The following is a 71,733-nucleotide window of genomic DNA, read 5'->3' on the forward strand; positions in this document are numbered from 1 at the left end:
GAAAGCCTGCCTGAGAGAGAACATTGAATTTGAAAGAATAGTGGGGATGCTACAAAAGCTGATGCCTACATATCTGATTATTTAGATATAAAATTTATATTTATTTATTTATTATTTATTTATATGTATGTATATATATACACACAACATATGCTTAGATGCATATGAAGTTGAAATAAAGGCTCATACGTCAATATTAATTTAAGGATCTGGAGATGGAAAATGTTTCCTTTTACAGAGAGGGAAAGGTTTTCCTTTCTAAACTCTCAAGAAATTTTGTGGGATTGGTTTGTTTATTTTTGGGTTGGATTGTTGTGTTGTTTTTTTTTAATTCTTCAGTACTTTGTGTACACAGGCCCTACCAAAGCAATGGTTATATAGCTTCAGGTAAAGTTTTGTTTTGGTAGGATTGCTTTCCTGTTTTTTTTTCTTTTTTTTTTTTTTTTTCTGGAAGCACTTCAGATAGTTCTCATTTATAAGATATTCTGCTTTAAGTTATGTAAGAAAAAATGTAAAGTGAAAGACAAAGATGCTGTTTACATCTATTCCTTCTCCTCAAACCTCTCTTCTCCGTCATCTTGTTCCCAAAATCTTGTCCATAGGACATTTGCAAACATTCATTGATTCTTTTCAAGACTGAAATCTATAATTGGAGAAATGTGGTCTTCAAGGTTGATAAGGTTGATAAAAGGTTGATAAAAGGTTGATAGAACAATACTAAGTTACAGTTTCAAATGAGAGCTCAATGGTATAATTGTGATAGGTCTGTAGACATTTTGACTGTTGAGAGGCTGATGGCACTAGTGACATGGGAGAAGACAGTGTGAAGAGCTGATATAAGGCACCTCTGTCTGACCGACACAGTCCTTTGGTCTTTAATATGTTCTGAAGTTTAAGAGAATGTGAAGTGTATGGAAATCTGTTCTGAGTCAAGTCATAGAGGAATAGGTGAAGAGGTGAAAGCTCTTAAGGCAGCAGGTGAGGTCCCTTTCATGTTCTGCACACTGAGGAATGTGCCAAAAGAACTGGGCACCCAGGGGAAAAAATCCCAGATAAACTTTTGTCAAAATTCTAGCTAAGTATTGTGTATTTATGAATGGATTTTTATTCTCTTTTTACTGTTTTTCTCTTTTTAAAAAGTCTCATCTTGATATTTCTACCAATTCAGTTATTTTGCATTTGTTTGAAACTTCAGGATATTCTGAAACAGTTTGGTTTGCAACCTGCTATGGCACATGGATGTACGCAAGTCAATGGGGCCGGATGGGAACCACCTGAAGATACTGAGAGAACTGGCAAAGGAGCTGGCCAAGCTGCTTTGCATCATTGATCGGGAGTCCTGGCTATCGGGGGAGGTCCCAGTTAACTGGTGGATAGCAAACATGATGCCTGTCTACAAGAAGGACAGGAGGGCAGACCCGGGGAACTATAGGCCTGTCAGTTTCACCCCAGTGCCAGGGAAGCTCATGGAGCAGATCCTCCTGAGAGTCATCACGCAGCACTTGCAGGGCAAGCAGGCGATCAGGCCCAGTCAGCATGGGTTTGTGAAAGGCAGGTCCTGCTTGACGAACCTGATCTCCTTCTATGACAGAGTGACGCACTGGGTGGATGAGGAAAGGCTGTGGATGTGGTCTACCTTGACTTCAGCAAGGCTTTTGACACCGTCTCCCACAGCATTCTCCTCAAGAAACTGGCTGCTCTTGGCTTGGACTGGCGTACGCTTTGTTGGGTTAAAAATTGGCTGGATAGCCGGGCCCAAAGAGTCATGGTGAATGGAGTCAGTTGGAGGCCAGTCACTAGTGGCGTTCTCCAGGGCTCAATACTGGGGCCAGTCCTCTTTAATATCTTTATCAATGATCTGAATGAGGGGATCAAGTGCACCCTCAGTAAGTTTGCAGATGACACCAAGTTAGGTACGTGTGTCGATGTGCTCAACGGTAGGAAAGCTCTGCAGGAGGATCTGGATAGGCTGCACCGATGGGCTGAGGTCAACTGTATGAAGTTCAATAAGGCCAAGTGCCGGGTTCTGCACCTGGGGCGCAATAACCCCAAGCAGAGCTACAGGCTGGGAGATGAACAGTTGGAAAGCTGCCTGGCAGAGAAGGACCTGGGAGTAATGTTTGATAGTTGGCTGAATATGAGCCAGCAGTGTGCTCAGGTGGCCAAGAAGGCCAACAGCATCCTGGCTTGTATAAGAAGCAGCGTGGCCAGCAGGTCTAGGGAAGTGATTATCCCCCTGTACTTGGCTCTGGTGAGGCTGCACCTCGAGTACTGTGCTCAGTTTTGGGTCCTTCGCTACAAGAAGGACATCGAGGTGCTCGAGTGAGTCCAGAGAAGGGCAACGAAGCTGGTGAGGGGTCTGGAGAATAAGTCCTACGAGGAGTGGATGTGAGAGTTTGGTTTGTTCAGCCTGGAGAAGAGGAGGCTTGGGGCGACCTTATTGCTCTTTATAAGTACATTAACAGAGGTTGTAGCAAGGTGGGGGTTGGTCTATTCTCCCATTTGCCTGGTGACAGGACAAGGGGGAATGGGATAAAGTTGTGTCAGGGGCATTTTAGGTTGGATATTAGGAAGAACTTCTTTACTGAGAGGGTTGTTAGGCATTGGAATGGGCTGCCCAGGGAAGTGGTGGAGTGGGCTGCCCAGGGAAGTGGTGGAGTCACCATACCTGGAGATCTCTAAAAGAAGTTTAGATGTTGAACTTAGTGGTATGGTTTAGTGGGGACTGTTAGTGTTAGGTCAGAGGTTGGATTCGATGATCTTGGTCTCTCTTCCAACCTAGATGATTCTGTGATTCTGTGATTCTGTGACTAAATTACATAAATATTTCTCTTAGCAGAGAAACAATACAAATACTGATGCAGATGAAGAACCTTTATTCCTGACATATTCTCACAGTGTAGAATATTAGGGCTGATTCTGTCTCATTTGCTGTATAAACATTCACCCTACCTGTCTCTGAAATAGAAAGCCTTCCAAGTACATCAACCCATGCAAATGCCAAGTTGTTTCCACATGTCTGAAAGGCAAAGTCCAACACCTTAGTGTTGCAATACTCAGTAGAATGTTTTAAAATTGGGAGATTCAGAAATGAGAAATCAAAATACTAGAAAAATGCAAAAGTGGATGCTTTTAAGAAATTTTATAGAAACTTTTTACTGATTTTTTTTTTTTTTTTTTACTAGGCAGCTTTGTATAAATACTGCTAAAAAACATTGAAATCATTTTATTAAAAGACGCAAAACCAGAAGTACAAGCCTATGTCTTCAGTTTTTAAATCAGTCCTTCATACAGAAAACAATGTCATTCATTACTAAACAAGATTTATTTTTTTTAACTTTGCTTTCTACCACCACAGACATTTTAAACATAACATGAGCAAGCATTTCGCATTTCTTTTGTTGAAGTGATGTGGGAGAAACCAAAATCCTAAATAAATAAAGATATAATAATGTAACATATAATAATACATGCATGCTTAAATATATATTATATAAAAGTATATTTGTATATAAAATAATAGTATAATAGTAAGATAAAAGTATAAAAAAATAATAAAAAGCAAAACACTAATGGAAACTAACAACATCTTACAAGATGGCACACAGATGCAGATGGTAGAAATATCTACCTCGAGTTCAGAGGTCAGGTCACGACCCTGTAGAAATATGTACAAGGAAAGTACTGAAAAAGAATAATCTTTCTTTGTTGCCTGACTTTCTGAGGCTCTGTACTTTTTCAACAAAAGGGCCTTTGGAATCGCTGAAAGAAGCAGATATCTGAAATTGAGGAAGAAGTGTTCGATTTCACTATCAGCTCCTTCTAGCCAAAGCTGCAATTCAGCAAGTTTTTACCAGCATGCAAAAGAGGTGTCAATCAATGGTTAAATAATGACATGAATAGTGCCTTTGTAAATATTTCTGTTCTGCCTTTGAAAGCACACAAGGCAAAACAAAAAATCTTTTGACAGAGTGTGAAAAACAAAACCAAAATGCTTCAACAACCTTCCCCAGCTAGAAAGCTGGCCACATAAACTCTTTAAAATTGAATGCTCTTTGTCAGCAGGACGAGAGCTTGTGTTTCAGGATCTGACTGTCAGGCAGCCCAACAGTGCTGCTATGTGCCTTAGAAAAGTGTTTCTTAGCTGTGTGAATTGGTTGGTCGCATTGTTATTCACATTCATGAAGCACTTTGCAGACGTCATTGTATTCATCTCCAGTAAGTTTCCCTTTCAGAGACATTAGCAAAACAGTGAGCAGTTTCCAGAGCTTCAGTCAGATCTGATATATTGCAAATTCTGCCGAATGAAAACCCAAGTAAGTGATTTCCATACCAGGGAGAATCAGGATTTGAATTTTGGGCTGTTCCCCTTTTTAAATGCTGACTGCGTTCAGCGTCACAGGTGCAGCCTTACTTTTTGGCAGCACCAGTAGAAAGCTGTGGGTAAACCAAGCTTAGGTAAAGTCTTTTTCTGCTTAATGTCCCCGTTTAATTAAGTCATGTATGAATACTCCTGACTTTAAATACAAGGAGGATTGGAACTGTTACTAGGTTTAAACAGAGAGAAATGCATTGCTGAACCGTTGGTCATTTTTGTGTGAAGTTCTGCTTCTCCTCCATGAGCAGCTCCAACAAAATTAGCAAGGTTGTCACTGCTGCAGTGAAGTGTTCCTAAATGCAAAGTGAAGGTAGCAGTCATAGAGGCAAAAAAAAAGTTTTTGTTTGTTTGTTTGTTTGAAGCTTCTTGGTTTAGGTACTGCTAGATGCAGTAGGGAATGGAGAGTTTCACATTAACAAAGAAAATATTTTTCACATGCATAAAGCTATAAGGCAGGATAGTCTCAATGATGTGGTATGGGTGGTGACTAAAGAGCAGCAGAAGTGGAGCAGTTATCTTTAACTGTACAATAAGACTTGCAAAACTGAATATTCAAACTTTTTTGGGTTAAAACTAATATTGGCTAAAGCTGCCAACATATATGCTGATTTTGTGGTAACTTGGCTTGGATTTTAACTTCCACCAGAAATGGTAGGAAAATTGTTAGTATCTTTCCCCTATGCAGCATACACAAGAGCAACACCACTGTTTTTGAGCTACTCAGAGATGGCTAGAAGCCCAAATTCTCTCATGAAAGTTCAACCCAAGACTTTCTGGCCTAGGCCCTGTGTTAGTATTTTTATAGGATAAACTGCTTTATGCTCATATACAACAATCTGGGCTTTTTAGCCTTCTGGCATCTTCTTGCATTCCAGTTAACCCTCCTTGGCAGGGTGTAAGTCTCTTCCATAATTGTTGTGTTTTCAGGAAAATCATTTTCAGCAGTTATCTAAAGTTAGATCAACAGTTCCCCTTCTGACAGTTATCCCATTGCTATGCCTTTCTGAACAGATTTACAGCTGAATAAACCTGTGTCTTTTATCTGAAGGTCCTTTAAGGTCAGTTAAGCAGACTGTAACCTTTTACTTACATTTTAAAATACAACCAGCCTCAGTAAAATTCCAGTTTATGTACACTCGACAACATTAACTTTATAGCAGTCACATTCCCTACTTCCAAGTGCACTTGGTAGGAAGGTCTGCAAGTCTTTTGTGATGGGAGAAGAAATACATTCTCTGAAATGCTGAGACCTAACAGCACTGAGATACTTCCTGGGCAAGCATCAGTGTTGCTTCTTATGGAAAAAAAAAGAATGAGATACCTGCTAATGTTTCCAAAATCTGCCAGTATATTAGATTTCTCCACACAGAACCTTAAAGTCTTCAGAAAAGGGTGATTGTGAAGGCATCTAAATAACTTCAGGTACCAAGAAGAGACCTTTTTCCCAAACACAAATTGATTCTTCTAGGTAGCCAGGGCTTTTTCTGTGTATCAGTCTTCATTTAGGAATAGGATTTGGAAGTTTAAGAAAAGTATTTGAATCTTTAGGTGGAGAACTAGCTTGCAACTTCTGCTGAGGGGAATACTGCTAGTTAGAGCACAGACTAGGATAAACCTCCTCAAAATGATGAGGTATAATACATGTTCTTAATTTAAAGCAGATTCACACATGATTGCTCACACAGGAGGAAATGAATGTAAACTTTTGAGGCAGAAATAATTTCTAAATACTGCGTCCTCTGAGAATATGTGCCTGCAGATATCTAGCTCCCAGAGAGAAGCCTAAAAAGTAGGATTTTGGCTCAGATTCTGTGAAGCTATGAGGGGTGAAGCTGTTATTTTCTTTAGCACTTGCTTTCACAGCAGGGATCCTTCCAGCCTTTCCTCACCAATGTAGTAAAACTTAAGGCTTGTAGCAAAGAGCAGAAAATAGCTGGGTGGGTCTTGGTTTTTGTTCTGTCCTTATTGTAGTCATTAAAATCTACCCTTAGGTTTTCAATATGTAATCATGCCTATAGCAAAATACTATTTGTCCAGATCTTCATCTGTGTGGTTATTTTGCCTGCTAAAGTCAATGAAATAATGGTGACCTAAAAAATCTGAACTTAATCCCACCTGTAGCTGGAAGCCCTCGTTCTTGGTGCTTCCCTCACATGTATTACAGTAGCAGAAGAGAAAATGTGAGAGAGAAGTGACGTTTCTGTCCTATACCGTAGACTTCTTTTTGTTAATTATTTTTTTTTCTCAGTTGGTAAATGATTTGTGAATTAGTCAACACCTACCCAAAGCAATACGCTAGTTGAAATCCAGATGGATAGTAATTGAATACTAGAGGCAGAGATCTAACTCAAACAAGCCAAGATCATTTGAGCTATTTATATATCAGCGAGTATGGTAACGCAGTAGGAATGGATCTGCAGAGCAAAACAGCTGGTACTGAGAAACAGGATATTCCACGATTTATTAATTTAATTGGGCTTTATTTCAGACTAGTTCTGCTCTGATCTATGAAATGAAAACCTTTTAGAGGCTGGAGCACTTGAGGAGCATTCCAGAAGTCCATCTTCTGGGCTACTGTTACCTGCAAGTAATCCAGACCATATGCTTCAAGATCTCTCCGCACTGTCAACCACAGAGTGGCATATGGAAGCAATCAGGAGGTTTGCTTCAAAATTGCACTCTTAATCTCACTTAAAATATAATGTAGAAACATGGTTTTTGAAAGGCAGGTCATCAATTGTACATTTTGCAATCAGTGCACAATCTGGATGTAGACTTATGAATTCTTCCCTTGTTAAAAGTCCTCTTAGCTGATTATGAGTAAGCTTGCTTGCCAAATATCAAATTATTATTTCTGAGCTGAAGTAAAACACATCTGGTGTACACCATATACTTATGGCATTTTTTACAGTGTTCCAAAAACAGTAACAGGTGTATTTATTTAATTTTTTGTTTGTTTGTTTATTACTACCTCTAGTAAAAAGGGGACAGATCTAGCAGGAAAAATCAGACTAAAGGTGGAAATAGCTTAGAAGTTGCACTTCCCTCTTCAGGCAAGGTGCTTGACTTAAAGAGCTTGAGAATGGACTCAGACAAGCCCCCTGATGCAATACAGACTCATGCCACTGAGACTTCAACAACCCAAAACGGGGCCAATACCTAGAGAGGAAATTAATGAGATATAAGCCCTGCTACTGGTATTTTAAACCTTTCGAGTCACATACTTCCATTTTTGGTGTGTCCAGGTGATCAATGACACTTCGTTTTTCACAAATAACTCTACAGAGCCAAGGATGAGATGATAAGAGATTAATCTGGAGTCATGAAAGCAATTCATCGGTATGTTTATTCCATAATAATGCTTCCTGAAGTAAGTCTGAAACCACTGTTACCATCAGTGTCACAGCTGGTGAGACCACTTTGCAGAGCATAGGCTGAGGTGGTCGTGACAGCTGCTCTGAATTGTCATGCTGCACATTCCACGGTTTAAACAGTAATTTATTCTCCAGTCTCTGCATCATCAATTCTGGTGTGTTTGTCCGTAATGTTTAATGTTTAAGGAGGTCAATATTTAAAGAGATCTGTGACAGCAAATAAAACCTCTAGCTTGTTTGAAAGTTAATATGTCACACACTGTGATGGTGATACAGAACTAGAGCTGTCAGTGACAAACTGCCTCTATTAAGACAAGAAATTACAGTGCCAAAGAGAACCACCAATGAGAAAGACTACTTAAAACTTCTGACGCAGTTTCCGAGTATCTTAGTAAAGTTCACCGAAGCTTAAAAAAAAAAACAAAAAAAAAAAAACAACTCTATTTGTTAGTCCTATTCAGGATATGGAGAGGAACAAAAAAGTGTGAATAGTACAAAACAGCGTATATAGGGTTTGCCAACATGGAGAAATGAACGTCTCCACTGCTCTGCCTCCTCTTCCAAGTCAGCGTGGGAAAAAAGAGGCATATGTACTGGTGGGCTGTAGGATACTTTGCTGCTCTCAGCAATGGCATGATATCTTCCTGCAGGATCACTGCTTTGAAGCAGCACAGTCATGACTGGCACTCTTTCCCCCAGTGATGCTGGAATAAACAGCATAGCAAATGGGTGGGTCGTGCTGCCTATAGAGAATAGGGAATAGGACAGCAAATGGCAATAAAACAAGTAGGTACTACGAGCACTGACATCAGTGTATCTGTATGTGTGACAGTACAAAGAAGGAAGCTGTCAGTGGAGTCCTCCCACATGCTTGTGACCAAGGTTAGCATCCTTGCCTCTGTGAAGCCCAGCCCTTTGTTCCTGGGCAGCTGCTCGCCCTGAGTCACTTCCTCTCAACATTTATGACTATCAGAATCCTAAAGATACTTTTGCTCCTATTAACTTGTACTTTTGTAAACAGGGTTATTTGATGTGTGAGGGTTCTTCTGATTTTACAGTGTACATATGTAAGAATTTCATCTGACTTGTCTCAAGTCATTCCCACAAGCACAAGGAAAATTATTTCAGCCCTTGAATCTAAAATGATTGTAACTGAAGCATCAAGTTAAGCATCCTGATGTAGAGTATTCATGGTGCAAACACCAAAGATTCTTTTATTTTTATTTTTTTCTAATTTTTTTAGGAGCTGTGACCATTTGTTTCCAGACACTCTGAGCATTTATGATGTTTTGGGAAGGCATTAAAAAAATCTTGACTATTAAAATGAAAGTTTGGTGTTTCAGGTTGGAAGGAAAGCTCACTTCCTGAAAATCACCACTGTTAATACCTTTATTTCTTTGTCAGTAATTTTTGTGCAAAGGGAAGACAAAATCTATTTTAACACTTTTAAATACTGCTTTTAAAGAACTGGGGAATGTGGGTTGTTTTCCTAACCAGATCCTTGAAAGATAGGTTTCCGTAGTCCCCAACCGGCATTAATAGTTTCTTGTAAGTAGAAAAGAGAAACAGGAACTAGACTGCTAAACTCTTCTGAATACTCAAGTCTCCTTCACTCTCCCTGTCTGTCTCCAGACCTAAAAATGCTGTGAAGCTGAGGCAAACTGCCAAAAGTTTCACACCCAGTGCTGAACTGGCATAGAGTCAAAGGCTGCTAGTTTTATTTGGATGCCAAAACAATACTATGGCTCTAACTACTGCCTCTTCCACATCCGATTCCAAAGCGAGATACTTTGCAACTTTTGCCTCTTTAAGCTTTCCTTGCTTGCCTTTACAAGTACTCTTTGAGTACCAATCTCATTGCTGGTAAGAAGGTACCTTGCATACTAACTGTTTCCTCTTCAGTAGTAGCTGTTGATGGATATGCCCAGAATATGCCCAGACTTCTCTTCAGAAACTGAGCATGTTGAATGCAACATTGCCCTGCCAATGTTGTCCGAGGCCTGACCCTTGTTAATATTGTGTGAATGTGCTCAGCAACAAGCCACTGCAATTAGAAAAGCCCTTGGGTTGCACCAGCTGGGACCCATCCTAGCTTCACATAACATCTATCTCAGAGGGTACCACACTATTACGGCAGCAAGTCTGCCCCGTAACTTGCAAGCATGTTTTGGAGACATATGTATTTACTTACTGCATTCTCAGGTAGACACCAATATGCAACTAAGAAATCACAAGCTTCACTTTAAGCTACGGAACATTCCCACTGAACTTGGTGGGACTATTCATGTGTGAAGAAGTTCTATGGGATCAGTCACCTGAGGCTCTCATCTCACAAATCTGCTTGAAGTCCCTTGCCATGTCTGTGTACTGAAGCATCTGACAAAACAACAGAGTGACATTCTGACAGTATTAGGTATTATAGCCCTTTACACCAGGGCTCTGCTCTCTGAGAGAACCAAGAACTCCCTTCACTGAAAGCTCTGTGTGGCATTATTCCTCTGTTGATGCTCAAGCGTCTGACAGAAGCAACCAATGTAACTGAACAGATGACATCTTTTCACAAGGCAGATTTAACCCAGGTTCTGAGGGAGAACAGCGGCATATAATGAAACACATAATCTCTGTTCTCCTGTGCAATTCTCAGCAACTCAGTAAAAGGAACACACACTGCAATTAATGATTTACGTATTTATAGCCCAATCCTCTTGACCTTTGTTAGCTGAAACACCTGAGTAAACTAATCTGTATGCTTAAATTTCTTGTAACAGCTGGGAATGTGGCAAATGCTTCAAAAAATTGGGCAGAGAGCATAACTGTTTTGCTTTTTAAGGTAACATAAAGCAGGAAAACATAACTGGCAAGACCAAAAAGAAGAGCAAGATAACAAATAATAGCTGTTAAAAACAGAATGTAAAAAGGTATTTTGCTTCTGCAGTTGCACATTTTGATTTTGCAATAAGTTTCTTGTTTATTCTCACCCACACGATTCCTCATTTTGCATCCCAGCAAGTAGCTGACTAGGCAAAATAAAGTTGATCAGTAATTTTGAGGATTATAGTTAAGTCACTACACAGATTTCAAGTTGACAGTCATAAAAACTTCATATTATCTTTGAAGCTTTTCTTTGGACAGAACACAGTCTTGTAACTCTTTCCATTTCTTGGATGACTGATATATCCTAAAGGAATATTTAAAATATCTCTGAATCCATTTTGTTTATTACCTCTTTTGACTTCACCCACCATAGAGCAGAGTTCCTCTTCTAAGTACATCTCACCAAAGCTCCTGCAGCCCGCAGCTAGTGTTTAGTCTTGGGTTAAGGCAGCCACTGATGCTTGTAAATTTTATAGTTACATGGGATAGAATGAGTACTTACAAGCACATTTGTGTCAGACTAACAAGGCATGGTCATACAAAGAAACAAAGCCAATAGGAAGAAGAAGGCTTCTGTAGATCTCAGGAACTAAATGTTCTGTTAGTGCCACTGAGGAAATTCCTGCCTCCCCTGAGCATACTGCTTTAGAGACTAAAAGTAAACCAGGATCTGGGGGATACCTTTAGCATTACCTAATATCTGCAGTTGCCAGATCGAAGCTTTTAACTGAGTAAACCAACCTATGCTTCTGTCTTTGAGTCAAATACACTTGATTATGCACACTCTGATGATAAAACCAGTGCTTAATCAGCATAAATGCATGCTCATGTGCTGGAGCACAGTGTTTGGCTGGGAGAATTGGAGAATTTTACCTGGGAAAAATGACTGTTGACCAGATCATCAGCAATCTGGAATGTTGTTTAAGTGTGGATGTGTCAGGTACACAAAGAGTACTAGAAGGCAATGACTGACAGATGATACTGCTTCTGTCTGACATGCAGAAGGGAGCTGAAAACCTAATTGTTAGAGAGGTTTTGCATGAGGATAGAAGACTGTTATTCCACCCTGAAACACGTAAGGTACCAACACTGGACTTGGGAGCTTGCTCAGCAATTACTCAGAAGAGAAAAATTATGTCATTGCCAGGTTCCTACACAATGTTGATAAATTCACACTGAATTTTTCATTATTAAAGACAAATAGCTATTGGTAAAATAATAATGATAGTATTAACGACTGTAACCACCATTATAAACAAGCCAACAAAGATTATGTTTTCTCTTCCTCATTCCATTTTTGCTCTTAGTTGTGGAGTTGCTTTTTTCTTTATTCTTCATGCTCAGGATTCGAAAGACAGAGGATCTTAATTTCTGAAGTGAAACAAACTTTATGGCTTCTCTTCAGGCTAGTACTCAGGAAGGACCTGGTTTTCTTCTCCACTTGCAGGATCAAAAGGGACGAATAAGAAGAAAGGACAAAAGAAGTCTTGAATTTTATATTTATACCACTTATGTATGTCCTTAAACAGAAGGCAAGCAATACAATCTGAAACACTGCAAAGACCTTTTCTTTGACCTTCATTGGCTGCCAGAGGTTAAGCTATAGTACAGGTGATCCTTTGTTTGACAAGCAGATAAAATCAAAGTTTGAGTTAAGGCTCTTAGCTAACCCGAGTCTCAGTGCTTTGCTCCAGTCTGTCCCAGTGATGCTGTAATTATTGCTTTGTTACTGCAGTGAAAGCCTGCAGTCGTTATGTCCAAATTATGCACTGCATATTTAGGGAGAAAATCTGGCCTAGGCCTGTCAATGGGAGTTTTGCTACTGACTTCATTTCTTGTCTGGACTTCACCCACAGCCTGCTGAATTGCTGGGGCTATTTTAATGAGTTTTCCAATAGACTTGGTATTAGATAACTTTCCTATTCTATTCTCAGCACTACAGCTTTAACTGAATCAAACACCTCTGGTCCAAGTGGGCCTTAAAAAAGAGAGGAGCAAGGTTTGGACATCTTTGCTACAAGTGGAGAAACAATTGCAAAAATTATTAACAGCACAGAAGAGCATCATTTCTGGAAGATGAACAACTAACCCTCGGAGATGTTGTGCCTCATATATCAGAAGGGTGGTTAAGTAATATATTTAAATGATAATTTAAGAATTTCAGGAATGTAAATGTTAACTTTACATTTTCAAACACAATTTCCTTTTGAAATGAATCTCTTGATAAGCAAAATTGGTTTGCTAAAGTCAATTTGGGAACAGGTGAATTTCTGTTTGTTTGTTTGTTTTTGTTTGTTTGTTTGTTTGTTGATTTGTTTTGTTTTTGTTTGTTTGTTTGCTTGTTTTGTTTTGTTTTTAATTAAAGTAAATAATCATCCTGATTTCTAGCAGTGATTTCTGTGGTCCAAAAAGACAATGTTTATTTCCATTTGTGGTAGCCAGTGGGAGGAGGGGATGGAATAGATGTTTTCATAATGTTAGAAGTATATATTTTAATATGTTCATCACAAATTAAGGAAGAGACCTTCTTCAGGAGCAACAGTGTATAAAATCATTCCTCCTGGCCACTTAGTTTTAGAAGAAACAAGCCAGTATAGAACCCCCTTTTGCTCAAGTTCACAGTTTCCGATCATATCTCTTTCCCAATCTTTTATTAGTGATTGTACTTTGCAAAACAAGCCCAAACATGCTCCATTTTGCACTCCCTTTGCACAGATGCAAACGATTTAGCAATTGCAACCATTCAGCATGTTCCATTATGCATATGTTTCTTGTTTTAATCAGTGTGGCCAAATGACTAATTGTATAAACAGACAACATAAAAACTGAAGGATATGGGAATGCGATAGAGAATACCTTCACTTTTGAGATGCCCTTACCCTCAGACTGACCTCATATTCACTGATATAATTCTTGCCTGTAAGCTTGTCCAGTTAGCTGGTTCACCTTTTTACTCCCTAAGAAACACGCTGAGTTGCAAAATTTGTGTCCTGCTGTAGAAATAACTGAGGACAGCATTTGATGTTCCCTGTTGCGTGACCTGTAGCTGCAGGTGCATGGACGATCAGGCAGCTGTATCAGAGCTATTATGTAATGATCCACAGTAAACTTTGGGTTTCTTTGCATTCCAGTAGGTGATCCTTTTGGACTGGGAAGAACTGATTTCACAGTGAAAGAATTAGCTGTATCAGGAAAGAAATGTTTGTATTTCCTGCATTTCATTCCTTTATTTTATTGGTCAGATTAGTCAAGACTAAGGACCCTCTATGTAACACTCATCAATTACAAAAGGGTTATTGAAGACAGCCAAGCTGGATTCTTCTTTGCCTTAATTTCCTACTAATACTCTGAATAAATGTTCAGAAGGAAGTAATGCATTTATGTCCTTTGGCACAAACAGAAATCTAAGAATGATCAATGACTAATAGCCTGCAGATAAATATGAATATGCTGAAAAATTAAAAGGATCTATATAATAGGAAAAAAATCCAATAATTGTGTAATAGTTCACTCTCTAATGTGTAAGCTTACAGTTACAAAAAGTAATACTCGTAGTCTCGATTTTATTTTTATCAAAAGTCCAAGTCCAAAGTTACTTCAAAAATGCAAATAGATGGCATGCCTACTGTTCTAGGAAGGAAGTGGAGTATTGTTATTTCCCCGTGTTCTCCTATTTTTTGCAGCCTCTCTAATATTAAACATGTACAAATGTGAAGAATATGTAAAGTGCATATAAACAAAACATACTGGCATCCAGACTGAGTGCAGTAATGATAATAACTATAATTTTTGCAGATGCAGCCTTAGAGTGTAAATGTGAAAGTCATCAGTGGTTTGGTATTCAAAGACATAAGCTCTAACTTACACTCTGAGCTCTGAATTCCAGACAAAGCACAAACTCATTGCTGTACAGACACAATACAGCTTCAGTCTACAAATCTCATTAACAGTACTATCAATGTTTTGCAATTCAATAACAGGTACAATTGAAAATGAATGTTCACATGGCTTTTTAAAATGGAATCAGTGTTCCAAATGAAGCCCTGTAATCCCTCATAGTCCTTTATGTTCTCAGTAGCATTTGTTAATGTCAACTGTTTTATCTAAGGTGGAGAAAGAAAGCTCTTATTAAAATCCAGTCTGTTCCTTGGTAAGTTATTAAGGAAATTAAAAATACATAATAATTAGATCAGAATCCTTTTTTTCATTTTATTTTATTTTATATTTTATTTTATATTTTATTTTTTATTTTATTTTATTTTATTTTATTTTATTTTATTTTATTTTATTTTATTTTATTTTATTTTATTTTATTTTATTTTATTTTATTTTATTTTATTTTATTTCTATACACAGCTCTGTTTTTTATGTATTTTACCCTATAGTCAGCTTTCAATTTATCTTATTTTTGGACTGAAAATGTGTCACTATCACAAATTATAAAAAAATAAGTTGAAAAGTAAACCACAGTTCCTGGCACCAAGATGAGTTACAAGTGCGTAAAAATGTAGAGTAATAGCTAACCCAACAGACTGTTTTTTGCTACAGCCTTTCTCTGATTAGACCACCTCTCTGGTAATTTCTCACTCATCTTCAGCCGTGTCTTAACCTTACTTCTTCTGTCCATAAACAAACCTGATTGTTGAAGCGAATCTTGTCTTTATGTCCTTGGTCTTGCTTTCAACCCATAGCCACTGGAAAAGAGTGGAGTCTGGGAAGAAGACTGGAAGAGAAACTTTCATAGGAAGAAAATGAACTGGTTTTACTGTCCATCAGTGTCACCATTTTACTGTGCTGGAGAGAGTGAAGCAATACAACAACAAATCTGTAAAAATACGATGTTGTCCTTGTTCTTTTCTCCTTTGAAAGAAAGTTTGTCTTGCAGTCTCCTGTTGGATATCCTCTTTCATCCCAGTGTGTTAGTTTTCATGACAGAATTTGCATTCCCATTTCCATCCAGTAGAACAGCAGGACTTGTCGAAGAATGCAGCCGAAGCTGGTTGCAATGCCACCACCTCCAATACCAGTGGTTTCTGTACTTCATTGCAGGTGTTTGTCTTCCATGGGGGTGACAGCTGAATTGTATGCAGAAGGATTGACTGAGGATGGAACAGACAAAGGCAAGTCTCCTCTTGGCTTCCTGTCTTCCTCTGGCCAAATGTTGCTGCTGTGGAGCAGAGGCTGCTGGAAACAAATTCTTCTTGTTCAAGCAGTCATTTGCTCAGTTTGGACAACAGGCTTCCAGCACTAAGTCTTGAGCAATCTTCACTGGGAAAGCTATGTGTTTCTGCAGTAAGACTCTTTTTTCTTTCAGGGGCTTCTGGTCTGAGACAATTTGGAGTAGAGAGAAGCATTTTCTGAAAGACTGTTCTGGGCAGAGGATCTTCATTGTTAGTCTTGTAGTAGCACATTCTCTGAGATTTCCATCAAATTAGGTTTTGGACATAGATGTAGATAAGATTGTTACTGGGTTTCTATGTCTGTGTTTCTTTATGTCAACTTGGTATGGAACAAATTAAAGAGGCATACTGTATTCTTGTGCCTCTTTCCTACTAATTAATTAATCCTTCCCTTTTTCTACAAGAATGGGTGAAATAAATGTCATGCTCATGTAAGGTGATCTACAGCTCATCTTCTGGCACAACCATATTGTCATATGAAATCCAAGGTTACTCTGCACTGTAACCTAGTCATCAGCTGTCACCCAACTTCCGAGCATTTCTAACCAGTCCTACCTTACCAGTCAGGCGTTTTTGTTAAATGTTCCAGGGAATTATATACATATTGTACAAGTGTGACTTTTGCTTCAATATGCACATTACAGGCCCTTCACTTCAGAATTAGAACTATCAAGAATTCACGAGCTTCTTCCTCTAAGCCCAGAATGCACGTTGATGTGTTTGCATTCTGCTCTGCAAAATGGCATGGCAACTTTACAACAGCTACAGACTTCTGCGTAGTAACTTTTCACTTATTGTCAATCCCAGCTAAGATGCTTGCTTTTCCCATTAGTCTTGTTTTCCCCATTATTATTCCACTTCAAGAAAGACATTTGGTTATCTCTTTTCCTTTATCCGCACGTGACACTGCTACCTGTGTTTTTCTCAGATCTATTTAATGGCTGATCTTTGTCTCCACTTCCTCTGTTATAAATCACTACATCTGTTAGATTTGGACTCCTGTTTTCAAACACCTTCGTAATTTATTGCTTTTTGAGATGCTTCTACTTTCTTTAAGAAGAAAGACCTGGATGTACAAGTCAAGTATCTCAAAAGAAATGAAGCATGCAGAATTAATGAGAAAAGCCACAAAGCAAATTGCCAGCTGATTCACTGATCATTCTGTTTTCCAAGATATTAAAAACACCACTGCTGTGCTGGCCAAGAGGAAATGTGGAAATTCCCTTCTGGCTTGGAGTACTTACGACACTCAAGATACTAATGCTTATCTGGTATCTTTTTAATATAGAGTACCTTGTGTTCTTTTGCCCAAGGTTAAGACAGGCAGTTTTTGAACCAACAGACTACACTTGGGTAGCCAGATAGCATACCATATAGGTATCCTTATTCACTTATATGAAATTCTGAATTGGTTCACCTGGGAAATATAACAGCAGCATAGTTGTTAGACAGCCAGTCATGTTAAAGGCTTTGTTCAATTGACTGCTGCTTGTAAGCAATAATTACATCACGACAGAAAGTGACAGACCGACATAATTTTTTAGTACATAACTCCAGTCTGTATGTGAATAGCTGGATTAGTATGTATGGGAAAGAACCACATAAGTATACACAGTAAATAAAAATATATAGAATCATTTTTGTCTGGTCTTCTAAAAATTGTCTATTAATTATGAAGCCACAGCACTGCTTCAAATGCTGTAATTGACACTGTTCCCGTAAAGACAATACCTTTCATTTCATTAGACCAACTACACATAATTGTATAGAGAAGACTATTCTTGTGAAGAAGAGTTGTATAGCATAGCCTAGGTACCCTAAATCTAAGCAGGTAAAATCATACCCATTAAATAACATGTCTTTCTTTCATGAGGTAAGTGTAACAGCATTATCAAAATTCAGTCCTGATTTGGGGAACAAAAAACCAAAACTGTGCGAAACAAATCATGAGCCACTGGGATGAGTGCTCTGGCAAGCATACCCAGATTCTTCAGATTCTTTGCATAAAATCTACCCAGGCTATCATTTGCAGTTCCTATCTACTTCAGTGCAACCAACTTTTTATTTATCCTCTGAGTATTTCTCAAGTTTTTCAGTCCTTCCCCAGGCCCCTCCCCTTCACACGGTCCGTGAAGCCCACCTTCAGCCAGAGAGAAGGCATGGCCACCCTGAAGAAAGAAAATTAATGGGGACAGTCCCTGCCACCTCGTCCTAGTACTACGTACTGTGACCAGGTTGCCATAGGCATCTGTCCCTGGAGTGGAGCAGGGTGGAGCATTAATCAGAATGGAATTTGTCTCTATCGCCGAGAGCAAGCCACATTCCTCATGGATATCAGAAGTCTTATTTTCATTCCCTGTGGAGCTTTTGAAGCCCTCTGCTCAGTGAATCTCACTGCTGGAGACCCCTGTATGTTCTACAGGGAGTCCTGGTACCTCAACCTGAGGCGTGGATTTCACAGCTGAACTGGAAGCTTGAGCGATGCATAAGCCTTAGGTATTGCAACCTGTTCCTTCCTTAGATCTCTACTTATCTATGTATGGACAAGATTGTCAGGTGTTGTTTTTTAACCTGCCAGTGCCCACTAATCACTGAATTGAAAAAGCCAATCTGAAAGCAAGGAATGGATTTCCAACAAAAACTGAGAGAAGCACTGTAAAAGCTGTTGTGAACAATAGCTCCCTCTTGTGTGTTAAAGAAGCAGCAGGTCTGTGTCTGCACAGGCCTGAGCTTTGGAGCACGCAAACTTGGTAAACTTGTGAGGAAAGCGAACAGTGCAAGTGGGTTCCGCAAGGGGCAACTGGACAGAAGCGAACGCCTGACAGTGGCTGCCCAAGCTGATGGCTTAGCTCTGGTCTGGATATATCATAAGCTTTGTTGTGCAGGGTAGAAGTGAATTCCCATAATGAAAAACAGCCCAGTGCTGTATGATATCATGTTTATTTCATAAAGAAGCAAGGAGGGAGGGAGGGAGGGAGGGAAGGAAAGAAGGAAGGGAGTAATGGAGGGAGGGAGACAGGGATAGAGGGAGGGGAGGGAGGGATGGATGGAGGAAAGGAAGGAGGGAGGGAGGAGTATCATGGAACTGACATTTTGAAGTACATTCTAATACATTTGGACTCACATATAAGCATGCTTATAAAAATGTTGAAAATGTGTTTTCATGAGTACAGGTTCTCAAATTCTTGCTGTCACCAAGACAGACCTGTGATTTTGTAGCAGCATATGTGGCATATTGGCATATTTGAGAAGCTAACAAGACTGACACTTTTGCAACAGTCTCTTCTCCTGATGACATAATGGCCAGCTCCTGTTACAGCGGCAGCTATGACCATCTTCCTTTGTGAACATACCACGTACAGTTGGGAATACAATAAATGTTATTTAACATTAACACAACATTTCTGTAAACATTATTTTCTTGGACTGTTCTGTTTGGATGTGTTCTGGTTTTTATGTAATCATCTTCTGAATATGAACAGCAGTGCACTGAGGATTTAAACATGAACAAACTAAGTTCATGTTCACTGCAGTTTTGAAAACATGAGAGCAGAGGTTAGGAAATGCACTGATCCTTAAAAGAAAGGATAAATTCAAGTGGTTTTAAGGTCTGGTGATTTTTTCCTCCACAGCATGACTTAGCACAAATCATACTGAAGCTGTGGGCTGAAACTGCTTTAGTAGACGGCATACTTGACTGCCCTTTGAGTGCTCTGCAGGTGCCAGAGTTTTTCAGGTCCAGTTCTTCAAGCAGGAAGGTCAGGGAAGATGAAGACAACTTCGTATTTCCACCTGACTGGCTCATTTCAGTCATTTTTATCTATCAAAAATTGACCATTGTACCAGGTAGTAAGCAGCACTTATTACCTGCATATCAAGATCTATATGCAGGGAGTGCCTGAGCCTGTTGCTGCCCTCTGAGGGCAGCGGAGACACTGTATTTGTGAGGTGCGAGTAGGTGGATGGCCTGGTCAGCCTGGTGGCAGGGCTCAGGGAGGAGGTGGAGAGGCTGAGGGCCATCAGGGAGTGTGAGTGGGAGATAGACTGGTGGAGCAACTCTCTGCCAGGCCTGAAGGTGAGGTACTGGGGTGAGACACCCCAAATGGGGTTGGACCCCCTGCCCGGTTGCTATCGGGCAAAGGGAGGGGACCTGGGAGTTGAGGAGGAATGGAGACAGGTCCCTGCTCGACCTTGCAAGCAGCAACCCCCCCCTACTGGCCCTACCTTCCCAGGTACCCTTAAATAACAGATTTGAGGCCCTGGAGCTTGAGAGACCAGTAGGTGAGGAAGAGATAGAAAGTCTACCCAGAAGGATGCCTAGGGTGAGGAAGTCGACTCCACGCCTCAAGACTGCCTCCACCAAGAAAGACAGAAGGGTGATTGTTGTGGGTGACTCCCTTCTCAGGGGAACAGAGGTCCCTATTTGTCAGCCTGACCCTACCCGTAGGGAAGTCTGCTGGCTCCCTGGGGCCAGGGTCAGGGACATTGCCAGAAAGCTTCCCAACCTGGTTTGCCCCTCTGATTACTATCTTCTTTTGATAGTCCAGGCTGGCAGTGATAATACTGAAGAGAGAAGCCTGAAGGCTATCAAATGGGACTTTAGGGGACTGGGATGGTTAGTGGATGGAGCGGGAGTACAGGTGGTGTTTTCGTCCATCCCTATGGTGGCAGGGAGGGGTACAGAGAGGACACAGAAAGCCCACCTGATAAACACGTGGCTCAGAGGCTGGTGCCAACACAGAAATATTTTTTTTTGACCATGGGGCACTTTACTCAGCACCCAGCCTGATGGCTGCAGACGGGTCCATATCTCTAAGGAGAAAACAGATCCTAGCACAGAAGCTGGCAGGGCTCGTTGAGAGGGCTTTAAACTAGGTAAGAAGGGGGATGGGGCTGAAATAAGTCTTGTTGGAGGTGTGCCAGGGGGAACAATGGCTAGGATAGAGGAGAAGGCAATGGCCCAACTGGAGTGCATCTATACTAATGCACACAGCATGGGTAACAAACAAGAGGAGCTAGAAGCCATCGTGCAGCAGGCAGGCTATGACTTGGTTGCCATCACGGAAACTTGGTGGGACCACTCTCATAACTGGTGTGCTGCAATGTCTGGCTATAGGCTCTTCAGAAGGAACAGGAAGCATAGAAGGGGGGGGTGGTGTAGTTCTCTATATGAGAGAGTGTTTTGATGTCATGGAACTTGAGGCTGGGAATGAGGCTCAGCTTGAGGTTCAGCTACTATGCAAAGAAGAAATCTATACACCTGAGTTTCCTCTTTTTTGCAGCCTTCTGTGGTCTTACTTCAGCTGATCTAGGTGTGTTCCTGAAGAAACAAACTTCTTGTACCACAATGGTTCATCAGCATTCCTTGGGAGAGCAGGTTTTAATTAATGCCTGTTCAAGAAACACTTGCCATTCAACAATTTTAATTTTCCGAAGACAGAAAGTGAAACTATCCATTTACAAACTTGAAGTCAAGCTAACCTACCATTAAAATGAACACACAAAGTAATAAATAAATAAATTGAAATAATAACAATCATCATCATCATCATCATCATCTAGCTATTCAGGTAAGTTTGTGGAAAGTTGTAATCCAGAATTCCACCTGTCCATATTCTGTTATAATACAGAAAAAGGTAGACAACAATTTAGCAAGAGCTATTCTGAATGACATCTGAAACTGAGTCTCACCCCAATTAAATAAGTTAGGCTTCTAATAGTCTTTGCACAGTAAGATAACAAAGAAAATGATGTGAAATTCCATTATTTCACAAACAGATTATTTACACATAGAACAACAGAAATCAGGAAGAAGCCAATAACAGCAACAGCAGCACCAGCAACCTGGAAAAGAAAGTGTTCCTTCTGATTAACTTTTGTGTTCCATGTAAGCATTACCAAAGATTAACTGGTGAATCCAAGGAAAACTATAATAAAATCAGCAAGTTCAATGGCATACGTAATCTTCTGAAAAGGAAAGGTCAGATCCTTAGTGTTACAAATTACTATCTAGATTAATACATCATCCAGGGAATTAACTGGACATCCCTATGACTTGAGTGCTTAAGAGACAGAAAAATCAGGGCAGTTTCAACCTTTGAAAGAAGTACTGAAGTTCCTAAGTAATTCATGCTATTAATACTTGTTTTTTAAATATTGTCAGTCATTGTCCTTACCAATACAAACCAATGAGTTCTTAACAAACTGACTTTAGATAAATGGTGAGCATACAACACAGAAGGTGAGGTGATGTGTTCAGTACAGATGGCAATGCAATTAGGTGGTCCTTGGTCACCAAGGCCAAGGTGTTCATGCCTGGGAGCCTCTCCTAATCACTCGGTCTTCTTTCTTCTTTCCTCGGTTGATGGTTCAAGCTCTCTGTTCCCTCCCAAAAAGAGCAGGAATTGATTTCATCTGCTCTTGACTACTTCTTTTGGGGATCAGTACTTGTTCCAGTTGTGCGTATTCAGCAGGTGCCACCAGACATCTTTCTTGCCTGTCCCAGTGACTTATTTTGGTGCTGCCAGGCATTTTTCTCATCTGGTTACCTAGTGCCAAATTTCCAATTGTTTCATAGGTGAGCATTGACGCAGTGAAAACTCAATAACCAGTTATTAAGCAGGTATTCTTTATTACAGCACCAGGTGTGTGGGGGATCCCTCTGTCTAATACACACACTAAGGGTTACCGGCAGTATGCTTGTATTAGTAATATTCATTTCATTCACCCTGTAAGTCTCTTGCATAGTCATCAGGTCTCTGAAGAATCAGTCAGGTAGGTTCCCTTCTCTATTCGTATGCAGACTGGAGTCCTTGGGTGGTCGTCCGGCGCACTCTGGTGGTCCTCTGTTGAAGGGCGGAAGTCTTCCTTGCTGCTAATCTGGCCTTTCCTGTCTTTGACAGATTTGAGCAGTCAAGTCAGTCTTGCTGGTTCCATGATCTATGCATACAGTCTTTTACTTCCTCGTCTTTCAGGTCCTTAACATACAATGGTGCTAGCTCAGACCTAGGAATCACCAGTCTTTATCTTGTTCCCTGCCTCAAGTCCCCCCTTTTCTTTAGCCTAAGCAAATTCTTTTGCTTATTACAATCCTTCTTGATTAAAAGTTTTCATAAAATTCTTACCAGTTTTGACTTGGTGCTTGTTTCAGTTACACTTCCAGGTATCATAATCATCTAGTCCTTCATACTGCACCAAAATGCACACTGTACCACTACACAAGTCAAGAATACTACTATTAAAAAGAAGATCAATATTCCTCTAAACAATTGCTTAAGCCAAGAAAAGTTGGGTAACCAAAAGGTTATTTTGTTGCATAATTCTCAAAAACCTCGTGAGGTGCCATCTTGAATTACCTTATGTAATCACCTTATAATAATCACCTTATTATCTTAGTCTTTCCCCAAATGTTTTCGTGATCAGTCTCAATTCATCCTGCCTCATTTACATACATACAGCAACTAATATTTACTAAAGTGCATACTTCCCCTTGGGAGGCAAATAAAGGGTCTAGTGCCTAAAACGTTCTTATTGATTTGTTCTAGTTGCTTGCACAAAACTATAAGATGTTGTTGCAAATATTGGTTTCCTAAATGTGTTAGATCTTCTCCTTTGTATGGCATTTCGTAAGGCCTGCCATACAATATCTCAAAAGGGGCTTAGTTTTACCAATACATATGGGTTTCTTGACAGATTTTACCAATCTGTTTTATTAAATGGTTCATGGTTTTTCACTTGGCCACTTGCCTGTGGCCCATATGGAATGTGTAGTTCTCAGTCAATCCCCAGCACTTTGCTGACTTGTTGGGTCAGTTCTGCAGTGAAGTGTGGTCCTCTGCCAGATGACATTACTGAGGGTACACCAAATCTCAGTATAATTTCATTCAACAATACTTTGGACACTTCTCTGATTTTCTTAGTTCTACATGGGAATGATCCTGGCCATCTGGAAAAGGTGCCTGTTAGTACCAATGGGAAACTAAACCCCCCATTTCTTGGGAGTTCGAAAAAATCAATTTGCAACTATTTCCCAGGAATATTTCCCAGGAATATTTCCCTTCCCTTTTGTTCCTGTTTGGGGTTTGATTCCTGTCTGTGGTTTAAATTTATGCCTCTCTAACAATGGTATAGAAATTACGCCCTCTCCATTTTCTACTTCAAAACTATTCTAATCTTTCAGCTCCCCAGCATGCTTTCTTATATTCTCCAATGACCATCCTATACCATAAGGTATCACAATTCTCCCATCAGTTCTCAGCAATAACTAAAACACTGGAGTAAAGCCAGGATTGCTCTGATTGCATTTGTGAGGATCCAGCACAACAGACTGCTCTCGCAAGATCAGGTTCCGTTCTTCTGAACCAATCCAGAGTTAGCTTCCTGTCTTTGTGAAGACCTCATTTCTTCAGCTTCTCCTACTTTAGACAAATTCCTGAGTGGGAAAGCAATTAGTGCTTCATGCTAGAATCCATTAACCATTCCAAATCCAGCACTTGTGATTTTCTCAGGCATTGAGAAATAACCGAAAGAAAAGCAATGGAGTATGAAGAGTAGTTTGCATTGCCATGGTTATTATTGCCATTCCCATTATTATCGTTACCATGTGTAAAACAACCAGCTAAAAAAGACGATAGAGGTATACAGTTAAGGTATGTTTTTAACTTGTTAAAATGTAATTCAGCTGTCATGCAGTGTTGATTTTCTGTTATTCTGTTTGAATGACATTCTTTCCACCCTACAAAATGAAACTTGTGTTCGTGGAACATGCGGTCAAGAAGAGTGATCAAGAAGGCCAAGAGCATCCTGGCTTGTCTCTGAAACAGAGTGGCCATCAGGACTAGGGAAGTGATTGTCCCCCTGTGTTCATCTCTAGTGAGTGCCGCACCTCGTGTACTGTGTTCATCAAAGCCATCGAGGTGCTGGAGCTTCTCCAGAGAAGAGCTCTGAAGCTTGTGAAGGGTTTAGAGAACAAGTCTTGTGAGGAGCGGCTGAGGGAGCTGGGGTTGTTTAGCCTGGAGTAAAGGAGCTCCTTTCAAGGGCAGACTTTCTTGTGCTCTCCAGTAACCTTAAAGGAGGCTCCAGAGAGGTGGGGCTCAGTCTCTTCTCCCAAGCCGCGAGTGAAAAGACAAGACCAAGACACCTTAATTTGCACCAGGGGAGGTTTCAGTTGCTTATTAGGAACACTTTCTTGACCAAAATGGTTGCTGTGGTGGGTTTCCGTGGCAAGGTATTGGTAGCAGGGGGCCAACTATCAGCAACAGAGTGGCCACGGTGACTAGGAAAGTGATGGCGCCCAGCCGTGGGGCACCCGTGCTGGAGCAGTTTGCTCCTGGGGCATGGATGGAGCCCGTGGTAGGGAGCCATGTGGGAGCAGTGCTTGAGGAGCTGCTGCCTGTGGGCAGCCCCTGCAGGCTCAGTTCGGGAATCCCGGGTGAGGGATGAAGTTCTGTGGTTTTGTTGTTTGTTTGTTTGTTTGTTTTCTGAAGAAACCGGGTGTTTAACAAGGAAATGCAGAGTTGCCTTTGTTTGGTACTCGATGGTCTTGAGGTCTCTTCCAACCTAGAAATTCTGTGATTCTGTGCTTCTGTGATTCACTGAAGTCACAATGGCCAAGGCGTCACACTGGCTGGCTCTGCAGCACAGACGCCAGGAGTGCCGCTTGGCATCGCGGCGGCGCTGCGGTGCCCCAGCCCCAGGCCCGTCCCAGCCCCAGCGCACGGCGCCCTCCGCTCCCCCATGGATGGAGCCCCCCGCCGCCTCAGCAGCCCCGTGGCGGACGCCCCATGGCGGAGCCGCCCCCGAGGAGAAGGAGCCCGCAGCCCTCTGCCTGCACCGCACCGCACCGCACCGCACCGCACCGCACCAAGCGCCGTGCAATGGCTGCCACCGCCGCGGGGGCTCCTGGTGTGAGTGGCAAGGGGGGGCTGCGCTTCCTGAGTCGAGCTGGTGGACACCAGCTTGCCTGGGCAATTGCCGATGTTGCTGAGGAGGCAACAGAGCCAAAGCCCTTGGGGATGAAGATCCAGCACGGCTGGGGAGGCTTTGGCATTTCTGCATAATGCTGCTCCCTGCTTGGGAGCCCAGACTCAGGTGCGGAATGAAGCAAAGCAAGCTAGAGGGAAACTGTGTGCTGGTAATTTGTCAGTTCTTTCTTTCTTTTTCATTCCTCACGCGTAAGAAAACCTAACTCTTTAAACCACTTGTTTGAAGACACGGCTTTATGGACTTGATTCTGGGTGTGCTCCTTAACCTTGTTTGGAAGCTGTTTAACCCCGCTACACTTACAGGAGACCTATGCTCGAGTTTATGCTTGCTGTGATCAAGCGGTGTTCTTTTGCTCTTCTTTGCTTTGGTGATGGCGGGTGAGGTTGAAAAGAGTTTTCAGCAGGATTCTTCCTTTCCTTTGCAGAATCCCAAACTCCGTATTAGCGCTGATCTTCATCTCTGGTCTGAAAAGCTTCACGGGCCAAAAGAGAATGGAGATGAGGAAGGAAATGGAGAATGATGAGGACTATTTCCAGTCAGCACCCGTAAGCTTTGTGAAAGAATCAGGTGCATTTCTGTAGTGGTAGAAAACGTAGCTGGAAAGACTTCATAAGGACGTCAAGTCCAATTCATTGTTCTCAGTTAGAGCAATCACGCAGTTTAGACTCCTGATAAGCTATTTGTCTGTAGGCAGCTGCCAACTCGTACAGCTAATCAAATTAAGCCTCGCAAACAAGCAACCAAGCAAGCAGAAACCACAGAAACATGCAGTTTATGGAGTGCAACTGTCTCCTTTCCAATCTCATGGGTTTCACCAAGTTTGGGGTGACTCCAGGGCTGGCTTGCCAGGGAGACTTTCTTTAATTGCTGGCAGATCAGCCAGAAGGGCAATACAAGGCCCTGGTTAAACACAGTCTGTAGGCTGCTTCTAGATCAACAGTTTCTTTGGTTACTCCACAACCTCCACAATCTCCACTTGCTTTGAAGCTGTGAAGATTGGAAGTCCACTTTGTGTTTTTCAGCCACTCTGTGTCAAATGGTAAGAGTTGTTTTACTGGCTGTAAAAACAGAAATGACAAACAGCCCCTCCTCTGGGTCTTCAGAATGCTCCTAAGATCCCCCAGACTGGCTAAGTAGCGATGCTCTAGTATAGATGCATCTAGATGCAGTAGAGATAGATGGTGGTAGAGAGGCTCTAGCATGGACGTGACACGCTTTGACAGCATCTTTTCTCTGACCGCAGCTTCTGTCTTGGCTCTTCCCATCAAGCCAGAGCAGTTTCTTGGCCTGCGCAACCTGCAGACTGACCTCTCGTGTGTATCCGTGCTGGACTGAGGGTAATGTTTGGAACACGCACTGATGCTGTATTCACGAGAACTTTGAGAAGAGACAGCAAGAAGCTAACCTGCATACGAGTTTCTTAGGCTTCTGTATAGAGAGGGAGATATACATGCATATATATTTACGTATTTCTTTACTTATTTCAAGATATCTTTTGTTCTCCAAAATGAATCCTCTGACTGTTACTAATGTATGGGACACACCTTGACACTCTAATGGCATAGAAATACTTTGAATCTCATCCTTGCTATTGTTTCTGGATTGAAAAAATAATTGTGAATATGATTACCTGCTTGGAATCTTGGAATCTTTTTTTTTTTTTTTTTAATATATACCTATTCTATTATGAAATCCTATAAAAAGGAGTGAACTCAAGAGGAAAAAAAAAAAAAAAAAAAAAGAAAACAATTTTAATTCCATTTCTAAATTAGATATCTAATCCTGATAGATTCACTCCCTTCCAAACAGAGCTCAACAAATGAAAGAGTAAAAAATGCACATAATATTTCTTCTATCCCAAGATTTCATGGCACAATAGTTCTTTGCCTAACCCTGCAATAGCCCCATAGGCATTGCAATTGCTTACTTGTTCTTCTCCTTTGCTTGTGTTTAGTGTTTGCTTTTCTAACCTATGCTTAATGTTACAACATTGGATTGATTTACCTCCTTAGGTATCAAGAGAAGAAGGCATTTGCTTCAGAGGACAGTACTTTGATGCTTTCCAGGGCTAATGGCCAAAGTTCTCAAAGCACTTTTTTTTGTTGTTGTTGTTTTTCATCAGTGATTTATACATTTGTCAATCTTTCCATCTTCATTTACAACTCCGAATTTAGGTTTTAGGTGAACAAGAACCCTGAAACCAGCTGAAGCTGTATCAGACATAGTAAGGACGTGCGTCTGTGAGGAAGTAATTCACAATGATTGCATGGTGTCCTTTCGACAGATTTACTCTGGTCCTCTGCACTAAGCATCCCCAAGGGATATTTCAAAGCTCTCGGAATGATCTGTCATTCTCTCTTCCACTGGAGTCTCCATTAGGAAAGCGTGACTATTCCTTGCCCATGTGGAAAAGAACTCCTCACTGAGTTGTTTCTAACCAAAACCTCTTTCTTGTGTTCTATTGACAGGAACCACTTGGCTAGACAAACTCAATCATCGCAAATGGAAGGAGTGGAACTACTTCAACACCGTGCTTCGGCTTCTAAGCAGAACTGTAATGTGGGTGGGGACGTAGCAAGAGGACCTGGCCAAGCCAGGGTGGACTTGAAAGTGCCGTGTCCGAGCCACAGCAAGAAGTCCGTGATTCCCACTTGGAGACTGCTGCTCACCTAGTAGCACAGCAGCTGGAACGCTTCTGGATCCTGCTGATGGATTGCCACGAATCAGGCAGTGACACAAGCTACGAGAACGACGGAAGTGATCTGAAGTGAGGCTTCTCCCTGTTCTCCATTCCAATTTGTGCAAGAAAGGAGAAGAGAGGAGAAGAAGAAAGGAGAGGAGGAGAAGAGAGGAGAAGAGAAAAGGAGAAAACGGGAGGGAAGGGGAGGGAATGAAGAGAACGGGAGGGAGGGGAGGGAATGGTAAAAACAAGAAGGGGAGGGGAGGGAAGGGCAGGGGAGGGCAGGGGAGGGCAGGGGAGTTCAGGGGAGGGCAGGGGAGGGCAGGGGAGGGCAGGGGGGTTTCAGGGGAGGGCAGGGGAGGGCAGGGGAGGGCAGGGGGGTTTCAGGGGAGGGCAGGGGAGGGCAGGGGAGGGCAGGGGGGTTCAGGGGAGGGTAGGGGAGGGCAGGGGAGGGTACGGAAAGGACTGTGTAGGGTAGTGTAGGGTAGTGTAGGGGAGGGGATTGTAGGTGAGGTAAGTGTAGGGGAGCGTAGGGGAGGAGGGTATAGGGGAGTGTAGGAGAGGAGAGTGTAGTGGAGTATAGGGGAGCAGAGTGTAGGGGAACTGAGTGAAGGGTAGTGTAGGGGAGCAGAGTGAAGGGTAGTGTAGGGGAGCAGAGTGTAGGGGAGGTGTGTGTAGGGGAGTGTAGGTGAGGAGAGTGTAGGGGAGCGTAGGGGAGGGGAGTGTAGGGAAGTGTAGGGGAGCAGAGTGTAGGGGAGTGTAGGGGAGCAGAGTGTAGTGGAGTGTAGGGGAGGTGTGTGTAGGGGAGTGTAGGGGAGCAGAGTGTAGGGGAGGTGTGTGTAGGGGAGTGTAGGTGAGGAGAGTGTAGGGGAGCGTAGGGGAGGGGAGTGTAGGGAAGTATAGGGGAGGAGAGAGTCGGGGAAGGAAGTGGAGGGGAGGAGAGGGAAGGGGAAGGAGGGAAAGGGAAGGGAAAGAAGAGCTGGGGAGTCCTGCCATAAATAAAATGGTCAAATAAATGACATTTTGGATGTGAAGCCAAAGAGTTATGTTGCCATTCATTCCACAACCTGATTTCTCCCTGCAGTCTTTGTATTGCCCAGTGCCATTGATGATTTGGCATGCCCAGAGGTGGCTGAGTATTGTCAGAAATAACTTTCCTTCATAACTGAATCAAGACTTTTGCTGCAATGCAAAAGATCAGGTGATTGAGTAACATATGGGTGGCAGATGAGCAGGGGAAACATCTTCCAAACTTGCAAATATTTTCTTTATAAAGAACTCCAAGTCCTTCTTCTCTGCTCTCCGCTTATGAAGGTTCTGTCACCTCCTCAGGAAGCAGAAGCAGTACAATGGGATTTAGAAGATCCAGCTCGAGCATAAGCAGCAGTTAGAGGAAGCAATGCTTTCTAGTTAGTGCAGTGTTTGAAGAGAGTTCATCTGGCTTTCTAAGAACATGTACTAGTGCAAAGCAGCTGATTGATCTGACTGTGCAATGAAAGCAAAGGAAGTACAAAGCAGCAAATGCTTGAGAGAGGGCAAAAGAGATGCATGTCAAGCGTCTGGGGGGAAGAAGGCAGTCAGCTCTTAACAGATTCTTTGCCATCTAATTTGTTTCCAAAGACATAACATTTATTGAAGACAGTAGCGTTTGACTCCATGTGGTGTAGTAACCACCTAATTAATGGAGGTTAAAGAAAAGACACAAGGGCAGCAAAATCCCTCACTTGCTTCTCACACAAGGACAAAACTCTTACCTGAGAGAAATGCAGATTAATTTCTCAAATCTCACCGCACTTTTGGACGCCATTGGCTACGGCTTACCTCTCACGTATTTGAAGATTTCCGTAGGGCTGACTGATTTAGATGGGGAAAGGTTTAAATTAGCACACTTGTCAATGTGTTATTAATTTGGAAACACAGGGTGTTCTGCCCCTTCATTGCTGCTAGGACCTCCATGCTCAATGTGCTGAGGATGTGCAAGAGAAGAGTCTTAGAAAAGAGCCAAGTTTGGTTCATGGTACTAGATTTAAAGGATGCCTTTTTGTGCCTGCCTGTGGCACCCGAAAGCCAGAAACTCTTTGCCTTTGGATGAGAAAATCCTAACAGAGGATGAGAAACTCAGCTCTTTTTTAGTCTTTTTTTAGTCACACACTCTTATTCATAAAGAGATTAATTTCTTCATGAATTCTATGTTCTTGAAATGCTTGAAATATGGCATTTCTGTGAAGGGTTTAGAGAACAAGTCTTGTGAGGAGCAGCTGAGGGAGCTGAGGTTGTTTAGCCTGGAGTAAAGGAGCTCCTTTCAAGGGCAGACTTTCTTGTGCTCTCCAGTAACCTTAAAGGAGGCTCCAGAGAGGTGGGGCTCAGTCTCTTCTCCCAAGCCGCGAGTGAAAAGACAAGACCAAGACACCTTAATTTGCACCAGGGGAGGTTTCAGTTGCTTATTAGGAACACTTTCTTGACCAAAATGGTTGCTGTGGTGGGTTTCCGTGGCAAGGTATTGGTAGCAGGGGGCCAACTATCAGCAACAGAGTGGCCACGGTGACTAGGAAAGTGATGGCGCCCAGCCGTGGGGCACCCGTGCTGGAGCAGTTTGCTCCTGGGGCATGGATGGAGCCCGTGGTAGGGAGCCATGTGGGAGCAGTGCTTGAGGAGCTGCTGCCTGTGGGCAGCCCCTGCAGGCTCAGTTCGGGAATCCCGGGTGAGGGATGAAGTTCTGTGGTTTTGTTGTTTGTTTGTTTGTTTGTTTTCTGAAGAAACCGGGTGTTTAACAAGGAAACGCAGAGTTGCCTTTGTTTGGTACTCGATGGTCTTGAGGTCTCTTCCAACCTAGAAATTCTGTGATTCTGTGCTTCTGTGATTCACTGAAGTCACAATGGCCAAGGCGTCACACTGGCTGGCTCTGCAGCACAGACGCCAGGAGTGCCGCTTGGCATCGCGGCGGCGCTGCGGTGCCCCAGCCCCAGGCCCGTCCCAGCCCCAGCGCACGGCGCCCTCCGCTCCCCCATGGATGGAGCCCCCCGCCGCCTCAGCAGCCCCGTGGCGGACGCCCCATGGCGGAGCCGCCCCCGAGGAGAAGGAGCCCGCAGCCCTCTGCCTGCACCGCACCGCACCGCACCGCACCGCACCGCACCGCACCGCACCGCACCAAGCGCCGTGCAACGGCTGCCACCGCCGCGGGGGCTCCTGGTGTGAGTGGCAAGGGGGGGCTGCGCTTCCTGAGTCGAGCTGGTGGACACCAGCTTGCCTGGGCAATTGCCGATGTTGCTGAGGAGGCAACAGAGCCAAAGCCCTTGGGGATGAAGATCCAGCACGGCTGGGGAGGCTTTGGCATTTCTGCACAATGCTGCTCCCTGCTTGGGAGCCCAGACTCAGGTGCGGAATGAAGCAAAGCAAGCTAGAGGGAAACTGTGTGCTGGTAATTTGTCAGGTCTTTCTTTCTTTTTCATTCCTCACGCGTAAGAAAACCTAACTCTTTAAACCACTTGTTTGAAGACACGGCTTTATGGACTTGATTCTGGGTGTGCTCCTTAACCTTGTTTGGAAGCTGTTTAACCCCGCTACACTTACAGGAGACCTATGCTCGAGTTTATGCTTGCTGTGATCAAGCGGTGTTCTTTTGCTCTTCTTTGCTTTGGTGATGGCGGGTGAGGTTGAAAAGAGTTTTCAGCAGGATTCTTCCTTTCCTTTGCAGAATCCCAAACTCCGTATTAGCGCTGATCTTCATCTCTGGTCTGAAAAGCTTCACGGGCCAAAAGAGAATGGAGATGAGGAAGGAAATGGAGAATGATGAGGACTATTTCCAGTCAGCACCCGTAAGCTTTGTGAAAGAATCAGGTGCATTTCTGTAGTGGTAGAAAACGTAGCTGGAAAGACTTCATAAGGACGTCAAGTCCAATTCATTGTTCTCAGTTAGAGCAATCACGCAGTTTAGACTCCTGATAAGCTATTTGTCTGTAGGCAGCTGCCAACTCGTACAGCTAATCAAATTAAGCCTCGCAAACAAGCAACCAAGCAAGCAGAAACCACAGAAACATGCAGTTTATGGAGTGCAACTGTCTCCTTTCCAATCTCATGGGTTTCACCAAGTTTGGGGTGACTCCAGGGCTGGCTTGCCAGGGAGACTTTCTTTAATTGCTGGCAGATCAGCCAGAAGGGCAATACAAGGCCCTGGTTAAACACAGTCTGTAGGCTGCTTCTAGATCAACAGTTTCTTTGGTTACTCCACAACCTCCACAATCTCCACTTGCTTTGAAGCTGTGAAGATTGGAAGTCCACTTTGTGTTTTTCAGCCACTCTGTGTCAAATGGTAAGAGTTGTTTTACTGGCTGTAAAAACAGAAATGACAAACAGCCCCTCCTCTGGGTCTTCAGAATGCTCCTAAGATCCCCCAGACTGGCTAAGTAACGATGCTCTAGTATAGATGCATCTAGATGCAGTAGAGATAGATGGTGGTAGAGAGGCTCTAGCATGGACGTGACACGCTTTGACAGCATCTTTTCTCTGACCGCAGCTTCTGTCTTGGCTCTTCCCATCAAGCCAGAGCAGTTTCTTGGCCTGCGCAACCTGCAGACTGACCTCTCGTGTGTATCCGTGCTGGACTGAGGGTAATGTTTGGAACACGCACTGATGCTGTATTCACGAGAACTTTGAGAAGAGACAGCAAGAAGCTAACCTGCATACGAGTTTCTTAGGCTTCTGTATAGAGAGGGAGATATACATGCATATATATTTACGTATTTCTTTACTTATTTCAAGATATCTTTTGTTCTCCAAAATGAATCCTCTGACTGTTACTAATGTATGGGACACACCTTGACACTCTAATGGCATAGAAATACTTTGAATCTCATCCTTGCTATTGTTTCTGGATTGAAAAAATAATTGTGAATATGATTACCTGCTTGGAATCTTGGAATCTTTTTTTTTTTTTTTTTTTTTAATATATACCTATTCTATTATGAAATCCTATAAAAAGGAGTGAACTCAAGAGGAAAAAAAAAAAAAAAAAAAAGAAAACAATTTTAATTCCATTTCTAAATTAGATATCTAATCCTGATAGATTCACTCCCTTCCAAACAGAGCTCAACAAATGAAAGAGTAAAAAATGCACATAATATTTCTTCTATCCCAAGATTTCATGGCACAATAGTTCTTTGCCTAACCCTGCAATAGCCCCATAGGCATTGCAATTGCTTACTTGTTCTTCTCCTTTGCTTGTGTTTAGTGTTTGCTTTTCTAACCTATGCTTAATGTTACAACATTGGATTGATTTACCTCCTTAGGTATCAAGAGAAGAAGGCATTTGCTTCAGAGGACAGTACTTTGATGCTTTCCAGGGCTAATGGCCAAAGTTCTCAAAGCACTTTTTTTTGTTGTTGTTGTTTTTCATCAGTGATTTATACATTTGTCAATCTTTCCATCTTCATTTACAACTCCGAATTTAGGTTTTAGGTGAACAAGAACCCTGAAACCAGCTGAAGCCGTATCAGACATCGTAAGGACGTGCGTCTGTGAGGAAGTAATTCACAATGATTGCATGGTGTCCTTTCGACAGATTTACTCTGGTCCTCTGCACTAAGCATCCCCAAGGGATATTTCAAAGCTCTCGGAATGATCTGTCATTCTCTCTTCCACTGGAGTCTCCATTAGGAAAGCGTGACTATTCCTTGCCCATGTGGAAAAGAACTCCTCACTGAGTTGTTTCTAACCAAAACCTCTTTCTTGTGTTCTATTGACAGGAACCACTTGGCTAGACAAACTCAATCATCGCAAATGGAAGGAGTGGAACTACTTCAACACCGTGCTTCGGCTTCTAAGCAGAACTGTAATGTGGGTGGGGACGTAGCAAGAGGACCTGGCCAAGCCAGGGTGGACTTGAAAGTGCCGTGTCCGAGCCACAGCAAGAAGTCCGTGATTCCCACTTGGAGACTGCTGCTCACCTAGTAGCACAGCAGCTGGAACGCTTCTGGATCCTGCTGATGGATTGCCACGAATCAGGCAGTGACACAAGCTACGAGAACGACGGAAGTGATCTGAAGTGAGGCTTCTCCCTGTTCTCCATTCCAATTTGTGCAAGAAAGGAGAAGAGAGGAGAAGAAGAAAGGAGAGGAGGAGAAGAGAGGAGAAGAGAAAAGGAGAAAACGGGAGGGAAGGGGAGGGAATGAAGAGAACGGGAGGGAGGGGAGGGAATGGTAAAAACAAGAAGGGGAGGGGAGGGAAGGGCAGGGGAGGGCAGGGGAGGGCAGGGGAGGGCAGGGGAGGGCAGGGGAGTTCAGGGGAGGGCAGGGGAGGGCAGGGGGGTTCAGGGGAGGGCAGGGGAGTTCAGGGGAGGGCAGGGGAGGGCAGGGGGGTTTCAGGGGAGGGCAGGGGAGGGCAGGGGAGTTCAGGGGAGGGCAGGGGAGGGCAGGGGAGGGCAGGGGGGTTTCAGGGGAGGGCAGGGGAGGGCAGGGGAGGGCAGGGGGGTTCAGGGGAGGGTAGGGGAGGGCAGGGGAGGGTATGGAAAGGACTGTGTAGGGTAGTGTAGGGTAGTGTAGGGGAGGGGATTGTAGGTGAGGTAAGTGTAGGGGAGCGTAGGGGAGGAGGGTATAGGGGAGTGTAGGAGAGGAGAGTGTAGTGGAGTATAGGGGAGCAGAGTGTAGGGGAACTGAGTGAAGGGTAGTGTAGGGGAGCAGAGTGTAGGGGAGTGTAGGGGAGCAGAGTGTAGGGGAGCGTAGGGGAGGGGAGTGTAGGTGAGGAGAGTGTAGGGGAGCGTAGGGGAGGGGAGTGTAGGGAAGTGTAGGGGAGGTGTGTGTAGGGGAGTGTAGGGGAGCAGAGTGTAGTGGAGTGTAGGGGAGGTGTGTGTAGGGGAGTGTAGGGGAGCAGAGTGTAGGGGAGGTGTGTGTAGGGGAGTGTAGGTGAGGAGAGTGTAGGGGAGCGTAGGGGAGGGGAGTGTAGGGAAGTATAGGGGAGGAGAGAGTCGGGGAAGGAAGTGGAGGGGAGGAGAGGGAAGGGGAAGGAGGGAAAGGGAAGGGAAAGAAGAGTTGGGGAGTCCTGCCATAAATAAAATGGTCAAATAAATGACATTTTGGATGTGAAGCCAAAGAGTTATGTTGCCATTCATTCCACAACCTGATTTCTCCCTGCAGTCTTTGTATTGCCCAGTGCCATTGATGATTTGGCATGCCCAGAGGTGGCTGAGTATTGTCAGAAATAACTTTCCTTCATAACTGAATCAAGACTTTTGCTGCAATGCAAAAGATCAGGTGATTGAGTAACATATGGGTGGCAGATGAGCAGGGGAAACATCTTCCAAACTTGCAAATATTTTCTTTATAAAGAACTCCAAGTCCTTCTTCTCTGCTCTCCGCTTATGAAGGTTCTGTCACCTCCTCAGGAAGCAGAAGCAGTACAATGGGATTTAGAAGATCCAGCTCGAGCATAAGCAGCAGTTAGAGGAAGCAATGCTTTCTAGTTAGTGCAGTGTTTGAAGAGAGTTCATCTGGCTTTCTAAGAACATGTACTAGTGCAAAGCAGCTGATTGATCTGACTGTGCAATGAAAGCAAAGGAAGTGCAAAGCAGCAAATGCTTGAGAGAGGGCAAAAGAGATGCATGTCAAGCGTCTGGGGGGAAGAAGGCAGTCAGCTCTTAACAGATTCTTTGCCATCTAATTTGTTTCCAAAGACATAACATTTATTGAAGACAGTAGCGTTTGACTCCATGTGGTGTAGTAACCACCTAATTAATGGAGGTTAAAGAAAAGACACAAGGGCAGCAAAATCCCTCTCTTGCTTCATACACAAGGACAAAACTCTTACCTGAGAGAAATGCAGATTAATTTCTCAAATCTCACCGCACTTTTGGACGCCATTGGCTACGGCTTACCTCTCACGTATTTGAAGATTTCCGTAGGGCTGACTGATTTAGATGGGGAAAGGTTTAAATTAGCACACTTGTCAATGTGTTATTAATTTGGAAACACAGGCTGTTCTGCCCCTTCATTGCTGCTAGGACCTCCATGCTCAATGTGCTGAGGATGTGCAAGAGAAGAGTCTTAGAAAAGAGCCAAGTTTGGTTCATGGTACTAGATTTAAAGGATGCCTTTTTGTGCCTGCCTGTGGCACCCGAAAGCCAGAAACTCTTTGCCTTTGGATGAGAAAATCCTAACAGAGGATGAAAAACTCAGCTCTTTTTTAGTCTTTTTTTAGTCACACACTCTTATTCATAAAGAGATTAATTTCTTCATGAATTCTATGTTCTTGAAATGCTTGAAATATGGCATTTCTGTGAAGGGTTTAGAGAACAAGTCTTGTGAGGAGCAGCTGAGGGAGCTGGGGTTGTTTAGCCTGGAGTAAAGGAGCTCCTTTCAAGGGCAGACTTTCTTGTGCTCTCCAGTAACCTTAAAGGAGGCTCCAGAGAGGTGGGGCTCAGTCTCTTCTCCCAAGCCGCGAGTGAAAAGACAAGACCAAGACACCTTAATTTGCACCAGGGGAGGTTTCAGTTGCTTATTAGGAACACTTTCTTGACCAAAATGGTTGCTGTGGTGGGTTTCCGTGGCAAGGTATTGGTAGCAGGGGGCCAACTATCAGCAACAGAGTGGCCACGGTGACTAGGAAAGTGATGGCGCCCAGCCGTGGGGCACCCGTGCTGGAGCAGTTTGCTCCTGGGGCATGGATGGAGCCCGTGGTAGGGAGCCATGTGGGAGCAGTGCTTGAGGAGCTGCTGCCTGTGGGCAGCCCCTGCAGGCTCAGTTCGGGAATCCCGGGTGAGGGATGAAGTTCTGTGGTTTTGTTGTTTGTTTGTTTGTTTGTTTTCTGAAGAAACCGGGTGTTTAACAAGGAAATGCAGAGTTGCCTTTGTTTGGTACTCGATGGTCTTGAGGTCTCTTCCAACCTAGAAATTCTGTGATTCTGTGCTTCTGTGATTCACTGAAGTCACAATGGCCAAGGCGTCACACTGGCTGGCTCTGCAGCACAGACGCCAGGAGTGCCGCTTGGCATCGCGGCGGCGCTGCGGTGCCCCAGCCCCAGGCCCGTCCCAGCCCCAGCGCACGGCGCCCTCCGCTCCCCCATGGATGGAGCCCCCCGCCGCCTCAGCAGCCCCGTGGTGGACGCCCCATGGCGGAGCCGCCCCCGAGGAGAAGGAGCCCGCAGCCCTCTGCCTGCACCGCACCGCACCGCACCGCACCGCACCGCACCGCACCAAGCGCCGTGCAACGGCTGCCACCGCCGCGGGGGCTCCTGGTGTGAGTGGCAAGGGGGGGCTGCGCTTCCTGAGTCGAGCTGGTGGACACCAGCTTGCCTGGGCAATTGCCGATGTTGCTGAGGAGGCAACAGAGCCAAAGCCCTTGGGGATGAAGAACCAGCACGGCTGGGGAGGCTTTGGCATTTCTGCACAATGCTGCTCCCTGCTTGGGAGCCCAGACTCAGGTGCGGAATGAAGCAAAGCAAGCTAGAGGGAAACTGTGTGCTGGTAATTTGTCAGGTCTTTCTTTCTTTTTCATTCCTCACGCGTAAGAAAACCTAACTCTTTAAACCACTTGTTTGAAGACACGGCTTTATGGACTTGATTCTGGGTGTGCTCCTTAACCTTGTTTGGAAGCTGTTTAACCCCGCTACACTTACAGGAGACCTATGCTCGAGTTTATGCTTGCTGTGATCAAGCGGTGTTCTTTTGCTCTTCTTTGCTTTGGTGATGGCGGGTGAGGTTGAAAAGAGTTTTCAGCAGGATTCTTCCTTTCCTTTGCAGAATCCCAAACTCCGTATTAGCGCTGATCTTCATCTCTGGTCTGAAAAGCTTCACGGGCCAAAAGAGAATGGAGATGAGGAAGGAAATGGAGAATGATGAGGACTATTTCCAGTCAGCACCCGTAAGCTTTGTGAAAGAATCAGGTGCATTTCTGTAGTGGTAGAAAACGTAGCTGGAAAGACTTCATAAGGACGTCAAGTCCAATTCATTGTTCTCAGTTAGAGCAATCACGCAGTTTAGACTCCTGATAAGCTATTTGTCTGTAGGCAGCTGCCAACTCGTACAGCTAATCAAATTAAGCCTCGCAAACAAGCAACCAAGCAAGCAGAAACCACAGAAACATGCAGTTTATGGAGTGCAACTGTCTCCTTTCCAATCTCATGGGTTTCACCAAGTTTGGGGTGACTCCAGGGCTGGCTTGCCAGGGAGACTTTCTTTAATTGCTGGCAGATCAGCCAGAAGGGCAATACAAGGCCCTGGTTAAACACAGTCTGTAGGCTGCTTCTAGATCAACAGTTTCTTTGGTTACTCCACAACCTCCACAATCTCCACTTGCTTTGAAGCTGTGAAGATTGGAAGTCCACTTTGTGTTTTTCAGCCACTCTGTGTCAAATGGTAAGAGTTGTTTTACTGGCTGTAAAAACAGAAATGACAAACAGCCCCTCCTCTGGGTCTTCAGAATGCTCCTAAGATCCCCCAGACTGGCTAAGTAACGATGCTCTAGTATAGATGCATCTAGATGCAGTAGAGATAGATGGTGGTAGAGAGGCTCTAGCATGGACGTGACACGCTTTGACAGCATCTTTTCTCTGACCGCAGCTTCTGTCTTGGCTCTTCCCATCAAGCCAGAGCAGTTTCTTGGCCTGCGCAACCTGCAGACTGACCTCTCGTGTGTATCCGTGCTGGACTGAGGGTAATGTTTGGAACACGCACTGATGCTGTATTCACGAGAACTTTGAGAAGAGACAGCAAGAAGCTAACCTGCATACGAGTTTCTTAGGCTTCTGTATAGAGAGGGAGATATACATGCATATATATTTACGTATTTCTTTACTTATTTCAAGATATCTTTTGTTCTCCAAAATGAATCCTCTGACTGTTACTAATGTATGGGACACACCTTGACACTCTAATGGCATAGAAATACTTTGAATCTCATCCTTGCTATTGTTTCTGGATTGAAAAAATAATTGTGAATATGATTACCTGCTTGGAATCTTGGAATCTTTTTTTTTTTTTTTTTTAATATATACCTATTCTATTATGAAATCCTATAAAAAGGAGTGAACTCAAGAGGAAAAAAAAAAAAAAAAAAAAAGAAAACAATTTTAATTCCATTTCTAAATTAGATATCTAATCCTGATAGATTCACTCCCTTCCAAACAGAGCTCAACAAATGAAAGAGTAAAAAATGCACATAATATTTCTTCTATCCCAAGATTTCATGGCACAATAGTTCTTTGCCTAACCCTGCAATAGCCCCATAGGCATTGCAATTGCTTACTTGTTCTTCTCCTTTGCTTGTGTTTAGTGTTTGCTTTTCTAACCTATGCTTAATGTTACAACATTGGATTGATTTACCTCCTTAGGTATCAAGAGAAGAAGGCATTTGCTTCAGAGGACAGTACTTTGATGCTTTCCAGGGCTAATGGCCAAAGTTCTCAAAGCACTTTTTTTTGTTGTTGTTGTTTTTCATCAGTGATTTATACATTTGTCAATCTTTCCATCTTCATTTACAACTCCGAATTTAGGTTTTAGGTGAACAAGAACCCTGAAACCAGCTGAAGCCGTATCAGACATCGTAAGGACGTGCGTCTGTGAGGAAGTAATTCACAATGATTGCATGGTGTCCTTTCGACAGATTTACTCTGGTCCTCTGCACTAAGCATCCCCAAGGGATATTTCAAAGCTCTCGGAATGATCTGTCATTCTCTCTTCCACTGGAGTCTCCATTAGGAAAGCGTGACTATTCCTTGCCCATGTGGAAAAGAACTCCTCACTGAGTTGTTTCTAACCAAAACCTCTTTCTTGTGTTCTATTGACAGGAACCACTTGGCTAGACAAACTCAATCATCGCAAATGGAAGGAGTGGAACTACTTCAACACCGTGCTTCGGCTTCTAAGCAGAACTGTAATGTGGGTGGGGACGTAGCAAGAGGACCTGGCCAAGCCAGGGTGGACTTGAAAGTGCCGTGTCCGAGCCACAGCAAGAAGTCCGTGATTCCCACTTGGAGACTGCTGCTCACCTAGTAGCACAGCAGCTGGAACGCTTCTGGATCCTGCTGATGGATTGCCACGAATCAGGCAGTGACACAAGCTACGAGAACGACGGAAGTGATCTGAAGTGAGGCTTCTCCCTGTTCTCCATTCCAATTTGTGCAAGAAAGGAGAAGAGAGGAGAAGAAGAAAGGAGAGGAGGAGAAGAGAGGAGAAGAGAAAAGGAGAAAACGGGAGGGAAGGGGAGGGAATGAAGAGAACGGGAGGGAGGGGAGGGAATGGTAAAAACAAGAAGGGGAGGGGAGGGAAGGGCAGGGGAGGGCAGGGGAGGGCAGGGGAGGGCAGGGGAGTTCAGGGGAGGGCAGGGGAGGGCAGGGGGGTTCAGGGGAGGGCAGGGGAGTTCAGGGGAGGGCAGGGGAGGGCAGGGGGGTTTCAGGGGAGGGCAGGGGAGGGCAGGGGAGTTCAGGGGAGGGCAGGGGAGGGCAGGGGAGGGCAGGGGGGTTTCAGGGGAGGGCAGGGGAGGGCAGGGGAGGGCAGGGGGGTTCAGGGGAGGGTAGGGGAGGGCAGGGGAGGGTACGGAAAGGACTGTGTAGGGTAGTGTAGGGTAGTGTAGGGGAGGGGATTGTAGGTGAGGTAAGTGTAGGGGAGCGTAGGGGAGGAGGGTATAGGGGAGTGTAGGAGAGGAGAGTGTAGTGGAGTATAGGGGAGCAGAGTGTAGGGGAACTGAGTGAAGGGTAGTGTAGGGGAGCAGAGTGTAGGGGAGTGTAGGGGAGCAGAGTGTAGGGGAGGTGTGTGTAGGGGAGTGTAGGTGAGGAGAGTGTAGGGGAGCGTAGGGGAGGGGAGTGTAGGGAAGTGTAGGGGAGCAGTGTGTAGGGGAGTGTAGGGGAGCAGAGTGTAGTGGAGTGTAGGGGAGGTGTGTGTAGGGGAGTGTAGGGGAGCAGAGTGTAGGGGAGGTGTGTGTAGGGGAGTGTAGGTGAGGAGAGTGTAGGGGAGCGTAGGGGAGGGGAGTGTAGGGAAGTATAGGGGAGGAGAGAGTCGGGGAAGGAAGTGGAGGGGAGGAGAGGGAAGGGGAAGGAGGGAAAGGGAAGGGAAAGAAGAGTTGGGGAGTCCTGCCATAAATAAAATGGTCAAATAAATGACATTTTGGATGTGAAGCCAAAGAGTTATGTTGCCATTCATTCCACAACCTGATTTCTCCCTGCAGTCTTTGTATTGCCCAGTGCCATTGATGATTTGGCATGCCCAGAGGTGGCTGAGTATTGTCAGAAATAACTTTCCTTCATAACTGAATCAAGACTTTTGCTGCAATGCAAAAGATCAGGTGATTGAGTAACATATGGGTGGCAGATGAGCAGGGGAAACATCTTCCAAACTTGCAAATATTTTCTTTATAAAGAACTCCAAGTCCTTCTTCTCTGCTCTCCGCTTATGAAGGTTCTGTCACCTCCTCAGGAAGCAGAAGCAGTACAATGGGATTTAGAAGATCCAGCTCGAGCATAAGCAGCAGTTAGAGGAAGCAATGCTTTCTAGTTAGTGCAGTGTTTGAAGAGAGTTCATCTGGCTTTCTAAGAACATGTACTAGTGCAAAGCAGCTGATTGATCTGACTGTGCAATGAAAGCAAAGGAAGTGCAAAGCAGCAAATGCTTGAGAGAGGGCAAAAGAGATGCATGTCAAGCGTCTGGGGGGAAGAAGGCAGTCAGCTCTTAACAGATTCTTTGCCATCTAATTTGTTTCCAAAGACATAACATTTATTGAAGACAGTAGCGTTTGACTCCATGTGGTGTAGTAACCACCTAATTAATGGAGGTTAAAGAAAAGACACAAGGGCAGCAAAATCCCTCTCTTGCTTCATACACAAGGACAAAACTCTTACCTGAGAGAAATGCAGATTAATTTCTCAAATCTCACCGCACTTTTGGACGCCATTGGCTACGGCTTACCTCTCACGTATTTGAAGATTTCCGTAGGGCTGACTGATTTAGATGGGGAAAGGTTTAAATTAGCACACTTGTCAATGTGTTATTAATTTGGAAACACAGGGTGTTCTGCCCCTTCATTGCTGCTAGGACCTCCATGCTCAATGTGCTGAGGATGTGCAAGAGAAGAGTCTTAGAAAAGAGCCAAGTTTGGTTCATGGTACTAGATTTAAAGGATGCCTTTTTGTGCCTGCCTGTGGCACCCGAAAGCCAGAAACTCTTTGCCTTTGGATGAGAAAATCCTAACAGAGGATGAGAAACTCAGCTCTTTTTTAGTCTTTTTTTAGTCACACACTCTTATTCATAAAGAGATTAATTTCTTCATGAATTCTATGTTCTTGAAATGCTTGAAATATGGCATTTCTGTGAAGGGTTTAGAGAACAAGTCTTGTGAGGAGCAGCTGAGGGAGCTGGGGTTGTTTAGCCTGGAGTAAAGGAGCTCCTTTCAAGGGCAGACTTTCTTGTGCTCTCCAGTAACCTTAAAGGAGGCTCCAGAGAGGTGGGGCTCAGTCTCTTCTCCCAAGCCGCGAGTGAAAAGACAAGACCAAGACACCTTAATTTGCACCAGGGGAGGTTTCAGTTGCTTATTAGGAACACTTTCTTGACCAAAATGGTTGCTGTGGTGGGTTTCCGTGGCAAGGTATTGGTAGCAGGGGGCCAACTATCAGCAACAGAGTGGCCACGGTGACTAGGAAAGTGATGGCGCCCAGCCGTGGGGCACCCGTGCTGGAGCAGTTTGCTCCTGGGGCATGGATGGAGCCCGTGGTAGGGAGCCATGTGGGAGCAGTGCTTGAGGAGCTGCTGCCTGTGGGCAGCCCCTGCAGGCTCAGTTCGGGAATCCCGGGTGAGGGATGAAGTTCTGTGGTTTTGTTGTTTGTTTGTTTGTTTGTTTTCTGAAGAAACCGGGTGTTTAACAAGGAAACGCAGAGTTGCCTTTGTTTGGTACTCGATGGTCTTGAGGTCTCTTCCAACCTAGAAATTCTGTGATTCTGTGCTTCTGTGATTCACTGAAGTCACAATGGCCAAGGCGTCACACTGGCTGGCTCTGCAGCACAGACGCCAGGAGTGCCGCTTGGCATCGCGGCGGCGCTGCGGTGCCCCAGCCCCAGGCCCGTCCCAGCCCCAGCGCACGGCGCCCTCCGCTCCCCCATGGATGGAGCCCCCCGCCGCCTCAGCAGCCCCGTGGCGGACGCCCCATGGCGGAGCCGCCCCCGAGGAGAAGGAGCCCGCAGCCCTCTGCCTGCACCGCACCGCACCGCACCGCACCGCACCAAGCGCCGTGCAACGGCTGCCACCGCCGCGGGGGCTCCTGGTGTGAGTGGCAAGGGGGGGCTGCGCTTCCTGAGTCGAGCTGGTGGACACCAGCTTGCCTGGGCAATTGCCGATGTTGCTGAGGAGGCAACAGAGCCAAAGCCCTTGGGGATGAAGATCCAGCACGGCTGGGGAGGCTTTGGCATTTCTGCACAATGCTGCTCCCTGCTTGGGAGCCCAGACTCAGGTGCGGAATGAAGCAAAGCAAGCTAGAGGGAAACTGTGTGCTGGTAATTTGTCAGGTCTTTCTTTCTTTTTCATTCCTCACGCGTAAGAAAACCTAACTCTTTAAACCACTTGTTTGAAGACACGGCTTTATGGACTTGATTCTGGGTGTGCTCCTTAACCTTGTTTGGAAGCTGTTTAACCCCGCTACACTTACAGGAGACCTATGCTCGAGTTTATGCTTGCTGTGATCAAGCGGTGTTCTTTTGCTCTTCTTTGCTTTGGTGATGGCGGGTGAGGTTGAAAAGAGTTTTCAGCAGGATTCTTCCTTTCCTTTGCAGAATCCCAAACTCCGTATTAGCGCTGATCTTCATCTCTGGTCTGAAAAGCTTCACGGGCCAAAAGAGAATGGAGATGAGGAAGGAAATGGAGAATGATGAGGACTATTTCCAGTCAGCACCCGTAAGCTTTGTGAAAGAATCAGGTGCATTTCTGTAGTGGTAGAAAACGTAGCTGGAAAGACTTCATAAGGACGTCAAGTCCAATTCATTGTTCTCAGTTAGAGCAATCACGCAGTTTAGACTCCTGATAAGCTATTTGTCTGTAGGCAGCTGCCAACTCGTACAGCTAATCAAATTAAGCCTCGCAAACAAGCAACCAAGCAAGCAGAAACCACAGAAACATGCAGTTTATGGAGTGCAACTGTCTCCTTTCCAATCTCATGGGTTTCACCAAGTTTGGGGTGACTCCAGGGCTGGCTTGCCAGGGAGACTTTCTTTAATTGCTGGCAGATCAGCCAGAAGGGCAATACAAGGCCCTGGTTAAACACAGTCTGTAGGCTGCTTCTAGATCAACAGTTTCTTTGGTTACTCCACAACCTCCACAATCTCCACTTGCTTTGAAGCTGTGAAGATTGGAAGTCCACTTTGTGTTTTTCAGCCACTCTGTGTCAAATGGTAAGAGTTGTTTTACTGGCTGTAAAAACAGAAATGACAAACAGCCCCTCCTCTGGGTCTTCAGAATGCTCCTAAGATCCCCCAGACTGGCTAAGTAACGATGCTCTAGTATAGATGCATCTAGATGCAGTAGAGATAGATGGTGGTAGAGAGGCTCTAGCATGGACGTGACACGCTTTGACAGCATCTTTTCTCTGACCGCAGCTTCTGTCTTGGCTCTTCCCATCAAGCCAGAGCAGTTTCTTGGCCTGCGCAACCTGCAGACTGACCTCTCGTGTGTATCCGTGCTGGACTGAGGGTAATGTTTGGAACACGCACTGATGCTGTATTCACGAGAACTTTGAGAAGAGACAGCAAGAAGCTAACCTGCATACGAGTTTCTTAGGCTTCTGTATAGAGAGGGAGATATACATGCATATATATTTACGTATTTCTTTACTTATTTCAAGATATCTTTTGTTCTCCAAAATGAATCCTCTGACTGTTACTAATGTATGGGACACACCTTGACACTCTAATGGCATAGAAATACTTTGAATCTCATCCTTGCTATTGTTTCTGGATTGAAAAAATAATTGTGAATATGATTACCTGCTTGGAATCTTGGAATCTTTTTTTTTTTTTTTTTTTAATATATACCTATTCTATTATGAAATCCTATAAAAAGGAGTGAACTCAAGAGGAAAAAAAAAAAAAAAAAAAAGAAAACAATTTTAATTCCATTTCTAAATTAGATATCTAATCCTGATAGATTCACTCCCTTCCAAACAGAGCTCAACAAATGAAAGAGTAAAAAATGCACATAATATTTCTTCTATCCCAAGATTTCATGGCACAATAGTTCTTTGCCTAACCCTGCAATAGCCCCATAGGCATTGCAATTGCTTACTTGTTCTTCTCCTTTGCTTGTGTTTAGTGTTTGCTTTTCTAACCTATGCTTAATGTTACAACATTGGATTGATTTACCTCCTTAGGTATCAAGAGAAGAAGGCATTTGCTTCAGAGGACAGTACTTTGATGCTTTCCAGGGCTAATGGCCAAAGTTCTCAAAGCACTTTTTTTTGTTGTTGTTGTTTTTCATCAGTGATTTATACATTTGTCAATCTTTCCATCTTCATTTACAACTCCGAATTTAGGTTTTAGGTGAACAAGAACCCTGAAACCAGCTGAAGCCGTATCAGACATCGTAAGGACGTGCGTCTGTGAGGAAGTAATTCACAATGATTGCATGGTGTCCTTTCGACAGATTTACTCTGGTCCTCTGCACTAAGCATCCCCAAGGGATATTTCAAAGCTCTCGGAATGATCTGTCATTCTCTCTTCCACTGGAGTCTCCATTAGGAAAGCGTGACTATTCCTTGCCCATGTGGAAAAGAACTCCTCACTGAGTTGTTTCTAACCAAAACCTCTTTCTTGTGTTCTATTGACAGGAACCACTTGGCTAGACAAACTCAATCATCGCAAATGGAAGGAGTGGAACTACTTCAACACCGTGCTTCGGCTTCTAAGCAGAACTGTAATGTGGGTGGGGACGTAGCAAGAGGACCTGGCCAAGCCAGGGTGGACTTGAAAGTGCCGTGTCCGAGCCACAGCAAGAAGTCCGTGATTCCCACTTGGAGACTGCTGCTCACCTAGTAGCACAGCAGCTGGAACGCTTCTGGATCCTGCTGATGGATTGCCACGAATCAGGCAGTGACACAAGCTACGAGAACGACGGAAGTGATCTGAAGTGAGGCTTCTCCCTGTTCTCCATTCCAATTTGTGCAAGAAAGGAGAAGAGAGGAGAAGAAGAAAGGAGAGGAGGAGAAGAGAGGAGAAGAGAAAAGGAGAAAACGGGAGGGAAGGGGAGGGAATGAAGAGAACGGGAGGGAGGGGAGGGAATGGTAAAAACAAGAAGGGGAGGGGAGGGAAGGGCAGGGGAGGGCAGGGGAGGGCAGGGGAGGGCAGGGGAGTTCAGGGGAGGGCAGGGGAGGGCAGGGGGGTTCAGGGGAGGGCAGGGGAGTTCAGGGGAGGGCAGGGGAGGGCAGGGGGGTTTCAGGGGAGGGCAGGGGAGGGCAGGGGAGTTCAGGGGAGGGCAGGGGAGGGCAGGAGAGGGCAGGGGGGTTTCAGGGGAGGGCAGGGGAGGGCAGGGGAGGGCAGGGGGGTTCAGGGGAGGGTAGGGGAGGGCAGGGGAGGGTACGGAAAGGACTGTGTAGGGTAGTGTAGGGTAGTGTAGGGGAGGGGATTGTAGGTGAGGTAAGTGTAGGGGAGCGTAGGGGAGGAGGGTATAGGGGAGTGTAGGAGAGGAGAGTGTAGTGGAGTATAGGGGAGCAGAGTGTAGGGGAACTGAGTGAAGGGTAGTGTAGGGGAGCAGAGTGTAGGGGAGTGTAGGGGAGCAGAGTGTAGGGGAGGTGTGTGTAGGGGAGTGTAGGTGAGGAGAGTGTAGGGGAGCGTAGGGGAGGGGAGTGTAGGGAAGTGTAGGGGAGCAGTGTGTAGGGGAGTGTAGGGGAGCAGAGTGTAGTGGAGTGTAGGGGAGGTGTGTGTAGGGGAGTGTAGGGGAGCAGAGTGTAGGGGAGGTGTGTGTAGGGGAGTGTAGGTGAGGAGAGTGTAGGGGAGCGTAGGGGAGGGGAGTGTAGGGAAGTATAGGGGAGGAGAGAGTCGGGGAAGGAAGTGGAGGGGAGGAGAGGGAAGGGGAAGGAGGGAAAGGGAAGGGAAAGAAGAGTTGGGGAGTCCTGCCATAAATAAAATGGTCAAATAAATGACATTTTGGATGTGAAGCCAAAGAGTTATGTTGCCATTCATTCCACAACCTGATTTCTCCCTGCAGTCTTTGTATTGCCCAGTGCCATTGATGATTTGGCATGCCCAGAGGTGGCTGAGTATTGTCAGAAATAACTTTCCTTCATAACTGAATCAAGACTTTTGCTGCAATGCAAAAGATCAGGTGATTGAGTAACATATGGGTGGCAGATGAGCAGGGGAAACATCTTCCAAACTTGCAAATATTTTCTTTATAAAGAACTCCAAGTCCTTCTTCTCTGCTCTCCGCTTATGAAGGTTCTGTCACCTCCTCAGGAAGCAGAAGCAGTACAATGGGATTTAGAAGATCCAGCTCGAGCATAAGCAGCAGTTAGAGGAAGCAATGCTTTCTAGTTAGTGCAGTGTTTGAAGAGAGTTCATCTGGCTTTCTAAGAACATGTACTAGTGCAAAGCAGCTGATTGATCTGACTGTGCAATGAAAGCAAAGGAAGTGCAAAGCAGCAAATGCTTGAGAGAGGGCAAAAGAGATGCATGTCAAGCGTCTGGGGGGAAGAAGGCAGTCAGCTCTTAACAGATTCTTTGCCATCTAATTTGTTTCCAAAGACATAACATTTATTGAAGACAGTAGCGTTTGACTCCATGTGGTGTAGTAACCACCTAATTAATGGAGGTTAAAGAAAAGACACAAGGGCAGCAAAATCCCTCTCTTGCTTCATACACAAGGACAAAACTCTTACCTGAGAGAAATGCAGATTAATTTCTCAAATCTCACCGCACTTTTGGACGCCATTGGCTACGGCTTACCTCTCACGTATTTGAAGATTTCCGTAGGGCTGACTGATTTAGATGGGGAAAGGTTTAAATTAGCACACTTGTCAATGTGTTATTAATTTGGAAACACAGGCTGTTCTGCCCCTTCATTGCTGCTAGGACCTCCATGCTCAATGTGCTGAGGATGTGCAAGAGAAGAGTCTTAGAAAAGAGCCAAGTTTGGTTCATGGTACTAGATTTAAAGGATGCCTTTTTGTGCCTGCCTGTGGCACCCGAAAGCCAGAAACTCTTTGCCTTTGGATGAGAAAATCCTAACAGAGGATGAGAAACTCAGCTCTTTTTTAGTCTTTTTTTAGTCACACACTCTTATTCATAAAGAGATTAATTTCTTCATGAATTCTATGTTCTTGAAATGCTTGAAATATGGCATTTCTGTGAAGGGTTTAGAGAACAAGTCTTGTGAGGAGCAGCTGAGGGAGCTGGGGTTGTTTAGCCTGGAGTAAAGGAGCTCCTTTCAAGGGCAGACTTTCTTGTGCTCTCCAGTAACCTTAAAGGAGGCTCCAGAGAGGTGGGGCTCAGTCTCTTCTCCCAAGCCGCGAGTGAAAAGACAAGACCAAGACACCTTAATTTGCACCAGGGGAGGTTTCAGTTGCTTATTAGGAACACTTTCTTGACCAAAATGGTTGCTGTGGTGGGTTTCCGTGGCAAGGTATTGGTAGCAGGGGGCCAACTATCAGCAACAGAGTGGCCACGGTGACTAGGAAAGTGATGGCGCCCAGCCGTGGGGCACCCGTGCTGGAGCAGTTTGCTCCTGGGGCATGGATGGAGCCCGTGGTAGGGAGCCATGTGGGAGCAGTGCTTGAGGAGCTGCTGCCTGTGGGCAGCCCCTGCAGGCTCAGTTCGGGAATCCCGGGTGAGGGATGAAGTTCTGTGGTTTTGTTGTTTGTTTGTTTGTTTGTTTTCTGAAGAAACCGGGTGTTTAACAAGGAAATGCAGAGTTGCCTTTGTTTGGTACTCGATGGTCTTGAGGTCTCTTCCAACCTAGAAATTCTGTGATTCTGTGCTTCTGTGATTCACTGAAGTCACAATGGCCAAGGCGTCACACTGGCTGGCTCTGCAGCACAGACGCCAGGAGTGCCGCTTGGCATCGCGGCGGCGCTGCGGTGCCCCAGCCCCAGGCCCGTCCCAGCCCCAGCGCACGGCGCCCTCCGCTCCCCCATGGATGGAGCCCCCCGCCGCCTCAGCAGCCCCGTGGCGGACGCCCCATGGCGGAGCCGCCCCCGAGGAGAAGGAGCCCGCAGCCCTCTGCCTGCACCGCACCGCACCGCACCGCACCGCACTGCACCGCACCGCACCAAGCGCCGTGCAACGGCTGCCACCGCCGCGGGGGCTCCTGGTGTGAGTGGCAAGGGGGGGCTGCGCTTCCTGAGTCGAGCTGGTGGACACCAGCTTGCCTGGGCAATTGCCGATGTTGCTGAGGAGGCAACAGAGCCAAAGCCCTTGGGGATGAAGATCCAGCACGGCTGGGGAGGCTTTGGCATTTCTGCACAATGCTGCTCCCTGCTTGGGAGCCCAGACTCAGGTGCGGAATGAAGCAAAGCAAGCTAGAGGGAAACTGTGTGCTGGTAATTTGTCAGGTCTTTCTTTCTTTTTCATTCCTCACGCGTAAGAAAACCTAACTCTTTAAACCACTTGTTTGAAGACACGGCTTTATGGACTTGATTCTGGGTGTGCTCCTTAACCTTGTTTGGAAGCTGTTTAACCCCGCTACACTTACAGGAGACCTATGCTCGAGTTTATGCTTGCTGTGATCAAGCGGTGTTCTTTTGCTCTTCTTTGCTTTGGTGATGGCGGGTGAGGTTGAAAAGAGTTTTCAGCAGGATTCTTCCTTTCCTTTGCAGAATCCCAAACTCCGTATTAGCGCTGATCTTCATCTCTGGTCTGAAAAGCTTCACGGGCCAAAAGAGAATGGAGATGAGGAAGGAAATGGAGAATGATGAGGACTATTTCCAGTCAGCACCCGTAAGCTTTGTGAAAGAATCAGGTGCATTTCTGTAGTGGTAGAAAACGTAGCTGGAAAGACTTCATAAGGACGTCAAGTCCAATTCATTGTTCTCAGTTAGAGCAATCACGCAGTTTAGACTCCTGATAAGCTATTTGTCTGTAGGCAGCTGCCAACTCGTACAGCTAATCAAATTAAGCCTCGCAAACAAGCAACCAAGCAAGCAGAAACCACAGAAACATGCAGTTTATGGAGTGCAACTGTCTCCTTTCCAATCTCATGGGTTTCACCAAGTTTGGGGTGACTCCAGGGCTGGCTTGCCAGGGAGACTTTCTTTAATTGCTGGCAGATCAGCCAGAAGGGCAATACAAGGCCCTGGTTAAACACAGTCTGTAGGCTGCTTCTAGATCAACAGTTTCTTTGGTTACTCCACAACCTCCACAATCTCCACTTGCTTTGAAGCTGTGAAGATTGGAAGTCCACTTTGTGTTTTTCAGCCACTCTGTGTCAAATGGTAAGAGTTGTTTTACTGGCTGTAAAAACAGAAATGACAAACAGCCCCTCCTCTGGGTCTTCAGAATGCTCCTAAGATCCCCCAGACTGGCTAAGTAACGATGCTCTAGTATAGATGCATCTAGATGCAGTAGAGATAGATGGTGGTAGAGAGGCTCTAGCATGGACGTGACACGCTTTGACAGCATCTTTTCTCTGACCGCAGCTTCTGTCTTGGCTCTTCCCATCAAGCCAGAGCAGTTTCTTGGCCTGCGCAACCTGCAGACTGACCTCTCGTGTGTATCCGTGCTGGACTGAGGGTAATGTTTGGAACACGCACTGATGCTGTATTCACGAGAACTTTGAGAAGAGACAGCAAGAAGCTAACCTGCATACGAGTTTCTTAGGCTTCTGTATAGAGAGGGAGATATACATGCATATATATTTACATATTTCTTTACTTATTTCAAGATATCTTTTGTTCTCCAAAATGAATCCTCTGACTGTTACTAATGTATGGGACACACCTTGACACTCTAATGGCATAGAAATACTTTGAATCTCATCCTTGCTATTGTTTCTGGATTGAAAAAATAATTGTGAATATGATTACCTGCTTGGAATCTTGGAATCTTTTTTTTTTTTTTTTTTTTTTTAATATATACCTATTCTATTATGAAATCCTATAAAAAGGAGTGAACTCAAGAGGAAAAAAAAAAAAAAAAAAAAAGAAAACAATTTTAATTCCATTTCTAAATTAGATATCTAATCCTGATAGATTCACTCCCTTCCAAACAGAGCTCAACAAATGAAAGAGTAAAAAATGCACATAATATTTCTTCTATCCCAAGATTTCATGGCACAATAGTTCTTTGCCTAACCCTGCAATAGCCCCATAGGCATTGCAATTGCTTACTTGTTCTTCTCCTTTGCTTGTGTTTAGTGTTTGCTTTTCTAACCTATGCTTAATGTTACAACATTGGATTGATTTACCTCCTTAGGTATCAAGAGAAGAAGGCATTTGCTTCAGAGGACAGTACTTTGATGCTTTCCAGGGCTAATGGCCAAAGTTCTCAAAGCACTTTTTTTTGTTGTTGTTGTTTTTCATCAGTGATTTATACATTTGTCAATCTTTCCATCTTCATTTACAACTCCGAATTTAGGTTTTAGGTGAACAAGAACCCTGAAACCAGCTGAAGCCGTATCAGACATCGTAAGGACGTGCGTCTGTGAGGAAGTAATTCACAATGATTGCATGGTGTCCTTTCGACAGATTTACTCTGGTCCTCTGCACTAAGCATCCCCAAGGGATATTTCAAAGCTCTCGGAATGATCTGTCATTCTCTCTTCCACTGGAGTCTCCATTAGGAAAGCGTGACTATTCCTTGCCCATGTGGAAAAGAACTCCTCACTGAGTTGTTTCTAACCAAAACCTCTTTCTTGTGTTCTATTGACAGGAACCACTTGGCTAGACAAACTCAATCATCGCAAATGGAAGGAGTGGAACTACTTCAACACCGTGCTTCGGCTTCTAAGCAGAACTGTAATGTGGGTGGGGACGTAGCAAGAGGACCTGGCCAAGCCAGGGTGGACTTGAAAGTGCCGTGTCCGAGCCACAGCAAGAAGTCCGTGATTCCCACTTGGAGACTGCTGCTCACCTAGTAGCACAGCAGCTGGAACGCTTCTGGATCCTGCTGATGGATTGCCACGAATCAGGCAGTGACACAAGCTACGAGAACGACGGAAGTGATCTGAAGTGAGGCTTCTCCCTGTTCTCCATTCCAATTTGTGCAAGAAAGGAGAAGAGAGGAGAAGAAGAAAGGAGAGGAGGAGAAGAGAGGAGAAGAGAAAAGGAGAAAACGGGAGGGAAGGGGAGGGAATGAAGAGAACGGGAGGGAGGGGAGGGAATGGTAAAAACAAGAAGGGGAGGGGAGGGAAGGGCAGGGGAGGGCAGGGGAGGGCAGGGGAGGGCAGGGGAGTTCAGGGGAGGGCAGGGGAGGGCAGGGGGGTTCAGGGGAGGGCAGGGGAGTTCAGGGGAGGGCAGGGGAGGGCAGGGGGGTTTCAGGGGAGGGCAGGGGAGGGCAGGGGAGTTCAGGGGAGGGCAGGGGAGGGCAGGAGAGGGCAGGGGGGTTTCAGGGGAGGGCAGGGGAGGGCAGGGGAGGGCAGGGGGGTTCAGGGGAGGGTAGGGGAGGGCAGGGGAGGGTACGGAAAGGACTGTGTAGGGTAGTGTAGGGTAGTGTAGGGGAGGGGATTGTAGGTGAGGTAAGTGTAGGGGAGCGTAGGGGAGGAGGGTATAGGGGAGTGTAGGAGAGGAGAGTGTAGTGGAGTATAGGGGAGCAGAGTGTAGGGGAACTGAGTGAAGGGTAGTGTAGGGGAGCAGAGTGTAGGGGAGTGTAGGGGAGCAGAGTGTAGGGGAGGTGTGTGTAGGGGAGTGTAGGTGAGGAGAGTGTAGGGGAGCGTAGGGGAGGGGAGTGTAGGGAAGTGTAGGGGAGCAGTGTGTAGGGGAGTGTAGGGGAGCAGAGTGTAGTGGAGTGTAGGGGAGGTGTGTGTAGGGGAGTGTAGGGGAGCAGAGTGTAGGGGAGGTGTGTGTAGGGGAGTGTAGGTGAGGAGAGTGTAGGGGAGCGTAGGGGAGGGGAGTGTAGGGAAGTATAGGGGAGGAGAGAGTCGGGGAAGGAAGTGGAGGGGAGGAGAGGGAAGGGGAAGGAGGGAAAGGGAAGGGAAAGAAGAGTTGGGGAGTCCTGCCATAAATAAAATGGTCAAATAAATGACATTTTGGATGTGAAGCCAAAGAGTTATGTTGCCATTCATTCCACAACCTGATTTCTCCCTGCAGTCTTTGTATTGCCCAGTGCCATTGATGATTTGGCATGCCCAGAGGTGGCTGAGTATTGTCAGAAATAACTTTCCTTCATAACTGAATCAAGACTTTTGCTGCAATGCAAAAGATCAGGTGATTGAGTAACATATGGGTGGCAGATGAGCAGGGGAAACATCTTCCAAACTTGCAAATATTTTCTTTATAAAGAACTCCAAGTCCTTCTTCTCTGCTCTCCGCTTATGAAGGTTCTGTCACCTCCTCAGGAAGCAGAAGCAGTACAATGGGATTTAGAAGATCCAGCTCGAGCATAAGCAGCAGTTAGAGGAAGCAATGCTTTCTAGTTAGTGCAGTGTTTGAAGAGAGTTCATCTGGCTTTCTAAGAACATGTACTAGTGCAAAGCAGCTGATTGATCTGACTGTGCAATGAAAGCAAAGGAAGTGCAAAGCAGCAAATGCTTGAGAGAGGGCAAAAGAGATGCATGTCAAGCGTCTGGGGGGAAGAAGGCAGTCAGCTCTTAACAGATTCTTTGCCATCTAATTTGTTTCCAAAGACATAACATTTATTGAAGACAGTAGCGTTTGACTCCATGTGGTGTAGTAACCACCTAATTAATGGAGGTTAAAGAAAAGACACAAGGGCAGCAAAATCCCTCACTTGCTTCTCACACAAGGACAAAACTCTTACCTGAGAGAAATGCAGATTAATTTCTCAAATCTCACCGCACTTTTGGACGCCATTGGCTACGGCTTACCTCTCACGTATTTGAAGATTTCCGTAGGGCTGACTGATTTAGATGGGGAAAGGTTTAAATTAGCACACTTGTCAATGTGTTATTAATTTGGAAACACAGGGTGTTCTGCCCCTTCATTGCTGCTAGGACCTCCATGCTCAATGTGCTGAGGATGTGCAAGAGAAGAGTCTTAGAAAAGAGCCAAGTTTGGTTCATGGTACTAGATTTAAAGGATGCCTTTTTGTGCCTGCCTGTGGCACCCGAAAGCCAGAAACTCTTTGCCTTTGGATGAGAAAATCCTAACAGAGGATGAGAAACTCAGCTCTTTTTTAGTCTTTTTTTAGTCACACACTCTTATTCATAAAGAGATTAATTTCTTCATGAATTCTATGTTCTTGAAATGCTTGAAATATGGCATTTCTGTGAAGGGTTTAGAGAACAAGTCTTGTGAGGAGCAGCTGAGGGAGCTGGGGTTGTTTAGCCTGGAGTAAAGGAGCTCCTTTCAAGGGCAGACTTTCTTGTGCTCTCCAGTAACCTTAAAGGAGGCTCCAGAGAGGTGGGGCTCAGTCTCTTCTCCCAAGCCGCGAGTGAAAAGACAAGACCAAGACACCTTAATTTGCACCAGGGGAGGTTTCAGTTGCTTATTAGGAACACTTTCTTGACCAAAATGGTTGCTGTGGTGGGTTTCCGTGGCAAGGTATTGGTAGCAGGGGGCCAACTATCAGCAACAGAGTGGCCACGGTGACTAGGAAAGTGATGGCGCCCAGCCGTGGGGCACCCGTGCTGGAGCAGTTTGCTCCTGGGGCATGGATGGAGCCCGTGGTAGGGAGCCATGTGGGAGCAGTGCTTGAGGAGCTGCTGCCTGTGGGCAGCCCCTGCAGGCTCAGTTCGGGAATCCCGGGTGAGGGATGAAGTTCTGTGGTTTTGTTGTTTGTTTGTTTGTTTGTTTTCTGAAGAAACCGGGTGTTTAACAAGGAAATGCAGAGTTGCCTTTGTTTGGTACTCGATGGTCTTGAGGTCTCTTCCAACCTAGAAATTCTGTGATTCTGTGCTTCTGTGATTCACTGAAGTCACAATGGCCAAGGCGTCACACTGGCTGGCTCTGCAGCACAGACGCCAGGAGTGCCGCTTGGCATCGCGGCGGCGCTGCGGTGCCCCAGCCCCAGGCCCGTCCCAGCCCCAGCGCACGGCGCCCTCCGCTCCCCCATGGATGGAGCCCCCCGCCGCCTCAGCAGCCCCGTGGCGGACGCCCCATGGCGGAGCCGCCCCCGAGGAGAAGGAGCCCGCAGCCCTCTGCCTGCACCGCACCGCACCGCACCGCACCGCACCGCACCGCACCAAGCGCCGTGCAACGGCTGCCACCGCCGCGGGGGCTCCTGGTGTGAGTGGCAAGGGGGGGCTGCGCTTCCTGAGTCGAGCTGGTGGACACCAGCTTGCCTGGGCAATTGCCGATGTTGCTGAGGAGGCAACAGAGCCAAAGCCCTTGGGGATGAAGATCCAGCACGGCTGGGGAGGCTTTGGCATTTCTGCACAATGCTGCTCCCTGCTTGGGAGCCCAGACTCAGGTGCGGAATGAAGCAAAGCAAGCTAGAGGGAAACTGTGTGCTGGTAATTTGTCAGTTCTTTCTTTCTTTTTCATTCCTCACGCGTAAGAAAACCTAACTCTTTAAACCACTTGTTTGAAGACACGGCTTTATGGACTTGATTCTGGGTGTGCTCCTTAACCTTGTTTGGAAGCTGTTTAACCCCGCTACACTTACAGGAGACCTATGCTCGAGTTTATGCTTGCTGTGATCAAGCGGTGTTCTTTTGCTCTTCTTTGCTTTGGTGATGGCGGGTGAGGTTGAAAAGAGTTTTCAGCAGGATTCTTCCTTTCCTTTGCAGAATCCCAAACTCCGTATTAGCGCTGATCTTCATCTCTGGTCTGAAAAGCTTCACGGGCCAAAAGAGAATGGAGATGAGGAAGGAAATGGAGAATGATGAGGACTATTTCCAGTCAGCACCCGTAAGCTTTGTGAAAGAATCAGGTGCATTTCTGTAGTGGTAGAAAACGTAGCTGGAAAGACTTCATAAGGACGTCAAGTCCAATTCATTGTTCTCAGTTAGAGCAATCACGCAGTTTAGACTCCTGATAAGCTATTTGTCTGTAGGCAGCTGCCAACTCGTACAGCTAATCAAATTAAGCCTCGCAAACAAGCAACCAAGCAAGCAGAAACCACAGAAACATGCAGTTTATGGAGTGCAACTGTCTCCTTTCCAATCTCATGGGTTTCACCAAGTTTGGGGTGACTCCAGGGCTGGCTTGCCAGGGAGACTTTCTTTAATTGCTGGCAGATCAGCCAGAAGGGCAATACAAGGCCCTGGTTAAACACAGTCTGTAGGCTGCTTCTAGATCAACAGTTTCTTTGGTTACTCCACAACCTCCACAATCTCCACTTGCTTTGAAGCTGTGAAGATTGGAAGTCCACTTTGTGTTTTTCAGCCACTCTGTGTCAAATGGTAAGAGTTGTTTTACTGGCTGTAAAAACAGAAATGACAAACAGCCCCTCCTCTGGGTCTTCAGAATGCTCCTAAGATCCCCCAGACTGGCTAAGTAGCGATGCTCTAGTATAGATGCATCTAGATGCAGTAGAGATAGATGGTGGTAGAGAGGCTCTAGCATGGATGTGACACGCTTTGACAGCATCTTTTCTCTGACCGCAGCTTCTGTCTTGGCTCTTCCCATCAAGCCAGAGCAGTTTCTTGGCCTGCGCAACCTGCAGACTGACCTCTCGTGTGTATCCGTGCTGGACTGAGGGTAATGTTTGGAACACGCACTGATGCTGTATTCACGAGAACTTTGAGAAGAGACAGCAAGAAGCTAACCTGCATACGAGTTTCTTAGGTTTCTGTATAGAGAGGGAGATATACATGCATATATATTTACGTATTTCTTTACTTATTTCAAGATATCTTTTGTTCTCCAAAATGAATCCTCTGACTGTTACTAATGTATGGGACACACCTTGACACTCTAATGGCATAGAAATACTTTGAATCTCATCCTTGCTATTGTTTCTGGATTGAAAAAATAATTGTGAATATGATTACCTGCTTGGAATCTTGGAATCTTTTTTTTTTTTTTTTTTTTTTTAATATATACCTATTCTATTATGAAATCCTATAAAAAGGAGTGAACTCAAGAGGAAAAAAAAAAAAAAAAAAAAAGAAAACAATTTTAATTCCATTTCTAAATTAGATATCTAATCCTGATAGATTCACTCCCTTCCAAACAGAGCTCAACAAATGAAAGAGTAAAAAATGCACATAATATTTCTTCTATCCCAAGATTTCATGGCACAATAGTTCTTTGCCTAACCCTGCAATAGCCCCATAGGCATTGCAATTGCTTACTTGTTCTTCTCCTTTGCTTGTGTTTAGTGTTTGCTTTTCTAACCTATGCTTAATGTTACAACATTGGATTGATTTACCTCCTTAGGTATCAAGAGAAGAAGGCATTTGCTTCAGAGGACAGTACTTTGATGCTTTCCAGGGCTAATGGCCAAAGTTCTCAAAGCACTTTTTTTTGTTGTTGTTGTTTTTCATCAGTGATTTATACATTTGTCAATCTTTCCATCTTCATTTACAACTCCGAATTTAGGTTTTAGGTGAACAAGAACCCTGAAACCAGCTGAAGCCGTATCAGACATCGTAAGGACGTGCGTCTGTGAGGAAGTAATTCACAATGATTGCATGGTGTCCTTTCGACAGATTTACTCTGGTCCTCTGCACTAAGCATCCCCAAGGGATATTTCAAAGCTCTCGGAATGATCTGTCATTCTCTCTTCCACTGGAGTCTCCATTAGGAAAGCGTGACTATTCCTTGCCCATGTGGAAAAGAACTCCTCACTGAGTTGTTTCTAACCAAAACCTCTTTCTTGTGTTCTATTGACAGGAACCACTTGGCTAGACAAACTCAATCATCGCAAATGGAAGGAGTGGAACTACTTCAACACCGTGCTTCGGCTTCTAAGCAGAACTGTAATGTGGGTGGGGACGTAGCAAGAGGACCTGGCCAAGCCAGGGTGGACTTGAAAGTGCCGTGTCCGAGCCACAGCAAGAAGTCCGTGATTCCCACTTGGAGACTGCTGCTCACCTAGTAGCACAGCAGCTGGAACGCTTCTGGATCCTGCTGATGGATTGCCACGAATCAGGCAGTGACACAAGCTACGAGAACGACGGAAGTGATCTGAAGTGAGGCTTCTCCCTGTTCTCCATTCCAATTTGTGCAAGAAAGGAGAAGAGAGGAGAAGAAGAAAGGAGAGGAGGAGAAGAGAGGAGAAGAGAAAAGGAGAAAACGGGAGGGAAGGGGAGGGAATGAAGAGAACGGGAGGGAGGGGAGGGAATGGTAAAAACAAGAAGGGGAGGGGAGGGAAGGGCAGGGGAGGGCAGGGGAGGGCAGGGGAGGGCAGGGGAGTTCAGGGGAGGGCAGGGGAGGGCAGGGGGGTTCAGGGGAGGGCAGGGGAGTTCAGGGGAGGGCAGGGGAGGGCAGGGGGGTTTCAGGGGAGGGCAGGGGAGGGCAGGGGAGTTCAGGGGAGGGCAGGGGAGGGCAGGAGAGGGCAGGGGGGTTTCAGGGGAGGGCAGGGGAGGGCAGGGGAGGGCAGGGGGGTTCAGGGGAGGGTAGGGGAGGGCAGGGGAGGGTACGGAAAGGACTGTGTAGGGTAGTGTAGGGTAGTGTAGGGGAGGGGATTGTAGGTGAGGTAAGTGTAGGGGAGCGTAGGGGAGGAGGGTATAGGGGAGTGTAGGAGAGGAGAGTGTAGTGGAGTATAGGGGAGCAGAGTGTAGGGGAACTGAGTGAAGGGTAGTGTAGGGGAGCAGAGTGTAGGGGAGTGTAGGGGAGCAGAGTGTAGGGGAGGTGTGTGTAGGGGAGTGTAGGTGAGGAGAGTGTAGGGGAGCGTAGGGGAGGGGAGTGTAGGGAAGTGTAGGGGAGCAGTGTGTAGGGGAGTGTAGGGGAGCAGAGTGTAGTGGAGTGTAGGGGAGGTGTGTGTAGGGGAGTGTAGGGGAGCAGAGTGTAGGGGAGGTGTGTGTAGGGGAGTGTAGGTGAGGAGAGTGTAGGGGAGCGTAGGGGAGGGGAGTGTAGGGAAGTATAGGGGAGGAGAGAGTCGGGGAAGGAAGTGGAGGGGAGGAGAGGGAAGGGGAAGGAGGGAAAGGGAAGGGAAAGAAGAGTTGGGGAGTCCTGCCATAAATAAAATGGTCAAATAAATGACATTTTGGATGTGAAGCCAAAGAGTTATGTTGCCATTCATTCCACAACCTGATTTCTCCCTGCAGTCTTTGTATTGCCCAGTGCCATTGATGATTTGGCATGCCCAGAGGTGGCTGAGTATTGTCAGAAATAACTTTCCTTCATAACTGAATCAAGACTTTTGCTGCAATGCAAAAGATCAGGTGATTGAGTAACATATGGGTGGCAGATGAGCAGGGGAAACATCTTCCAAACTTGCAAATATTTTCTTTATAAAGAACTCCAAGTCCTTCTTCTCTGCTCTCCGCTTATGAAGGTTCTGTCACCTCCTCAGGAAGCAGAAGCAGTACAATGGGATTTAGAAGATCCAGCTCGAGCATAAGCAGCAGTTAGAGGAAGCAATGCTTTCTAGTTAGTGCAGTGTTTGAAGAGAGTTCATCTGGCTTTCTAAGAACATGTACTAGTGCAAAGCAGCTGATTGATCTGACTGTGCAATGAAAGCAAAGGAAGTGCAAAGCAGCAAATGCTTGAGAGAGGGCAAAAGAGATGCATGTCAAGCGTCTGGGGGGAAGAAGGCAGTCAGCTCTTAACAGATTCTTTGCCATCTAATTTGTTTCCAAAGACATAACATTTATTGAAGACAGTAGCGTTTGACTCCATGTGGTGTAGTAACCACCTAATTAATGGAGGTTAAAGAAAAGACACAAGGGCAGCAAAATCCCTCACTTGCTTCTCACACAAGGACAAAACTCTTACCTGAGAGAAATGCAGATTAATTTCTCAAATCTCACCGCACTTTTGGACGCCATTGGCTACGGCTTACCTCTCACGTATTTGAAGATTTCCGTAGGGCTGACTGATTTAGATGGGGAAAGGTTTAAATTAGCACACTTGTCAATGTGTTATTAATTTGGAAACACAGGCTGTTCTGCCCCTTCATTGCTGCTAGGACCTCCATGCTCAATGTGCTGAGGATGTGCAAGAGAAGAGTCTTAGAAAAGAGCCAAGTTTGGTTCATGGTACTAGATTTAAAGGATGCCTTTTTGTGCCTGCCTGTGGCACCCGAAAGCCAGAAACTCTTTGCCTTTGGATGAGAAAATCCTAACAGAGGATGAAAAACTCAGCTCTTTTTTAGTCTTTTTTTAGTCACACACTCTTATTCATAAAGAGATTAATTTCTTCATGAATTCTATGTTCTTGAAATGCTTGAAATATGGCATTTCTGTGAAGGGTTTAGAGAACAAGTCTTGTGAGGAGCAGCTGAGGGAGCTGGGGTTGTTTAGCCTGGAGTAAAGGAGCTCCTTTCAAGGGCAGACTTTCTTGTGCTCTCCAGTAACCTTAAAGGAGGCTCCAGAGAGGTGGGGCTCAGTCTCTTCTCCCAAGCCGCGAGTGAAAAGACAAGACCAAGACACCTTAATTTGCACCAGGGGAGGTTTCAGTTGCTTATTAGGAACACTTTCTTGACCAAAATGGTTGCTGTGGTGGGTTTCCGTGGCAAGGTATTGGTAGCAGGGGGCCAACTATCAGCAACAGAGTGGCCACGGTGACTAGGAAAGTGATGGCGCCCAGCCGTGGGGCACCCGTGCTGGAGCAGTTTGCTCCTGGGGCATGGATGGAGCCCGTGGTAGGGAGCCATGTGGGAGCAGTGCTTGAGGAGCTGCTGCCTGTGGGCAGCCCCTGCAGGCTCAGTTCGGGAATCCCGGGTGAGGGATGAATTTCTGTGGTTTTGTTGTTTGTTTGTTTGTTTGTTTTCTGAAGAAACCGGGTGTTTAACAAGGAAATGCAGAGTTGCCTTTGTTTGGTACTCGATGGTCTTGAGGTCTCTTCCAACCTAGAAATTCTGTGATTCTGTGCTTCTGTGATTCACTGAAGTCACAATGGCCAAGGCGTCACACTGGCTGGCTCTGCAGCACAGACGCCAGGAGTGCCGCTTGGCATCGCGGCGGCGCTGCGGTGCCCCAGCCCCAGGCCCGTCCCAGCCCCAGCGCACGGCGCCCTCCGCTCCCCCATGGATGGAGCCCCCCGCCGCCTCAGCAGCCCCGTGGCGGACGCCCCATGGCGGAGCCGCCCCCGAGGAGAAGGAGCCCGCAGCCCTCTGCCTGCACCGCACCGCACCGCACCGCACCGCACCAAGCGCCGTGCAACGGCTGCCACCGCCGCGGGGGCTCCTGGTGTGAGTGGCAAGGGGGGGCTGCGCTTCCTGAGTCGAGCTGGTGGACACCAGCTTGCCTGGGCAATTGCCGATGTTGCTGAGGAGGCAACAGAGCCAAAGCCCTTGGGGATGAAGATCCAGCACGGCTGGGGAGGCTTTGGCATTTCTGCACAATGCTGCTCCCTGCTTGGGAGCCCAGACTCAGGTGCGGAATGAAGCAAAGCAAGCTAGAGGGAAACTGTGTGCTGGTAATTTGTCAGTTCTTTCTTTCTTTTTCATTCCTCACGCGTAAGAAAACCTAACTCTTTAAACCACTTGTTTGAAGACACGGCTTTATGGACTTGATTCTGGGTGTGCTCCTTAACCTTGTTTGGAAGCTGTTTAACCCCGCTACACTTACAGGAGACCTATGCTCGAGTTTATGCTTGCTGTGATCAAGCGGTGTTCTTTTGCTCTTCTTTGCTTTGGTGATGGCGGGTGAGGTTGAAAAGAGTTTTCAGCAGGATTCTTCCTTTCCTTTGCAGAATCCCAAACTCCGTATTAGCGCTGATCTTCATCTCTGGTCTGAAAAGCTTCACGGGCCAAAAGAGAATGGAGATGAGGAAGGAAATGGAGAATGATGAGGACTATTTCCAGTCAGCACCCGTAAGCTTTGTGAAAGAATCAGGTGCATTTCTGTAGTGGTAGAAAACGTAGCTGGAAAGACTTCATAAGGACGTCAAGTCCAATTCATTGTTCTCAGTTAGAGCAATCACGCAGTTTAGACTCCTGATAAGCTATTTGTCTGTAGGCAGCTGCCAACTCGTACAGCTAATCAAATTAAGCCTCGCAAACAAGCAACCAAGCAAGCAGAAACCACAGAAACATGCAGTTTATGGAGTGCAACTGTCTCCTTTCCAATCTCATGGGTTTCACCAAGTTTGGGGTGACTCCAGGGCTGGCTTGCCAGGGAGACTTTCTTTAATTGCTGGCAGATCAGCCAGAAGGGCAATACAAGGCCCTGGTTAAACACAGTCTGTAGGCTGCTTCTAGATCAACAGTTTCTTTGGTTACTCCACAACCTCCACAATCTCCACTTGCTTTGAAGCTGTGAAGATTGGAAGTCCACTTTGTGTTTTTCAGCCACTCTGTGTCAAATGGTAAGAGTTGTTTTACTGGCTGTAAAAACAGAAATGACAAACAGCCCCTCCTCTGGGTCTTCAGAATGCTCCTAAGATCCCCCAGACTGGCTAAGTAGCGATGCTCTAGTATAGATGCATCTAGATGCAGTAGAGATAGATGGTGGTAGAGAGGCTCTAGCATGGATGTGACACGCTTTGACAGCATCTTTTCTCTGACCGCAGCTTCTGTCTTGGCTCTTCCCATCAAGCCAGAGCAGTTTCTTGGCCTGCGCAACCTGCAGACTGACCTCTCGTGTGTATCCGTGCTGGACTGAGGGTAATGTTTGGAACACGCACTGATGCTGTATTCACGAGAACTTTGAGAAGAGACAGCAAGAAGCTAACCTGCATACGAGTTTCTTAGGTTTCTGTATAGAGAGGGAGATATACATGCATATATATTTACGTATTTCTTTACTTATTTCAAGATATCTTTTGTTCTCCAAAATGAATCCTCTGACTGTTACTAATGTATGGGACACACCTTGACACTCTAATGGCATAGAAATACTTTGAATCTCATCCTTGCTATTGTTTCTGGATTGAAAAAATAATTGTGAATATGATTACCTGCTTGGAATCTTGGAATCTTTTTTTTTTTTTTTTTTTTTTTAATATATACCTATTCTATTATGAAATCCTATAAAAAGGAGTGAACTCAAGAGGAAAAAAAAGCAAAAACAAAAACAAACAAACAAACAAAAGAAAACAATTTTAATTCCATTTCTAAATTAGATATCTAATCCTGATAGATTCACTCCCTTCCAAACAGAGCTCAACAAATGAAAGAGTAAAAAATGCACATAATATTTCTTCTATCCCAAGATTTCATGGCACAATAGTTCTTTGCCTAACCCTGCAATAGCCCCATAGGCATTGCAATTGCTTACTTGTTCTTCTCCTTTGCTTGTGTTTAGTGTTTGCTTTTCTAACCTATGCTTAATGTTACAACATTGGATTGATTTACCTCCTTAGGTATCAAGAGAAGAAGGCATTTGCTTCAGAGGACAGTACTTTGATGCTTTCCAGGGCTAATGGCCAAAGTTCTCAAAGCACTTTTTTTTGTTGTTGTTGTTTTTCATCAGTGATTTATACATTTGTCAATCTTTCCATCTTCATTTACAACTCCGAATTTAGGTTTTAGGTGAACAAGAACCCTGAAACCAGCTGAAGCTGTATCAGACATAGTAAGGACGTGCGTCTGTGAGGAAGTAATTCACAATGATTGCATGGTGTCCTTTCGACAGATTTACTCTGGTCCTCTGCACTAAGCATCCCCAAGGGATATTTCAAAGCTCTCGGAATGATCTGTCATTCTCTCTTCCACTGGAGTCTCCATTAGGAAAGCGTGACTATTCCTTGCCCATGTGGAAAAGAACTCCTCACTGAGTTGTTTCTAACCAAAACCTCTTTCTTGTGTTCTATTGACAGGAACCACTTGGCTAGACAAACTCAATCATCGCAAATGGAAGGAGTGGAACTACTTCAACACCGTGCTTCGGCTTCTAAGCAGAACTGTAATGTGGGTGGGGACGTAGCAAGAGGACCTGGCCAAGCCAGGGTGGACTTGAAAGTGCCGTGTCCGAGCCACAGCAAGAAGTCCGTGATTCCCACTTGGAGACTGCTGCTCACCTAGTAGCACAGCAGCTGGAACGCTTCTGGATCCTGCTGATGGATTGCCACGAATCAGGCAGTGACACAAGCTACGAGAACGACGGAAGTGATCTGAAGTGAGGCTTCTCCCTGTTCTCCATTCCAATTTGTGCAAGAAAGGAGAAGAGAGGAGAAGAAGAAAGGAGAGGAGGAGAAGAGAGGAGAAGAGAAAAGGAGAAAACGGGAGGGAAGGGGAGGGAATGAAGAGAACGGGAGGGAGGGGAGGGAATGGTAAAAACAAGAAGGGGAGGGGAGGGAAGGGCAGGGGAGGGCAGGGGAGGGCAGGGGAGGGCAGGGGAGTTCAGGGGAGGGCAGGGGAGGGCAGGGGGGTTCAGGGGAGGGCAGGGGAGTTCAGGGGAGGGCAGGGGAGGGCAGGGGGGTTTCAGGGGAGGGCAGGGGAGGGCAGGGGAGTTCAGGGGAGGGCAGGGGAGGGCAGGAGAGGGCAGGGGGGTTTCAGGGGAGGGCAGGGGAGGGCAGGGGAGGGCAGGGGGGTTCAGGGGAGGGTAGGGGAGGGCAGGGGAGGGTACGGAAAGGACTGTGTAGGGTAGTGTAGGGTAGTGTAGGGGAGGGGATTGTAGGTGAGGTAAGTGTAGGGGAGCGTAGGGGAGGAGGGTATAGGGGAGTGTAGGAGAGGAGAGTGTAGTGGAGTATAGGGGAGCAGAGTGTAGGGGAACTGAGTGAAGGGTAGTGTAGGGGAGCAGAGTGTAGGGGAGTGTAGGGGAGCAGAGTGTAGGGGAGGTGTGTGTAGGGGAGTGTAGGTGAGGAGAGTGTAGGGGAGCGTAGGGGAGGGGAGTGTAGGGAAGTGTAGGGGAGCAGAGTGTAGGGGAGTGTAGGGGAGCAGAGTGTAGGGGAGTGTAGGGGAGGTGTGTGTAGGGGAGTGTAGGGGAGCAGAGTGTAGGGGAGGTGTGTGTAGGGGAGTGTAGGTGAGGAGAGTGTAGGGGAGCGTAGGGGAGGGGAGTGTAGGGAAGTATAGGGGAGGAGAGAGTCGGGGAAGGAAGTGGAGGGGAGGAGAGGGAAGGGGAAGGAGGGAAAGGGAAGGGAAAGAAGAGTTGGGGAGTCCTGCCATAAATAAAATGGTCAAATAAATGACATTTTGGATGTGAAGCCAAAGAGTTATGTTGCCATTCATTCCACAACCTGATTTCTCCCTGCAGTCTTTGTATTGCCCAGTGCCATTGATGATTTGGCATGCCCAGAGGTGGCTGAGTATTGTCAGAAATAACTTTCCTTCATAACTGAATCAAGACTTTTGCTGCAATGCAAAAGATCAGGTGATTGAGTAACATATGGGTGGCAGATGAGCAGGGGAAACATCTTCCAAACTTGCAAATATTTTCTTTATAAAGAACTCCAAGTCCTTCTTCTCTGCTCTCCGCTTATGAAGGTTCTGTCACCTCCTCAGGAAGCAGAAGCAGTACAATGGGATTTAGAAGATCCAGCTCGAGCATAAGCAGCAGTTAGAGGAAGCAATGCTTTCTAGTTAGTGCAGTGTTTGAAGAGAGTTCATCTGGCTTTCTAAGAACATGTACTAGTGCAAAGCAGCTGATTGATCTGACTGTGCAATGAAAGCAAAGGAAGTGCAAAGCAGCAAATGCTTGAGAGAGGGCAAAAGAGATGCATGTCAAGCGTCTGGGGGGAAGAAGGCAGTCAGCTCTTAACAGATTCTTTGCCATCTAATTTGTTTCCAAAGACATAACATTTATTGAAGACAGTAGCGTTTGACTCCATGTGGTGTAGTAACCACCTAATTAATGGAGGTTAAAGAAAAGACACAAGGGCAGCAAAATCCCTCACTTGCTTCTCACACAAGGACAAAACTCTTACCTGAGAGAAATGCAGATTAATTTCTCAAATCTCACCGCACTTTTGGATGCCATTGGCTACGGCTTACCTCTCACGTATTTGAAGATTTCCGTAGGGCTGACTGATTTAGATGGGGAAAGGTTTAAATTAGCACACTTGTCAATGTGTTATTAATTTGGAAACACAGGCTGTTCTGCCCCTTCATTGCTGCTAGGACCTCCATGCTCAATGTGCTGAGGATGTGCAAGAGAAGTCTTAGAAAAGAGCCAAGTTTGGTTCATGGTACTAGATTTAAAGGATGCCTTTTTGTGCCTGCCTGTGGCACCCGAAAGCCAGAAACTCTTTGCCTTTGGATGAGAAAATCCTAACAGAGGATGAGAAACTCAGCTCTTTTTTAGTCTTTTTTTAGTCACACACTCTTATTCATAAAGAGATTAATTTCTTCATGAATTCTATGTTCTTGAAATGCTTGAAATATGGCATTTCTGTGAAGGGTTTAGAGAACAAGTCTTGTGAGGAGCAGCTGAGGGAGCTGGGGTTGTTTAGCCTGGAGTAAAGGAGCTCCTTTCAAGGGCAGACTTTCTTGTGCTCTCCAGTAACCTTAAAGGAGGCTCCAGAGAGGTGGGGCTCAGTCTCTTCTCCCAAGCCGCGAGTGAAAAGACAAGACCAAGACACCTTAATTTGCACCAGGGGAGGTTTCAGTTGCTTATTAGGAACACTTTCTTGACCAAAATGGTTGCTGTGGTGGGTTTCCGTGGCAAGGTATTGGTAGCAGGGGGCCAACTATCAGCAACAGAGTGGCCACGGTGACTAGGAAAGTGATGGCGCCCAGCCGTGGGGCACCCGTGCTGGAGCAGTTTGCTCCTGGGGCATGGATGGAGCCCGTGGTAGGGAGCCATGTGGGAGCAGTGCTTGAGGAGCTGCTGCCTGTGGGCAGCCCCTGCAGGCTCAGTTCGGGAATCCCGGGTGAGGGATGAAGTTCTGTGGTTTTGTTGTTTGTTTGTTTGTTTGTTTTCTGAAGAAACCGGGTGTTTAACAAGGAAATGCAGAGTTGCCTTTGTTTGGTACTCGATGGTCTTGAGGTCTCTTCCAACCTAGAAATTCTGTGATTCTGTGCTTCTGTGATTCACTGAAGTCACAATGGCCAAGGCGTCACACTGGCTGGCTCTGCAGCACAGACGCCAGGAGTGCCGCTTGGCATCGCGGCGGCGCTGCGGTGCCCCAGCCCCAGGCCCGTCCCAGCCCCAGCGCACGGCGCCCTCCGCTCCCCCATGGATGGAGCCCCCCGCCGCCTCAGCAGCCCCGTGGCGGACGCCCCATGGCGGAGCCGCCCCCGAGGAGAAGGAGCCCGCAGCCCTCTGCCTGCACCGCACCGCACCGCACCGCACCGCACCGCACCGCACCGCACCAAGCGCCGTGCAACGGCTGCCACCGCCGCGGGGGCTCCTGGTGTGAGTGGCAAGGGGGGGCTGCGCTTCCTGAGTCGAGCTGGTGGACACCAGCTTGCCTGGGCAATTGCCGATGTTGCTGAGGAGGCAACAGAGCCAAAGCCCTTGGGGATGAAGATCCAGCACGGCTGGGGAGGCTTTGGCATTTCTGCACAATGCTGCTCCCTGCTTGGGAGCCCAGACTCAGGTGCGGAATGAAGCAAAGCAAGCTAGAGGGAAACTGTGTGCTGGTAATTTGTCAGTTCTTTCTTTCTTTTTCATTCCTCACGCGTAAGAAAACCTAACTCTTTAAACCACTTGTTTGAAGACACGGCTTTATGGACTTGATTCTGGGTGTGCTCCTTAACCTTGTTTGGAAGCTGTTTAACCCCGCTACACTTACAGGAGACCTATGCTCGAGTTTATGCTTGCTGTGATCAAGCGGTGTTCTTTTGCTCTTCTTTGCTTTGGTGATGGCGGGTGAGGTTGAAAAGAGTTTTCAGCAGGATTCTTCCTTTCCTTTGCAGAATCCCAAACTCCGTATTAGCGCTGATCTTCATCTCTGGTCTGAAAAGCTTCACGGGCCAAAAGAGAATGGAGATGAGGAAGGAAATGGAGAATGATGAGGACTATTTCCAGTCAGCACCCGTAAGCTTTGTGAAAGAATCAGGTGCATTTCTGTAGTGGTAGAAAACGTAGCTGGAAAGACTTCATAAGGACGTCAAGTCCAATTCATTGTTCTCAGTTAGAGCAATCACGCAGTTTAGACTCCTGATAAGCTATTTGTCTGTAGGCAGCTGCCAACTCGTACAGCTAATCAAATTAAGCCTCGCAAACAAGCAACCAAGCAAGCAGAAACCACAGAAACATGCAGTTTATGGAGTGCAACTGTCTCCTTTCCAATCTCATGGGTTTCACCAAGTTTGGGGTGACTCCAGGGCTGGCTTGCCAGGGAGACTTTCTTTAATTGCTGGCAGATCAGCCAGAAGGGCAATACAAGGCCCTGGTTAAACACAGTCTGTAGGCTGCTTCTAGATCAACAGTTTCTTTGGTTACTCCACAACCTCCACAATCTCCACTTGCTTTGAAGCTGTGAAGATTGGAAGTCCACTTTGTGTTTTTCAGCCACTCTGTGTCAAATGGTAAGAGTTGTTTTACTGGCTGTAAAAACAGAAATGACAAACAGCCCCTCCTCTGGGTCTTCAGAATGCTCCTAAGATCCCCCAGACTGGCTAAGTAGCGATGCTCTAGTATAGATGCATCTAGATGCAGTAGAGATAGATGGTGGTAGAGAGGCTCTAGCATGGATGTGACACGCTTTGACAGCATCTTTTCTCTGACCGCAGCTTCTGTCTTGGCTCTTCCCATCAAGCCAGAGCAGTTTCTTGGCCTGCGCAACCTGCAGACTGACCTCTCGTGTGTATCCGTGCTGGACTGAGGGTAATGTTTGGAACACGCACTGATGCTGTATTCACGAGAACTTTGAGAAGAGACAGCAAGAAGCTAACCTGCATACGAGTTTCTTAGGTTTCTGTATAGAGAGGGAGATATACATGCATATATATTTACGTATTTCTTTACTTATTTCAAGATATCTTTTGTTCTCCAAAATGAATCCTCTGACTGTTACTAATGTATGGGACACACCTTGACACTCTAATGGCATAGAAATACTTTGAATCTCATCCTTGCTATTGTTTCTGGATTGAAAAAATAATTGTGAATATGATTACCTGCTTGGAATCTTGGAATCTTTTTTTTTTTTTTTTTTTTAATATATACCTATTCTACTATGAAATCCTATAAAAAGGAGTGAACTCAAGAGGAAAAAAAAGCAAAAACAAAAACAAACAAACAAAAAAAAGAAAACAATTTTAATTCCATTTCTAAATTAGATATCTAATCCTGATAGATTCACTCCCTTCCAAACAGAGCTCAACAAATGAAAGAGTAAAAAATGCACATAATATTTCTTCTATCCCAAGATTTCATGGCACAATAGTTCTTTGCCTAACCCTGCAATAGCCCCATAGGCATTGCAATTGCTTACTTGTTCTTCTCCTTTGCTTGTGTTTAGTGTTTGCTTTTCTAACCTATGCTTAATGTTACAACATTGGATTGATTTACCTCCTTAGGTATCAAGAGAAGAAGGCATTTGCTTCAGAGGACAGTACTTTGATGCTTTCCAGGGCTAATGGCCAAAGTTCTCAAAGCACTTTTTTTTGTTGTTGTTGTTTTTCATCAGTGATTTATACATTTGTCAATCTTTCCATCTTCATTTACAACTCCGAATTTAGGTTTTAGGTGAACAAGAACCCTGAAACCAGCTGAAGCCGTATCAGACATCGTAAGGACGTGCGTCTGTGAGGAAGTAATTCACAATGATTGCATGGTGTCCTTTCGACAGATTTACTCTGGTCCTCTGCACTAAGCATCCCCAAGGGATATTTCAAAGCTCTCGGAATGATCTGTCATTCTCTCTTCCACTGGAGTCTCCATTAGGAAAGCGTGACTATTCCTTGCCCATGTGGAAAAGAACTCCTCACTGAGTTGTTTCTAACCAAAACCTCTTTCTTGTGTTCTATTGACAGGAACCACTTGGCTAGACAAACTCAATCATCGCAAATGGAAGGAGTGGAACTACTTCAACACCGTGCTTCGGCTTCTAAGCAGAACTGTAATGTGGGTGGGGACGTAGCAAGAGGACCTGGCCAAGCCAGGGTGGACTTGAAAGTGCCGTGTCCGAGCCACAGCAAGAAGTCCGTGATTCCCACTTGGAGACTGCTGCTCACCTAGTAGCACAGCAGCTGGAACGCTTCTGGATCCTGCTGATGGATTGCCACGAATCAGGCAGTGACACAAGCTACGAGAACGACGGAAGTGATCTGAAGTGAGGCTTCTCCCTGTTCTCCATTCCAATTTGTGCAAGAAAGGAGAAGAGAGGAGAAGAAGAAAGGAGAGGAGGAGAAGAGAGGAGAAGAGAAAAGGAGAAAACGGGAGGGAAGGGGAGGGAATGAAGAGAACGGGAGGGAGGGGAGGGAATGGTAAAAACAAGAAGGGGAGGGGAGGGAAGGGCAGGGGAGGGCAGGGGAGGACAGGGGAGGGCAGGGGAGGGCAGGGGAGTTCAGGGGAGGGCAGGGGAGGGCAGGGGGGTTCAGGGGAGGGCAGGGGAGTTCAGGGGAGGGCAGGGGAGGGCAGGGGGGTTTCAGGGGAGGGCAGGGGAGGGCAGGGGAGTTCAGGGGAGGGCAGGGGAGGGCAGGAGAGGGCAGGGGGGTTTCAGGGGAGGGCAGGGGAGGGCAGGGGAGGGCAGGGGGGTTCAGGGGAGGGTAGGGGAGGGCAGGGGAGGGTACGGAAAGGACTGTGTAGGGTAGTGTAGGGTAGTGTAGGGGAGGGGATTGTAGGTGAGGTAAGTGTAGGGGAGCGTAGGGGAGGAGGGTATAGGGGAGTGTAGGAGAGGAGAGTGTAGTGGAGTATAGGGGAGCAGAGTGTAGGGGAACTGAGTGAAGGGTAGTGTAGGGGAGCAGAGTGTAGGGGAGTGTAGGGGAGCAGAGTGTAGGGGAGCGTAGGGGAGGGGAGTGTAGGTGAGGAGAGTGTAGGGGAGCGTAGGGGAGGGGAGTGTAGGGAAGTGTAGGGGAGGTGTGTGTAGGGGAGTGTAGGGGAGCAGAGTGTAGTGGAGTGTAGGGGAGGTGTGTGTAGGGGAGTGTAGGGGAGCAGAGTGTAGGGGAGGTGTGTGTAGGGGAGTGTAGGTGAGGAGAGTGTAGGGGAGCGTAGGGGAGGGGAGTGTAGGGAAGTATAGGGGAGGAGAGAGTCGGGGAAGGAAGTGGAGGGGAGGAGAGGGAAGGGGAAGGAGGGAAAGGGAAGGGAAAGAAGAGTTGGGGAGTCCTGCCATAAATAAAATGGTCAAATAAATGACATTTTGGATGTGAAGCCAAAGAGTT

This window comes from Aythya marila, assembly GCF_965140915.1.
Source record: "Aythya marila genome assembly, chromosome: Z".
Classification (NCBI taxonomy): domain Eukaryota; kingdom Metazoa; phylum Chordata; class Aves; order Anseriformes; family Anatidae; genus Aythya; species Aythya marila.